A 57889-nucleotide genomic window follows, 5' to 3' on the forward strand; every position below is an offset into this window, starting at 1 on the left:
TGTCAGCCAACCGAATATCTTAAAGACATTTCATTCAGAACCCAAGTTCCTTAATCAGTTTCTAGAAGTGATGTTGTTGGGAACTAAAGCTATGGAGAGGTTGTCTTTGCCTCCACCACATCTTCCTCTCCAGGACCTATTCTTCCCCACCCTAAAATAAACAATCGTAGTGCTTCCTGACCAGAAGCCCATCTATCTCTATGTTCATTTTCTCAGCTGTATAAATGGACATTTCTACTATATTTGTGTGCCAAGCCTACCTCCTCAACCCCCACCCTACCTTTGGAGAAGGTCCTCAAGAGCTCGAAGCAAGGAGAAAGAGTCTAAAGAGAGAGAGAAAAATAAATTGCTTTAGAAATAAATAATTGATTGCATGCAAAGGGAACAGCCCTTCAGCTCCTGGAAAGCTTCCAGAGTCGCCCCTGATACTGTGCAAGACGTTTGCACCTGGCTCATGGCCATTGGATTCTTTTTCTGTGGCAGCTTACAGTGAAGTGAATCCAACATTCCAGCCAGGGGAGGGCAGGATTCTTAGGACCCACTGCCAGCCCCAGCCTCTGGGAATCATCTCCAGGAGTATATTGCTGGACTCGAGCCAACATTCCCTCTCGAGTAATTAACATTTTACCATCCCAAATCCCCATCCTCTGTAGCTTCAGTGGGATCAGCACCCTTGTTTCACTTCCTGATCCAAACTGTTGTGTAACCTCACTGACACTGCTTTAATAATAAAACAACCATTTTAACATAGTAATAATGCTCAACACTTAAAGCCTTTCAGCAGAGGAAGACAAGGCATTTCACAAACATCAATTAAGATTAAATGGCAGGTATTCCTAGGGCAACTGACAGCAGAAAATAATGAATCAAATTCTAATAAAGGTCTAAAATCCTGAATCTTTGTAACTACATGCACATACCCCATACTAGCATTCCAATATGGGATTCTGGGCTAGAAAACCCAATGAATGAGAAATGTCCAGGGTCCAAAACCTTCTTTATCTTTATAGTTGTTTGTATCTCTATTTTAACCCCTAAACCAGTACTTGTTTTTTTGTTGTTGTTTTGTTTTGTTTTTTATCCTCACCTGAGGAAATTTTTCCATTTTTTGTTCAGATAGAGTGGGAGGGAGGGAGGGAGGGAGGGAGAGAGAGAGAGAGAGAGAGAGAGAGAGAGAGAGAGAAGCATCGACGTGAAAGGGACACATCAAGTGGTCGCCACCTGCACGACCCAACCAGGGCCGGGGACAAACTGCAACCAAGGTATGTGCCCTTAGCAGGAACTGAACCCGGATCTCTCTGGACCACAGGCCGACGCTCTAATCGCTGAGCCAAACTGGCCAGGACCCAGTACTTGGTTTTATAGTTAATTGTCAGACATATTTATCTCCCCCAACTCAGTTGTAAGTTCCTTGAAAACAAATGATTTCTTTTTCATTTTTTTATTCCTTAAATTGCTCTGATTATTACAGTTCCCCAAAGAAAAATTATTCAGTAAATGAAACATTGCTGGAGGCAAAAATGACAAAAGTGAAGCTGTCCTACTTCAGGTATGTCATTGAGAAGGTGGGGCTCTTTGGAAAGGACAGTAAAGCTGGGAAAAATAGAAGGCAGTGGGGAAAAAAGTAAGACCAAATATGAGATGGATTGACTCCATAAAAGAAGTCATAGGCATGAGTCTACAGGAGCTAAGCAGTCTGTTGAGGAAAGAACATTGTGGGCATCCATCACTCATTAATAGGGTTGCCAGAAGTTGGAGCCGACTCAGTGGCATGTAAGGCATGTAACACACAAATGTTTATTGAGCCTGTTGGCACTTTCTTAAGATACAGAGGCTACACAGATGAATAAAACACCTCTGCCTTCAGGGACCTCAGTCTAGTGGGGGGTGACCAAAAGTAAACAGATAATCACTGTGCAGGTGGCTTGAAGCACATGGGAGGAGCACAGAACTCAATCTTGGATGGACAGGGATGGCTTCCCAGAAGAAGTGACATCTACAAGGAGAACTAAAGGATGAATTGTGGTTAGCTGGGTAAGAAACTGGAAATATATGATGACCTGCCACATTTGCTCTCTGGGTACAGGGAGCAGGATAGGAATATCCAGGAGTAACCAAAGATTCTTCTTATAATCTTTGTCTTTGAGGGCCTTCAGCTATCTATTCACTCCACCTTGTTGAACTTCCCTCCCCCAGAAAAAGCAGGAAGCTGGAAACCCTGTCATGTTTGCCCATTTGAGAACAGGAAAATAATTTTCAGATAAGATTGCTGGCTTTTCCTGCTCATAAAAGTAACATTGAGTAAAGATTTTAGATAATACAGAAAGTTTTACAGTAGAGAATAAAAGCTCCTCAAAATTCCACTACTAGAGCCAACCACTGTTAAGGAGAGCACCCTCCAAGACTCTTTTATGAATAGACCCACACGTGGATTTCTTCCAACAGTGAGGTGTGCTTTAAGGGTCTTAACTCACTCTTGAGAGCTCCCATTACTCAAAACTGCAGCGCTGGAAGGAACTTGTCCTCACTCTCTATACTTATGGGAGGGAAGCCAATAAATCAACCAAATATTTATTGCAGAGAATAATGGTTTCAAATCTCTGTTGCAGCAACAACAAATTGCCACCTGTTACAGGACTTTGGGTCTTGCTCAGCCTGGTGTGGAGTCAATGAATGGGTGGTGTGAGGTGTGAGGTGTGAGGAGGGGGAGTGCTGTGCTTATTGCTCTAGGGCTTACTGTCATGTTTTGGTGGTTGTAGAGTTAATTCATGCCTAGAAAAGGCAGGCCAGGTCAGAAAATGACATGCTAAGGTGCTCTCCTATGCTCTCTCATTTCTTCTCTGCTTGGAACTCAGGGAAAATATTTTTTGTTTGTTCCAACCCACCGGCTTTGAGAGTAAAAAGACTCATCAAGCCCCACACACCTGTATGCAGGCCAAGTACAGTATGTTCTTGGAGCGCTATACTATTCTTAGAGCTCTATATGTGGTATTCAATGCAGCTGGCTTTTTGCTGGAGGGAAAGGCAGATTTAATGAGTGATAGCTGCCTTGGATGTCTACCAAAAGTGCTCTAAGCCATTCCAAGCAACAGGCCTTCACTTTTTCCCTTGAGAGAGTGCCTGTGATCCCTGAACACATTGCATTGGCCTGGATAAAATCCAATGGAACAGGAATTTCTGCGAATGATTCTACATTGACCCACAAGCTTCGGGTGACATAGCCAGCTGGATCTGCTCCAGCTCTGATTTCTGCAGCACAGGAAAACTCCCTCTACCCTTTGCACTGGCTTCTCATTGCTATGAGATGTTGGGAAGTGTTTATAAAGCATTCTTCAATTCTCCAAACTTATAAACATGGGAAGATCCCTGCAAAGGAACCTAATCCAAAAAGACAAGAGGACAGGAGACAGCTGATACTGCTCACTTGAGCGGTGGGTGTGGCCACAGCCAAGGCCAAAAGCAGTGGGGGAGGGGAACTTTCTAAAGGGTGCTGATTACAGAGGACATGCTCATAACCATTTATTACATGTCTGGTAGCATTTATTGTGCAACAAAGCCCTTGTGACAGATGCTGTGCCACTTCTAAGTCACCTCTCATTTCTTATGACCGCACTTCCTGAAAAGCTCCTAGTGAAGCAGCAAATGTTGAACTGTTCCTGTGTGCTGGTCACAGGAGGTTCGCAAGACAACCAGGAGAGATGGCTGTTAATAATAGCTACCCTGCCCCGGCTGGTTTGGCTCAGCGGTTGGAGCATCGGCCTGCGGACCAGAGAGTCCCGGGTTCGGTTCCCGCTGAGGACACATGCCAAATAAAAACAAAATAATAATAATAGCTACCCTTTCGTGAACACTTGCTGTGTTTCAGACACTGTGTGAGGGCTTTACATGGATCCTGGCAGTTAATCTTCACAACAAATGTGGTTTTCCTGTCTCCAGGTAGGGAAATTGAGGCACTGAAGGGCTAACTTGCCCCAGGTTACCACAGGTAATAACTTTGCAGTTGAACCCAGATAGTCTGACTAGAGTAAAATCTTTTCCATGCTGCTATGTTGCCCTGAGATGTCTGTATTAAGAAAGCTGCAGTGCTGCTGGGGAGACAACTAGTCTCCCAGTGAGCACAGTCTTTACAAGCTCAACCCATGCTCTTTTTCCTACAGACTCAGGGAAAGAGGTGCACCTCTTCTTGGCTAAATTACTTCTTCTGATGGTCCTTCCTCCACTTCCTAATTGAGATCTGGCTCTCCTGCCACTCCCATCAAAAGTCTCCTTCCTTCCTTCCTTCCTTCCTTCCTTCCTTCCTTCCTTCCTTCCTTCCTTTCCTTTCCTTTCCTTTTTTTTCTTTCATTTCCTCCCTTTTCTTTTTCTTAGCTTTAAAATAATGACCTGTGGCCATCTCCACCATTAGTGTTCTCTCATTCTTTAAACCTGGCTTCTAGTCCTCTCTACTGAAATTCATTTCTCCACGCAATTCTATGACCTCTTGGTGGCCAAGATCCAAGAGACTTTCTCAGTCCTTGTTTCCATGACTTCACCACTGTTTTACTCTGAGAATCTTCTCTTGGCTTCCCAAAATAGCCAGCTTCCCTCTTACCTCTACAACTGTCCATGCCCTTTTTCGTACCACCTCTTTCTCTTAGCTCCTTCAAAGGAGTCTGTTTGTTCTTCTCTCTTTGTCACCTTCTGGGGGCATGGGAGGTGGGTTGGAGAGCTGCTAGGTCATTGTCCTGCCTTTACCTTTAAGATTGCGATTTTCATCTCTCCATCTTCAGCCTTCCTTCTGCAGCCTGCTTGCTGTGTGACCTTGTGCAAGTCACATAAACTATTTGGGCTTCAGTTTCCTCATTTCTAAAATGAATATATTTGTTATTATAGACTCTACGATGATTTAAACAAAAAGTTTTTAAGCACATACTATGCCGGGCAGGACCAGCTACATAATTTGAAGTGCAAAATGAAAGCATGGGGTTCCTTCTTCCAAAATCATTAAGAATTTCAAGACAGCAACAGCAGAGCATTAAACCAATTGTGGGCCCCTTTGCCTTCTGAGTGTGGGTCTTGTGACACATGCAAGTTGCATGCCCATGAAGCCAGCCCTAGTGCCAGGCACACTTCTAAGAACTGTATATGTATTAGCATATTCAATCCTCATTACAACCTTATGAGGTAGATACAGAGATGAGGAAACCAAAGCAGAGAGAAGTTAAGTAACTGTCCAAGGTCACAGTTTTTAATTGGTGGAGTTGAGAAAAATACCATGTTTGGTGGACATTGTTGTGAAATTCACACAGAGAAGGATAGTTACCTCCTGGGGAACCCTGGAGAGGACTTCCTGGAGACACCTCATCTAGGGCACGGACATTCGTTCCATCCTCAGTGAGTTTGCACATGCAGTTTCTGCCACCCAGGATGCCGCTCCCTCCTTCCCAGTGCCTGAGTCTACACTTTCTTCAAAGCTTAGTTCAAGCCCCTCTTCCTCTCAGGGGCTTCTCCCCATCTTATATAACACTGCCTCCCTGGGTCCATATTCCCAACCAGATTATGAATGTCTTGAGGGCAAGACTAGGTCTGTTTTATCACAGTGCTTGGAACACAGTGAGTTCTAGAGCAGAGAAGCCAGGCTGACATCTTTCTTCCCCCTAGATTTTCTCAGTACCCTTGTGGAGTCAGACCTGGCCTGGCCACGGGGATTATGTATAACTTTCAGAGCTTACCTTCAAGACTCACTGATAATCAATCCTACAAGACTGGTGAGAATATTTTTTAAAACCTTTCTCCACAACATCATAATAGTTTGTGATAGCCTCTCTCACCCACCAGACTGGGAAGCCTTGAGGGCAGATATTATATCTGAACCTTCATTATATCTTTAACGCTTATAATTCTCTTAAAAAAATTCTTTCTAGACTCTGGACCTTTCCCTGGAAAGTCTTGCTTCATCCTCCCTTCCCCCATTCATTCCTCAAGTGTCAGCTCAGAGATTAACTCCTCCTCCAGGAAGCCTGCCCTGACCTCCACCCCAGGTTGAGTTTAGTGACTCTTCTGGGCTTCCACACACTGTGTACTCCCCCATCTTATATAACATTGCCTCCCTGGGTCCATATTCCCAACCAGGTTATGAATGTCTTGAGGGCAAGACTAGGTCTGTCTTATTACAGTGCTTGGAACACAGTGAGTTCTCAATGTTTGTTTGAACAAATGAATGAATGAATAAAAGTAAATGTTATATAGTTAGAACTCTAGGCTCTTTGTTGCCCTCAGCGCAGGGCTGGGCACCTAATGGATACTTCTGTAAATTTATGGAACAGGTGAAAACCAAGGACAATTCTAGAATTTCTGTCAAGAAGAGCCGGCAATCTGGTTGGGGGAGAAAGACTAGGGGATTCCTCTCGACAAGACAACGGGAAAGCAAGGGTCCCAAGTGTGACAGTTGGGAGTGTGGAGGAAAGGTGTCTTGGGCCAGGGGGTCAGCAAACCAGGGCTCACAGGACAAATCCAACCACTGTCTGTTTTTGCATGGCCTCTGAGCTAAGAATAATTTTTACATTTTTAATGGTTGAAAAAAGTTAAAGGAATAATATTTTGTGGCACATCCAAATTATATTGAAATTCATGTTTCAGTGTCCATAGTGTCATTGGAACACGGCCCCGCTCACTTGTTTTATATACTGTGGTTGTTTAGTACTAAGCAGTGGTAGTTGTGACACACAATGTGTCTGCAAAAACTGGACTATTTACTATCTGGTCTTTTATAGAACAAGTTTGCCCACCTCTGGCCTCTGCCATCTGATATCTCTTACCTGGAGGAGGAAGGAAATGCACCGCTAGCTGGCCACAAGGTGTCAGCATTTCACCACACTGGATTCAGCCCCCTAGGTTCTTCTAAGAACCCACAGCCAGAAGCTGGCACTTAAGCTCCTCCCAGTCTGGCTGGAGCCTGCAGGGAGGGTACAGGACTGGTTTGGGAAGTCCAGTGGCTTCGTGCAGGTAGCAGGCTTTTCTGGATGTGCTGTTTCTTTGTTTTCAGTTTAATTTGTATTTACTATACAAAGGATACTCCAAACAGACTAAAATTGTTGATTTTACCCCGAATTATAAATCAAGAACAGTTGTGGGACTTTTGCACAACTGTTCAAAAGATTGTGGCCCTCTTCCATGCTGAGAACCAACAGACCCTTTGAGCTGAGGTGGGGATGGCAGTGCACGAGGCAGAGCGGCTCAACATGGCATCTCTGGTAGGTTTTTCTCCATCTTCTTTCAGAATGTGGACAGGCATGTAACCCTGTGTGCCAACTACTCAACATGAAAGTGGCAAATATACAGGGTGAGAAGCCAGGAGAGAATGTCCCAATAGGGAAATGACAAAGCGCCCAATATAACACACCACCTTAAGCACTGCTGGCCCCTCCCCTGTGCTAGCCACCGCGTTTTACTCCCCAGAGCCTTCCCATTTTGAAGACGGTCCTCACGCCATCACATGCCTCAGCTAAGATCACAGCAAGCAGCATTCCCCCACACCACTCTAAACCCAAGTGCACAAAGACCTTCCTCATTCACCATGCACCCCTAGGCCTACTGCACAGCAAACATCCACTGAACGAACAAATGAATAATAATACAGTACTGCCGTGAAGTGCCTGTCCTTGTCCAATCACTCCACTTCCAGGAAGAGATGAGCCAGGGAGTCCAAACTGCACTTAGGAAATGAGGATCATGAGGCATAGTTCTTGTTCTTAGCACAGGATGGCTCTCTTCCTTGCTGGTACCCAGAGGACCGTGGCCTCTTTGGGCACACTGCCTGTTCTTGTCTTTTCCTCCTCCAGGCTTCCCACACACTTGCTGGTTTCTGTGGCAGGTCCTAGCTGGTCTTCTATGATGTGGACATCTGTTCCTGGAGATGCTTTTTAGAGGCTGTAAACAATGCCTAATTTCTAACCACTTTTCTGATGAAAACTTGTCTCAAGCTGGCTGTCATTTGGACAGGCCACATAACAGTGCTCTAAGAGAGTCTGGATAACCAGATTCTAGCCCTTCCCATAACTTTTAGGGTGACTTTGGACAAATCTCCCCACTTCAAGTCCTATCTGTTCCTCCCCTGCTTTCGTGTTGGCCTTTTGAAAGGAAATACACAGACAGGGTCATCCCTGAGCAGCCTGGAGACCTGGGCTCACCCAGTCTGGAGCGACGGGGAGATGAAGACTGTCCATCAAGGACACACACTGAAAGGAGAAACTTTCTCAGAGGAACAAGCTGGATCAGGAAAGACTTTTGATAAACCCAGTCCTTGAGAAATTAAGTAGCAGAGAGTAGAGTCCTGTTTGGCTTCTGTGTAGTCTCAGAAGTCAGGAAGAAGATTGGAAGGGTAGTGATCAATTCTGGAGGCCACAACACCCTCACATCAATTAACTGGCTTATCCTATCAAGTGACTGTCAAGTTTTTAATCATTTAACAAATACGTATTAAGCAGATACAGGTCTTCAGGCTCGGGACCCCCAAGGATGGAATGGGTACCTGTGTGCAGGTGGCAGCACAGGCTGCTGGAGCGGGTCCCAGGAGCAGGGCCTTCCTCAGTTCATTGGTGGAAAGGCCAAGGTTTGCAGGGGAGGGGTGAAAAGTTCAGGCCACCCTAATTTTCCTAGGCCTTTTGGCTGCTGTAGTGATTACTCAGCCTAAGAGCACTCTGGTGCCTGTACCTGCCACCTCTCGACCTTCTCTAAGGTACATATCCTCCCAACCTTGGTCTGGCTCAGCTTGCTGAGCCCAGGGTACCTGCTCTGCACCAAAGCTCCTGCCACTGAGACAGCAGTGCAGATGATCAGTGACAGCCGCCGGGTCCTCTAGGCAGGGAGATTGACTTTGGGGCACAGCCAGATGATCAACTATATCCTCGATCCAAGGTGTACCATGGGGCTAATTAGCTGCTGAGGGGCCTTTGTCGATGTTCACTCAGACTATGCTCCTGACACTCCAGGTTGCAACTCCCACTTGGCCTGACTTGAGCGTGGAAGGCTCACTGCTGTCAGCCCTGGCTGCCTTCTGAGGTGAGGACACTGCTGGGCACACATGGGTAGGTCCAATGATTTTTTCATGCAGGATTTAACTGAGACTGAAGGAAGGGAACAGATTGGGAGAAAAAGTGATAGGGCACTGAGCGGTGTAAGGCAGATGTGTGCATGTAAACACACCTGTTCCGGGAGGACCAGGCAGTGCAGAGCTAACAAGGTAACTAGACCAACGATGGAAGATGCTATCATGTCAGTCACAGAAAGCACAATCTTTGACAAGTCAGCCAACCTCTCTGGGCCAAAGTACATTTTTGGGGGGTATGCATGTGAAAGCACTCTGTGGGCCTTCAGGGCTGCAAAGTAGTTGTTCTTCTCCACTAGGGCAATTTGAGTGCTACATCTCCCCCTCGGGACATTTGGCAACATCGGGAGACATTGTTGGTTGTCTTATCTGGAGGGGTGCTACTGGCATCTTAGTAGGTGCTGCTAACATCCTACAATGTGTAGGACAGCCCCTCCCCCTACAGAGGACTTTGTGGCTCTAACGTGTCACTAGTGTTGAAGGTGAGAATCCTGGAGCTGAGAGGCAGATTCAGATCTGCATTTTATGTGATGTGGGATTCTGGCAGAGAGCTGTGTACCTCATCTGAAAAATGGGAACAAGACCTATGCTGCTCATCACACAGTTTTGTGAGGGTCAATCCCCAAAAATATAAGAAAAAGGTTTGTTATTTTGTTAAGAACTGTTTCCTGAGCTTTCTTAGTTTGAAACCTACAGGTGATCAAAGCATCTAGCACAGTGACTGGTATATAGTAGGCACTCAATAAATTAAAAAGAGAAAAGCAGCATAGCAAAAGAAATCAAACAACAAAAAAAGCCCACTCCCTCTCTGGCCTGTTTCCTCCACATCTCAAGGCTGCCCTTTTTTGGTCTAGATTTTCTATTAGGTTCTATACAGACAGAGGGCCGTGATGTTAGCAGAAGCTGTTTTGAAAGCATCCTTGAGGAATCAGGAATAGGACTAACCATATCTAAGGACAGACAGCTGGCAAGAGAGTGGTAAATTTTTCCAAACCTCAAGGGAAAGACTCCTAGCCCCATGCAGGAGTCCCTTGCTTCCTAACCCTATGGGGCAAGATCCAGGGTGGCAACAGCCCTAGGGACTCAGCCCTCAGATACCGCTCTCCTAGGAGGTCGGCTTTCCCAAGCAGCCATACCAGTTGTGGACACTCAGCCTGTAGAAGTCGAACTCAGAAAGTAGGCAGCCTGGTGGTGGTAGGGGGGTGGGGGCTGCCAAGCCAGGCCCCCATACCGAGTGCTCTTATCCCTCTCATTCTTGTTCCTCCCCAACCGTTCTGATGCTACCAGCCTTGTGCAAGCTGCTGCGGGGCAACCAAGGGCACAATCCACCCTTGAACTTGCCATCCAACTGGGAAGGCCAGATGTACCCTTGAGACTTAATGAGAGAATATTTCACGAAGTGTATGCAAGTGCTGGAACAGAGGGCAGATGTACTATGGAGCGAGGAGCCAAGAGGCAGAGTAGAGTGGGCTGGAGCTCAGGCAGACAAGCCAACATTAGGAGTCACATTTTAGGACTTAAGGACCCTCAGCAATCTGTGGACTGCTGTCTCTTCCTAAGAATCTCAGGGCTAGTGGGGGTCAGCGGCCATCTTATCTGAACCTCAGTCAGGAGAAGAGTCTGGGATTGCAGGGCTGGGTGCCTCACAGGCCAGACCTCTTTCCCACCCCGTTTCTATGAAGTGAGATAACCCACCTCAGCACACAGAAAAACTGGGGAAGAATGGAGGCCTGGCTCAAGGCCACAGTGACTTGGAACTTCCGATCTGGATCCTCCTACAGGTCAGGACAGGGAGGGAACTGGGCCTACTTCGGGGCAGGAGAGGGAAGGGGGACGGAGCCGCCCCTCTCGCGGAGGAGGCCCTCAAAACCCTAGCAGAATTGCTTAGGAGCTGGCTCCTCCCTTGTCCCCATCAACAGTGGTCTCTTTCCCTCATTGCTGTTTACCCACCCGTATCCCACACCGTCAGGGTGACCACTGTGAGCTGAGGTGTAGCACGGCCACATCCTTGGTTTCCACCTCTCCCTCCCTTCCCTTCCAGAACAAACATGTGCCACACTGCCAGGCCTTGGTGCATAAGGAAGCACTTCCCAGAAAGTGTTTAATCCTCACAAAAGCTCAGGGTCTACCTCAGGATGAACACAGGAGCCCTGGGAACCAGGTGCAGCCCCCACCCCATCCCCTTCACGCCTTCTTCTCCAGTGACTGCACTGTGTTGTCCCACTTCCTGCTCTTCAAACGACATCTGTTCACCTCAGCACAGCCAGGATGCCCTTGCTGGCCCCTCACAGACATCTGGGCTCCTCCCCCAGGGGCTGCTGGTGTCCCAGGGCTTTGCAGAAGGAAAGACACAGAAGTGAGAGGCTGAGTGGCTGAGAGGCCAGGGGTGTTCATGGGTTCACAGCACGGGCTCTGACGCCAGCACCTTGCCCCAGGGGCCCTGCTTGCAGAGCCTGCAGTTTGGCAATCTCTCTGGTGTGCATTCACACACTCTTTCCTCAGACCCCAAGGCACACAAGTAGGGTGAGGGCAGTGTGTGGTTTCAGGCAGACTTGCTGGCCTGACATCATGGCAATGAGACTCTTGAAGAGGCTGAGGGTCCTAAACACAGTCTGACTTTTGGCAGGGGGGCTAAGGCTTGTCTTGGGCTGAAATGTAACTAGATACGGGGACTAAGGGCCATCTCAGGGGTGGGGAGAGGGCAAATGTTCCTGTCCAACGGGCCCAGCCTCCCACACCACCGGATCTCCCTCTTGGCCAAGCTCTCTCCCTGCCTTGGGCTGCAAATCAAGGCACATGAAGGGGAGGGAGTGGCCCCAGGTAACAGCACTAGAAGAACCCTGTGAGGGTTTGCAGCAGGCAACAGCCAAGGAAGCCTAGACCCCTTGGGGCAGAGAGCTCCAAGATGGGGCAGAGTGAGGGAACGGAGACCTTAGTACAAGGGCTCTCCAAATGGCAGTGTCAAATTCTGCCTCTGGCTCACCCTCATTTCATTCAGAGTCTAGTGCAAGAGGCTGCAGGGACCCCCCAGAAGGCCACAGTAGCCAGTGTCCCAGCTGACCTAGCATCATCTATCTTCAGTTCAGAGGCTAGAGCAAGGGTCCCTGTCATCTTCCCTTTTATTCCACCAAGCCTGTTGGGGGGACCAGAAGCACCAGGAAGCCCAGGAAAGAAGTCAGGAGGCTGGGGCTGCCCTGGAAACCCTGTCACATTAAGGTAGAAAGATATGGGCTCACCCCATCTGGGCAGGGCGAGGCTGGCCCCGTGGAGGGAAGGGGTCGGGCACAAAGGAGAGAGGACGCTAGTCAAGCTTTCACTTCATGTAAACAAGGAGGAGCGACCCCTGCCCAGCCACAGTGGTCCTGTGGAGATGTGTGACTGCCTTGAGATGTGGCAGATTCTCACATCTGGGATTCAGGGATCCTGGGGCCAGGATGGAGGCTTCTAGGCAGGAAGACAGTAGGGGTCCGATGTGCAAACTGGTGCAGGGTTTGACCTGTGTTCTCCACAGGACAGAACAGCAGGGCATCCACAGGTCCTGCCCACTGCTGGCCTGCAGCTCAGGAAATCACACAATTGCTGGTCTTGGCAGGACTGGGACTTGTTTTACCTGCAGAGACAAGGGACACAGGCAGGAAGGATGTAAGTGAAGTGCTCAGTGGACTGCCTCCAGTGCCTCTCCTGTGCACCACCCACACCTCAGATTTCGGGTTGGGGTCACGGTCTCCCTCCCAAACTGCTGAACTGGAGGCAAGTCAGTAGGGCCCCCAGGAAAGCAAGAGGAAAGATTCTCCCCATCATGGTGGCCTCAGCAAGACTGCCACTGGTTGGGACACTGAGGGATCTGTCTTCTCCTGACCTCAGTGGGGTGGGGAGAAGGATGTAGACCCCAAACCAACAACTACAGTCAATGACTTAAAAGTCTTGTCAAGAGGCAATTCACCTGCAGCTAATACCCTATGCAGCCTCACAGCCCACAAAGCATAACCACAGTCATTCTCTCTAGTGATCCTCCTGGGCAGCCACTCCCTCCACCATGCAGGCTGCCTAGGTTGGAAGGGGAGAATCTTGTGCCTTAGTAAGGTCAGTAGGCTGACCGGAAGCCAGGCACTGTGCCAGGGCCCACATGCTTACGGAGGCGGTTTTAATGTACAGGATGGAGGGAATGCATTTCATAGAAAGGAGGGGGAAAGCCAGCTGCATCCCTCCAGGCTAGAGAAGCATAGTTCTCTTCCCAGGCCCCTTCCTTTATAATCCCTAGCAGAGGACGGTGGCTTCTTTGTGGGGAGGAGGGGTGGTGGTCACTGGCTACAAGGCAGACACTGATACCTCCTGGCCTGCCTGCGAGGTGTTGGCCACTGAATCCAAGAGTGCTGGCTGCCTTTCTCCCAGGTGAGAGCTGCTGAGCTATTTCCTGCCAGTTCGTTTCTACACTGCAAGTGTGGGGTTGTCCCCTGGATGCTCACGCTACCTTCCCTTATCACTTCAGCTGTAAATTTAATTAAGGTGGTAGCTGCCACTTTCCCTGGGCCATGAGCAAGAGCAACATTGGACAGGCCAAGTGGGGTCCATCCCCCCTGCCCTGCTTCATGAACCACTCCTTGGGACTGACTACAAGTTCAGCCGAGCTCCTTAGGGACTGTGCTGACAGCATTTAGAGCTCAGAGGAGGTGGGAAGGGACCTGGTGACTGTGCCTCCTCCCTCCCCGAGGGTTCCAAGGGTCAAGAAGCTTGGTCATCTTCCATGGCGGTGCTGAGGCTGTCTCTGGTGCAGCTCTGAAGTGATTATATTCTGCTATCCCACCATCACCTCTCTGCTGCAATGGACATGTCTGTCCCCACTTTCTCTCCTTAGTGGCTTGTTTTATTTGCTTGGCCTACTGAGCAGATGCCAAGTTCCTCCCCGGAGGCAGCAGCATCTTGGAGGCGGGTAAGCGAAACAAGCTCCGGACAGGCAGGGGCATCAGCGGAGCCCGCATACAGACCCAGCTCCTCTGGAGAAGGCAGGAACACCCACTCTCACGCTAATTTGATAGGGCTGGATAAAAGCCAGGGGAGACCCTTTATACTCAGAATTCATTTTCATGCCTCTGACAGAGAAACCGTTTGAGGGAGAATTCTTTATGTCTCATAGTCCCTTCAGTGCACAGGGATGGGGGCCCACCTCGTGTCGGTGTTCAGCAAGACTCGGAGGCGAATCAGACCTGCTCAGATTAACAGGGAAGAATCCATGAACAGCCAAAATATTTTACAGAGTATCTGTGGCATGGATGCCAGGAGGAGGTTTATAAAAGAAAGTCAAACTTCAAAGGGAGGTCATACTGGAGTGAGACTGAAATTGGGCTGGGAAGTGGGAGGAGTCAGCATGAAGGTAAGGGCTGGAGGTGGGACACAGCCTGGGGGAGGGAGGGAGGCAGGGACACTGCCATGGACAGCAGGACTAGGATGAGGGCTCTACCTTCCTTCAGGTTTCAGGGCTCTACATTCCCCTTTCCGGAAAGATTCTTCCCCTACATAGCCATCTGGCTCTCTCCCTCCCTCCACTCAGGTCTGCTCAAATGCCCCCTTGTCAGAGGACTTCCCCATCCCCCTTTATCAAAGGGTCATTGCCCTGCCTGCCCTCTCTCTGCAGGTATTCTCTCCATAAGGGTGGGAACTTTGCTGGTTTTACTCACTGCTGTACCAGGAACTCAAAATAGCGTGTGGCACAGAGTAGACTGCATAGACATACATTTGTTTGGAATGAAATGAATGATCAAGCAGCCCTGGCTGGATGGCTCAGTTGGTTGGAGCATCATCCCATACACCAAAAGGTTGCAGGTTTGATTCTTGGTCAGGGCACATACATAGGTTGCATGCTTGGGGTATGTATGGGAGGCAATGATTGATGTTTCTCTCTCACATCAATGTTTCTCTCTCTCCCTCTCTCTCTCTCTCTCTCTCTCTTCCTTGCTCTGAAAACAGATCCTTGTGTGAGGATAAAAAAAAAAAAAAATGGTGTCAACAGATGATGACACATGTGCTCTCACTCACCTCACTTACCTAGGTGGTGACGGAGGCCCTGGCTAGGCCCAAAGTAAACCAGAATGGCAGGAGCATTGTGACACCTGCTGATGAGAATAAGGATGCCTGCCTCTTCTCTAGAGTTGAGTGGGATCAGCTCCTTGAAGGAGGCTCTCTTGGCTCCCTTTATCTGTGCAGTGTGACCTGGACCCCAGCTGGTGACACTGCTCAGGCTTGTAACACAAGACTGCAGTCTCCAAACACCAGTTGGGGTCAGAATCCACGCTGCTCAGGAATTACCCTGAATTTTGAATTTCACCTTGACAAGATAGCTCTTGAATAGACTTGCCCAGGATCTAGAGCTCCAAAACCTTAGAAGCATGTCTTCAACCTTCCATCCTGGACAGGAGAGAGATCTGAGTCCTCCAGTCCCCAGGGATGACAGAGGCAAGTCTCAAGTCCCCAAATCCAGGAGCCTAGCACCCACATCACTAGAAGCCAGGCCACACTGCCAGCCAGGGTGTCCTGTCCATGCACGAATCAGAGGAGCCCAGGAGAGATCTGGAAAGGCAGCTGCCACCAGAAGCACCTCAAAGAACTCAGGGAAGAAAAGTGTGGAACTAGAGGACCTGGACAGGTAGTGTCCCAGAGGGTACTCTAGAGCGTAAAGGATCACTCCCTTCTTCCTCTGCTGGTGGGATTCCAGGGGGAGAATCAATCATCTATTCAGGCCTCTGGCCCTTGCAGTCTTTAAAGATGTGGGGAAATGGTGCCAACCTAACCTTCCGGAGACAGACTAATGCTTCATGCAAAGCCCTGGGAGGCAGGAGGCCATGCTGACTGGTTCTCACTGTGTGACCATGGACACAGGGGCTCGCCTTTTGTCTGTGAAATGATATCATCAGGCAGGGTGTTTGTGAGTTCCGGGAGAAAGCACTTAGCACCCGCCCACCCAGCACATGCCAGGTGTTCAGTGAGTCTGTGCCTTTCTTCCTTCTTTTAACTGTGTTCAAACGTTGGCCATTTCTCAGCATGAGCAAGGAGGGGCTTCAGGACAGCCTTTGGAACCTTCTTCCCCAGCCTGGCAGCCCTGAGGGCAGGGCCTTGTTCCAGTGTCACAACAGTCTGCTGCTCTGAGGACCCCCTACATGGGAAACACTCAGGGCATTTATTTAAAATGCAGATCCCTGAACCCAACCCAGCAGTACAGACCCCTCACTGTTTTAACACTGTTCCCTGAGGCTAGGATCTCCCCCAGAGGGTGTGTTTGGAGCTCCTGGATGGGTATTCCGCAAAGGTACACACACTTATCACAGGAGCAAGGTCTCAGCCAAGAGAAAAACCAGAAGGAAAAGGTGCTCAGCTTCCGCCAGTAGAGGGGGCCATGAGCCTTCAAACCCCCAGGTAGCCCCTTGCTGAAATCCAGACCTAAAGGAAGGGATTTCTGAAGGTTCTCCCAAGGACCACACTTGGGTTCGCAAAATCTGCATGTTGGACACCTATATACTTCTTATCAAGCAATTTTACAGGCTACCAACACTTAGCTTTTCTATTTCTCCCTCTTTCATCCACCCTATCACCAGCCCAGGCTCCCCTTACCAGGTGGGCAGCAGAGACAGAAAGGACAGGGTTAGAATCAGAGCTCAAAGGGACCTTTGAATCTCTCTCTGGTTCAGCCCCTTCCTCTTCTTGAGCAGGAAATGGTCCGGGGAGGTGAAAGGGTGCATTCAGAGGGTGAGGAGCAAGGTATCCTTCAACGGCTGTTGTGATGATGGTCTGAATGTTCATTGCAGGACTGGGAGCCTTTCCCTGGATGGGGGCCCTAAGGTAGCAGCAAAGTGATTTCCTCCCAGCTGACAGTTCCAAATACACCAGGATTACTAGTGCCAACCTTGGAGGTCCCCGTGCTGTTAGGAGCTTGACCCTCTGGCACACAGAGTCCTAGAGACCCAGCTTCCTAGTGACTGAGAGGAGGCACTAAGACAGCCCAGCTGCAGGAGAGGAGCCCTGCTTCTTGCCTTGCCTTTGAGGGAAGAAAGCAGCAGGGAGAGAAAAGGTCTCATTAGGGACTTTAATTTCGGGCCCTCAGGTACTAGACGCCCACCTAGGTGGGCAGAGGCTACTCTGTGTTCCTTCTAAAGAATGAAGAGGAATAGGGTGATCTTGCTGGGCATCTTTTTATGTGACTCTCGAGTTTGCTGTCCTCTCTCCCTCTCTGCGTGTCAGGCCCTCAGCAGAGGAGCTTCCCCAGCGCACAGTCTGGGTCTGCCTGGCTGGCTGCTGGGCACCATGTGAGTGGTGAGACTGAGCAGAGACCGTCTAAGTCATCTAAGCAGGGGACCCAATGCTGAGAGACACAGGAAAGGCAGTAAAAAGGGACAAGACAATGGGCCTTTCGTTTCTATGGAAACAGCACCTCGGGGTGAGGGGCTGAAGGAAGAGAAAGCTTCTACTTCACCTTCATCAGGACTTGGGAAATGGCTTCTTTTGTGGTTGGACTCGTCCCTCCCCTTCCCTTCCTTGCCAGATGTTCACCATGGCAACCCTGCCACCAAACAAGAGGTGCAAAGCAGCAGCCGCATCTGGTGCTGGGGGAACCAGGGAGCCAATGGAGAAATGGACTGGGCCAGTCATGCCCCCTGACAGGACATGGGCCCTGGCCTGGGTGTGAGTCCTGGCCCCAGTACCACTTACTGTGCCTGGGGACCACTAAATTCACCTCTCCAAGCTCCCACCTGCCACCACCGAGGGCCAAGAGAGAGAGAAAGCACCTAGTGAAGGACCTAGCACATGGAGGTGCTTAATAAATGCTCCCTGGCCAAACAGTGGCCTAAAAACACTGGTACTTCTTCTGGGTCCAAACTTGCCGAGACTCCCAGGCCTGTCCTAACTTTCAGAAGTACAGAGTATGGCAGGCTCTGCAGCAGAGCTGTGGAATGAGCGGAGCAGATGATGGTTAAGATCCGTGCACTCAAGCCACTCACTATCAGGTCAAAGCTGGGGCAGTGGCGATGTAGGAGTCCTGGAAGTGCTCAGGCTGCCCAGGGCAAGACCTCGGGCTCTGCCTTCACTACGGGGCCAGCCAGGGAGCCCAGTCTCACTGCTGCAAGGCTCCACACCCACAGAGGGAGAAATCCGAACATGAAAACCTTTTCGACCTCAAGATGCTGACATGAGAACAAGCAGCAGTAGTGGTCCTGACGTCACCACCAGCCTCTGGAAAGGCTGCACTGGAAACTGCTCTGGAGAAAGAGATAAAGGCCAGGGCCTCTAGGGGATCCCAGAAAGACAGCCAGAAAGATAACACCATCAGGAACAATCTCTCCCAGAGGTAAGCAGCATGGCAAACACCACTTATCAAACAAACACAGGAGGAACCAAGTCAATCTATTTTAAAACAGAAACAAGGAAGCTGGATCAGGGTGTAGGTGGAGCACAGGTGAGGGTATGGTGTGTTTGACCAGGTTATAATATCCTGATGACAAGGAACAACCTTTGCCAGATAAAGCCCTAGATTTAGAGGTGAGATCGAGCCTTGGCCCTGACACTCAGCTGCTCTGTGCCTCTGCAGCTTCATTTACAAAGGAGACCCTTTCTAAGCTCTAGTATTAGTAACAGCAGCTCTCAGACTACCCCATGCCCAGCACTGTTCTGAGTACCTTATATCCTCAGAACAGCTGGGCAAGGCAAGCATCATTCTCTCCCCTTTTAGAGAAGAGGAAATGAAACTCAGAGCTGCAGTGGCTGGCTCAAGGCCTCGAGGTAGATGAAAGCCAGAGCAGAACGGGAAATGAAGACTCTCTGACCCCAGACCTGGGCTCTCTCCATGCCAGCAAGCTGCATTTCTGCAGGTACAAGGCAATCTCTCTGATAACAGCCAGTGACCCGGGAAGCTCTGGGCCCGAGCAAGAGGGCTCACCTGAGGTGTCGGCACTGGAGCCATCATTGGGCCTCTTCCCCATCCTAAACTCCACTTCAGCAAAGTTCTCGGTGGAGAGGGAGTTGGCCATGCCGTTGGGCACTGCAGGCCTCTTGGCCCGGCGGCTGAAGAACCTGTAGTTAAAGCGCTTGGCTGGGGTGGCCTCCCCGTTGACAGCTTCTCCCTTGCCATTTCGGGTAAGAGGCTCTCGGGGTTTGAGGTCCACGTGCAGGTGAGAGACCACCCTGCCATCCTTCCGACTCAGCTCTCCTGAGGGTATAGGCTCTACGGGGGGTAGCACCTGCTCCAGCGTGACTAGGTCATTCAGAAAGTTCTCCAGGCGCTCGGCTGATGCCCGGCCTCTGCTGCCTTCCTCCTGCCCCTCTGGGTTGCCACCAGCCTCCCGCTGCTGCCGGGCAGCCCAGCGCATCATCTCCCCCGGCGGGTGGCGGCTGCCGGACACCAGGGCATACTTGGGGTTGATAAGCTTGCGAGCCACAGTGGAGGAGTAGTTAAGGCCAAGCCTGCCTGCACCTCCTGCCAGGCCCAGGAGCTTGTACAAGTTCACCTCCTCAGAGATGGCGTATAGTTCCCGGAACTCCACATCAAAGGGCTCCACGTTCTGCCCTGTCAAGAGGAGGAGAAGGTTCCTGTCCACGTAGGAGGAACTCCAGGTGAACCTGGGAATGTGGGAACAGAAAAGCAAGACACATGTGCCCAGGCCAGTGGTCTCACCCTACCAACAGCCCCTGGGCAAGCCCATCTCAACACCCTGCTGCGACCACCCCAACCTGATCTACCCCTGAGGCTGGACGCCTTGCTGCCTTGTGGAAGGCACCTCCTGGACTTCGTGCTGGGGTGCTGACCCTCCATTGACCCACTCCTCCTTTTTTTTCTAGTCTTGGCTTCAAATGCAAAAGCAGGCAGTGGGTGCCAGGCAAGGACGAGAAGTCAGGCCTGGATTCAAGCCTGGTTTCTACCCTGGGTGCCTTGTAAAACGGGGCTCACAGGGTGTAGAGTCACGGAGCTGTTGTGAGGCTCGAGTGAGATAATGTGTATAAAACATTTAGCTCAGTAGCTGGCACAGTGCACACATTTAAACAGTAGTCACTGCAGCTGCTACTATTGTTAATATCATCCCGTTCCTTATTGGTTCTCCTCTGAATTTTTAGAGCACTGAGTATCTGCAAAACCTCATACTTTAACCTGTAAGAGGATTTATGTCATTTATTAATTGTTTCTGGTACCCAGGTCTCTTTTTGGCACCTAGGTTTTAATTTATGTGGAGGGCAGACACTTGCACAGATATTGTCTGTCGTGTTTTTGGTAATTTACTTTTGCACCAGAATTCAGGAGACAGTCCTTCCATGCCACGGCCTCACATTTCTTTCCCAGCTCTGATCCATTGCTTCCTGCTTGTCCTACCTAACAATTAGCCTCAAAATGCAACCATTTGCTGTGGACCATGAAAAGCAGGCTGTGTTTAATGTTCAGTAAGAGTTGACCCTCTTTCTGGAATAATCCGGTAGCCACAAAGTTTGAGGGACGGGACTAGCCAGGAGGCCTTTCTTTGTCATTAGATCAGACAATACCTCTTAAACCCATGACCATGGAGGCTCTAGTCCAGCCTTTTCCTGAAAATAAACATTTATTACAATTTGTAAAGGCCTCCCAGGCCCTCCTCTCACCTGGCCCAACTCACCTGTAAGATCCTGTGGCTACTTTTTCACCATCTACCATTAAGAACTTTGATGACAGGGTCCCCTTGATCTTCCCCGTGGGCAGGCAGAAGCCCATGCCTGTCACAGAACGGACACGGATGTTCTGTTGAGAAGAGAAGAAAGACACTGTCCCTCAGGTTACAGCCTGCAAGCCTCTGAGCCAAGTGTTTGCTTAGGCAGAGGAGGAGCTCTCCTGTCCACGAGAGCCTGCTGCTGGCTCCTGTTGGCACTAAGCTCTGCTTCCTATGGCCTTACAGTAGAACCCCATTTAGAGAGAGGGAGGAAGTCAGCAACTCTTGCTTTGGGTGTGGATAAGCTCAGGGTGTTTCCTGCCTGTTCCCAAAGCTCCCCAAAAGAGAAACACAGCCCTAGCTTTGACTATAGGCAGAGCATCCCAGATCTGGGCCAGAACTGCCTCCTTAGCCTCAGCAGCCTTGTGATAAAATTTGAATTTGGCACATAATTTAGGGTTATCAGTTAATGAGATAAGGTTTTAGACAGGTGTTGAGATCTTGATATTCATCTGAGCCCCTGAACTGGAAGAGAGGCAGAGAAAGGGGAAGAGGCCGTCTCTGTCTTAATTTCTGCTCCCCACATCCCCCACAGTGGTATAACTCACCCGAATACGGAAGTCAGTGAGCTCTAGGCCCTGACACATCTCCAGGAAATACTTCACTCCAGCCTCATCCAGGATGATGTACACGGGGACCCGGCGCTTAGAGGCAGCATCCACAATGTCTTGGAAGATATTGCCATCGGTGAAGAGGTCCATGACCACAGCAATGACCTGGATGGGAAGGACACTGGTAAGCACATGGTGAGTTCACAACTACAGAGACACACCTTGGCCCAGAAAGGACCAGCTGGACCTGGAGTAACTGGTGGCTAAGAGTCAAAAACCCCATCTGCAGAAAATGGCAGTTGAGTGAATGGAAGCTATACAGACCATCTTCTAAGACCAAACTGGAATTACAACGAAAATAAAGACAAATCGTCAGGAAAAGGCAACCTAAAAGCAGCTTGGAGGACCACATAACCAGGGACACTGACTCAATCCTGGTAGGCTTGCGAAGATGCAAGAGGGGGCCAGGAGCCCACAGTCCGCAGCGGCCTGGGCTGGGACCTGCTGTAGCCTCAGCTGGGAGCTGCGCCCTCGGCTGGGAGCTGCGGCCTGGGCTGGGACCTGTGGCCTCGGCTGAGACCTGTGCCCTCGGCTGGGAGCTGCACCCTCGGCTAGGTGCTACGCCCTTGGCTGGGAGCTGCTGCAGCCTCGGCCAGGAGCAACAGCCTTAGCTGGGAGCAGTAGCCACAGGTTACACTCCCAAGCAGCTTCACAGCACAGAGCCGGGACAGAGGCTAAATTAGCAGCAGCCACTCCTCTTGGGCTCCGGCAGAGGGAGGGCAGACTGGACTGGAACTGTGTGGGGATACTTGGGATTTGGAGGGTGCTCAGAGCTTTTGCTGAGTTGCAGCCACGCAGGACTGTGGTCATCTAACTCTTTTACAGGGCTCTGGGGAGAGGCGGCGGCCCCTCTCTCGGAGTTTCAACCCCACCCGGTGACCAATGAAATGCTAATTGAGGCCCATTAACAACCAGCATCTGCCCCACTCTCAGGAGATCCTCTTACACTGAGCACCTGAGGGAGTTTTTCATTCAACTCAGAAACCAAGTTTCTTCAGGTGACCAATAGCCTCCAGGCAAAAAAGCTAGAGGATAACTACCATTCCCTGGGCTAGCAACTCTAACCAGGAAAGTAAGACTTGACAGTGGTGTTTAAAGTGGGTCCTCACTGCCTCACCCAAACCTAGGAGAGGGAGCCACAAACAGCAGAACAACAACACCCACAGGGAAAATTTGGCAGGCTCCAAAGCCCACTGTGATATCCAAAATGGTGAAACACAGAAACAAAAGCCAAATGAAAGAACAAGAGACCTCTACTGAAGATGAGATAAATAAGGTGCAAGTTAAGCAAGTTAACAGAACTAGAATTCAGAGCCATGATCTTGAGGAAGCTCAACATATGTGTAAGGACATGAGTAAAGACATAGAAATGTTGAAAATCAACAAGTTGAAAATTAAAAACCACCAAGAAGAAATGAAGAATGACATATCAGAAATAAAAAACACATTGGAAAGTCTAAATAGCAGAGTAGAGGAAGCTGAGGACCAGATCAGTGAATTAGAAGATAGGGTAGAAAAAAATCAACCAATCAGAAAACCAAAAGGAAAAAATAATAAAAAACAGAAAAACAGCTTAAGAAAATCTGTGGGACAACTGGAAACGTACTAACATTCGCATCATAGGGACAACTGGAAACGTACTAACATTCGCATCATAGGAGTCCCTAAAGAAGAAGAAAATGAGCAAGGGTTAGAGAATATATTTGAAGAAATAGTGACAGAAAACTTCCCTAATTTGGCAAAGGAAGAAGGCATTCAAGTTCAAGAAGCACCGAGAGCCCCAAGTAAGAAGAACCCAAACAGGCCCACACCAAGACACATAGTAATCAAAGTGCCAAAAATTAAAGACAAAAAGAGAATCCTAAAAGCAGCAAGAGAGAAGCAACAGGTTACCTACAAAGGAAACCCCATAAGGCTCTCAGCTGACTTCTCAACAGAAACACTACAGACCAGAAGGGAATGGCATGAGGTAATCAAGGTCATGAAAAACAAGGATCTGAATTCAAGACTACTCTACCCAGCAAGGCTATCATTCAAAATAGAAGGTCAAATAAAGAGCTTCCCAGACAAAAAAAAGGCTAAGGGAATACATTAGCACCAAACCAGCACTGCAAGAAATGTTAAAAGGACTGCTGTAATTAGCAGGAGAAATAGGAAGAAAAATATAACTACACTAAACAAAAATGGCAATAAATAAGTACATATCAATAATCACCTTAAATGTAAATGGATTGAATGCTCCCATAAAAAGACAGAGAGTAGCTGATTGGATAAGAAAGCATGACTTGTCTATATGTTGTTTACAAGAGACCCACCTCACAACACAAGACTCACATAGGTTGAAAGTGAAGGGATGGAAAAAAATCTTCCAAGCAAACAGAAAGGAATAAAAAAGCTGAGGTAACAATACTCATATCTGATCAAATAGATTTCAAAATGAAGGCCATAACAAGAGACAAAGAAGGCCACTACATAATATTGAAAGGATCTATCCAACAGAAAGATATAACCTTGGTAAACATATATGCACCCAATATAGGAGCACCAAAATATATTAAAAATCTTCTGGAGGACTTCAAAGGAGAAATCGATAGCAATACAATCATAACAGGGTACTTCAACACCCCGCTGACATCACTGGATAGATCCTCTAGACAAAAAATTAGCAAGGAAACAGAGACTCTAAATAAAGTACTAGACCAAATGGATTTAATAGGTATCTACAGAGAATTATACCCCAAAACTACAGAATTCACATTCTTCTCAAGTGCACATGGGACATTCTCAAAGATAGACCACATGTTAGGACACAAACTAAGTCTATACAAGTTCAAGAAGACTGAAATCATATCAAGCATCTTCTCAGATCACAAAGGCATGAAACTAGATATCAATTGCAACAAAAACATGCAAAGACATTTGAACACGTGGAAGCTAAATAGCATGTTATTAAACAATGAATGGGTTACTGAGGAGATCAAGAAAGAAATTAAAAACTTCCTGAAAACCAATGAAAATGAACACACAACAATACAAAATCTATGGGATGCAGCAAAAGCAGTTCTGAGAGGGAAGTTCATAGCACTACAGGCCTACCTCAAAAAACAAGAAAAATCTCTAATAGACTATCTAACCTCACAACTTAAAGAACTAGAGAGCAAACAAAAGGAAAACCCCAGAGCCAGCAGAAGGAAGGAAATAGTAAAGATCAGAGCAGAAATAAACGACATAGAGTCCAAAAAAATAATTAAAAGGATCGATGAAACAGAGCTGGTTTTTTGAAAAGATAAACAAAATTGATTGACCCTTAGCTAGACTCACCAAGAAACAAAGAGAGAGAACCCAAATACACAAAATCAGAAATGAAAGAGGAGAAGTAACAACTGACACCACAGAAATACAAAAGATCGTTAACAACTACTATGAAGAATTATATGGCAACAAATTCAACAATCTAAGCGAAATGGACAAATTTCTAGAAACACATAGTCTCCCAAAACTGGACCGGGAAGAGATAGAAACCTTGAACAGACCAATAACAACAGAAGAAATTGAAGATGTAATCAAGACTCTCCCAGCAAACAAAAGCCCAGGCCCGGATGGCTTCACGGGGGAGTTTTACCGAACATTCAATGCAGAACTAACACCCATTCTCCTCAAACTATTTCAAAAAATTCAAGAAGAAGGAAGACTCCAAACACGTTCTATGAGGCCAGCATAATTCTAATTTCGAAACCAGAAAAAGACACTACAAAGAAAGAAAACTACAGGCCAATATCCCTGATGAACATAGATGCCAAAATCCTGAACAAAATACTAGCAAATCAGATCCAGCAATACACCAAAAAAATTATTCACCATGACCAAGTGGGACTCATCCCAGGGGTGCAAGGCTGGTACAATATTCGCAAATCAATAAACATGATACACCACATAAATAAAATTAAGAATAAAAACCACATGATCATATCAATAGATGCCGAAAAAGCATTTGACAAAATCCAGCATCCATTTCTGATAAAAACAATCAGCAATGTGGGAATAGAGAGATTATATCTTGACATAATAAAGGCCATATATGAAAGACCTACAGCCAACATCATACTCAATGGGCAAAAACGAAAAGCATTTCCCTTCAGAACAGGAACAAGGCAAGGATGCCCACTTTCACCACTCTTATTTAACATAGTACTGGAAATCTTAGCCACAGCAATCAGACAGGAAGAAAAAATAAAAGGGATCCAAATTGGAAAGGAGGAAGTGAAACTGTCATTATTTGCAGATGACATGATACTATACATAGAAAACCCTAAAGACTCCATCAAAAAGTTACTAGACTTAATAAATGAATTTGGAAAAGTAGCAGGATACAAAATTAACGTCAAGAAATTGACGGCATTCTTATACACCAATGATGAACTCACAGAAAGAGAAACTAAAAAAACAATCCCATTTACCATTGCAGTAAAAAAAATTAAGATACCTAGGAATAAACTTAACCAAAGAAATAAAAGACCTATTTGCAGAAAACTACAGGTCATTGAAAAAAGAAATAGAGGAAGATATAAAAAAGTGGAAGCATATACCCTGTTCATGGATTGGAAGAATTAACATCATTAAAATGTCCATACAACCAAAGCAATTTATAGATTCAATGCAATCCCCATCAAAATACCAACGGCATAGTTCACAGAATTAGAACAAATACTTCAAAAGTTCATATGGAACCAAAAAAGACCTCGAATAGCCACAGCAATCTTGAAAAAGAAGAACAAAGTTGGAGGGATCACATTACCAGATTTCAGGTTATACTACAAAGCCACTATAATCAAAACAGCCTGTAATCAAGAACAGGCATATAGACCAGTGGAACAGAACAGAGAACCCAGAAATGGACCCAAGGCAATATGCTCAATTAATATTTGACAAAGGTGGCAAGAGCATACAGTGGAGTAAGGATAGCCTCTTTAATAAATGGTGTTGGGAAAATTGGACAGCTTCATGCAGAAAAATGAAACTAGACCATCAAATTACACCATACACAAAAATAAACTCAAAATGGATAAAAGACTTAAATGTGACTCATGAATCCATAAAAATCCTAGAAGAAACTTTAGGAAATTTTGAACAAAATTTTGAAATTAGAAACAAAATTTCAGACATCATACGCAGCAGAATTTTCACTGATACATCACCTAAGGCAATAGAAACAAAGGAGAAAATGAACACATGGGACTACATCAGACTCAAAACTTCTGCACAGCGAAAGATACAATCATCAAAATGAAAAGGCTACCCACTGTATGGGAGAGCATAATTGCCAATGATATATCAGATAAGGGGTTAATTTTCAATATAGATAGAGTGCTCATACAACTCAGCAAAAGGAAGACAAAGAACCCAATTAAAAAATGGGCAGAGGAACTAAATAGACACCTCTCCAAACAGGACATACAAATGGCTAAGAGACATATGAAGAAATGCTCAACATCACTAATCATCAGAGAGATGCAAATTAAAACAACAATGAGGTATTACCTCACACTTGTCAGAACGGCCGCCATCAACAAATCATCAAACAACAAGTGTTGGCGAGGGTGTGGAGAAAAGGGGATTCTAGTACACTGCTGGTGGGAATGCAGACTGGTCCAGCCATTATGGAAAACAATATGGCGTTACCTCAAAAAATTAAAAATTGAACTTCCATTTGACCCAGTGATCCTGCTTCTAGGAATAGACCCTAAGAAGCCTGAAACACCAATCGGAAAGAATATATGTACCCCCATGTTTATAGCAGCACTATTTACAATAGCTAATATCTGGAAACAGCCCAGGTGTCCATCAGTAGACGAATGGATAAAAAAGCTGTGGTACATATACACAATGAAACATTATACAGCTGTAAGAAAGATCTCTTATCCTTTGAGACAACATGGAGGGACCTGGAAAGTATTATCCTAAGCGAAATAAGCCAAACAGAGAAAGACAAGTATCATATGATCTTACTTATTTGTGGAATATAATGAACATAACAGTCTGAGGAATCGGGTAGTCCCAGAGATGTGGAAGTGGGGTACAGACTGTCAATCCCCAAAAGAGGGGGTGGGGGGGGAGAGATAAACCACAGAACTTATATGCATGTATGCATGAACAATGGACACGGACAACAAAGCTGGGGACAGGGCAGGGCAGGGAGGGAAGGGGAGGGGGGAATCAGTCGGGGGAAAAGGATAAACATCTGTAACAAAAAAAAACAAAACCCATCTGCACTTCTCCTGGGTTCTCCATGTCTCTCCTTGCCCATGTCTGAGCACATGTGAGGCCAGGAGATGGGCTGTCTGCTCTGGGAAACACCTGAGGGTGTAGGCCATCCATGAAAACCCCTACCACTCTACCCTAAGGATTTTCTAGCAGCTCTTCAGAAGCTGTGTTGGGGGAGATCAAGGAGGCTGAGGACAGTTGCTAGTGGTGCCCTATGGAGACAAGCAGGCTCAGCAGATGTGATCAATGAGAGGCATGGAACGGACTCATTTCCATAAGCCGCAAATCTGCTCAAATACTACTTTCTCTGCAGGTGCTTTGATCTCCTGCAGCATTCTTAAAGGCAAAGCTAAAGGAAAAAGCCCTGTGCTTCCTAAGGGCCAATCTGGACAGAGCTCCAGTGAGCTTGGACTCCACTGGCCTCCGTGTGTCCAGACCATCCCACTCCATACTCAAATTAAGGTCACTGCCTAGGACCCTTGATTTCCAAAAGTCAGTCCTGATTATCCATCCTGGAAGGCAAGGCCTTCTGCAGCCTGAGGCAGATCTGCCTTTCTGACCTTAGCTTCCTGCATTTTCCTACACACACTCTCCTCCGCTCCAGCTCCAATGCAAGGGTTTTCTTGTTGGCTCCAAGCACTGTGCACGTGATGCATAAGAAAGAGCATGCTTTGGGGGCAGAGAGATCTGGTTATGTGACTTTCCATTTATGTGACCTTAGGCAAGTCACTTAATCTTGATAAGCCTCCTTCTCTGCAAAGTGGAGATACCCTGCACATACTTTCATCATTAGGAATCCAGTCAAACACAGTGCCTGGAATGAAGTGAGTCCTCAGAAATGGTAGCTGCTGTGTGGTCAAGGGCACCTGCTGGTCGTTGTAACTGAAAGCCCGAACTCTGAAGTCAGACAGACCAGGCCTGGGTACCAACTAGCTGCTGACTTGTCAGAGCCCTACTTTCCTTGGCAGCAAAATGGAGCTAATAGTAACACCTATCTCAAAGGGCTGTCCTAAGGGCTTAGAGAGATAAACTGTAAAAGCACTTAACACAGTGTCTGGCACATGGTAAGCGCAATAAGTGGTACCCTCCATACCATCACCATCAATTGTATCATCTTTACACATGTGCATTACCATTACTCCTGCCTCTAAAGAGCCCCACCCCCAACACCAGTTACACAATATTATTTAAGGCTCATCTTAGCTCCTTTTAATTCATTTAACACTCAATCATTCATACAAGTAACATTTCCTGAGCTGCCCAGGCAGAAGGAGGGTCTAAAGACAAATAAACTAGAATCCCTAACTTCAAGGGATTAATCCAGTTGGAACGATAAGACACTTGCACAAAATAACTATGACATAACATAAAATGAAATAAATGCCTTAAGAGATGCACAAGAGACATGTGATGTGAATTCAGGGAGGGGGTGGGGATGAAGGAGGGAGAGATTGATTACTCTCAGGGGAGAACAAGAAAGGCTTCAGAGAGGAAGCTGAAACCTAAAAAATGGGCAATCTAGGGCACCATGAGAAATGAGCAGCGAGGGAAACGGAACAGGGAAGTGGGCATGGCTGCCATGCATGGGTATGCGGGTTGTGCATTGCACATGGGCACTGGGCTTTAGGGTAAGTAGAAACTGTGCCAGCTTGAGGAAGGAACACCTTTTCTAATCTGTACACAGGTGCCACATGAGCTACCAGGTGCCTAGGAGGTGGGCATTTCAGGCAAAAAGCACAGCAAAGAGGCCCTGAGGACAGGGATTAACAAGCATTGGACACTTTCACTGCATCACATTGGTTCACAAAGTTATTTTAGAAATATAAAATAAAAAACTGACTTTTACCTATTTATTTTAATCCTCACTCGAGGACATTTTTCCACTTTTTGTTCAGACAGAGTGGGAGGGAGGGAGAGGAAGAGAGAGAGAGAGAGAGAATCATTGATGTGAAAGGGACACATCGAGTGGCTGCCACCTGCACGACCAACCAGGGCCGGAGACAAACTGCAACCAAGGTATGCGCCCTTAGCGGGAACCGAACCCAGGTCTCTCTGGACCACAGGCCGACACTCTAAAGGCCGAGCCAAACCGTCCAGGGCAAAAACTGACTTTTAAAAAGACTAAACAAGATAGACAAATTTCTAGCAAGACTGACAAAAACAGTGGAGATATAAATAAAATACTGAGTAAAAAAAGAAATAATTGCAGGCATATTTACTTTCTAATAAATTTTTACTTTTTAAGAAATAGTAAAACTGGTAAAAAGAATGGAACCATTTACACACTGATTTGCCAAGCCGGTGTGGCTCAGCAGATTGAGCATCGTCCCATGGACTGAGAGGTCTTGGTTCGATTCCCAGTCAGGGCACATGCCTGGGTTGCAGGCTTGATCCTCAGTGGGGAGCGTGCAGGAGGAAGCCGATTGATGTTTCTCTCTCACAGTGATGTTTCTATCTCTCTCCTCTCCTCTCTCTCTAAAAAATAAATCAATAAAAACATATTTTAAAAAAATAAAGGAATTGATGAAATCGTAAAATATCTTTATAACATGGGTAAGAAAAGATTTCTTAAGATTCCAAAAGCACAAATCATAAGGCAAATAAAATTTTTAAAAGATGCATTCCACTCCCTGGCCGGTTTGGCTCAGTGGTAGAGTGTCAACCTGCAGAACAATGAGTCATAGGTTCAATTCCAGCAAATGGCACGTACCTTGGTTGCAGTTCGTCCTGGCCCTGGTTGGGTCATGTGGATGGCAGCCACTCGATGTGTCCCTTTCACATCAATGTTTCTCTCTCTCTCTCCCTCCCACTCTATCTGAACAAAAAATGGAAAAAAATGTCCTTGGGTGAGGACAAAAAAAAAAAAGATGCATTCCACAAATTAGAAATATTTTGTTCAAAGAAAGAAGATATCATAGACAAAGGTAACTGAAGGGTCACAGGGAGAAGATATCTGCAATGTCTACAACCAAAAGGAATCATACACAGGGATACTTGCAAATTAAAATTTTTTTTTTTTATTGATTTGAGAGAGAAAGGGAGGGAGAGAAAGACAAACATGAATTTGTTATTTCACTTATTTATGCATTCATTGGTTGATTCTTGTATGTGCCCTGACCCAGGATCAAACCCACAACCTTAGAATATTGGGAAGATGCTCTAACCAACTGCATTACCTGGTTAGGGCCAGGAGTCCTGTAAATTGGCAAGAAAAAGACAGGGAATTAAATACAAAGATGGGCAAAGGATATGAATAGGCAATTCCCAGAGGAGATACCTGAATGTATATAAAGACAAGCAGACCTTATCAACTATCAGAAAAATTCAAATTAAAGCAAAGAAATGAAAAGGGAACCCTCATTCACTGCTGTTGGGAGGGAACACTGGTGCAGCTATTCCCGCCTAGAGCAAGAAACCAAGTTTAGTGGATTTAAGGATGTGCCAGATACAGCCAGCACCCAGGGAACCTCTTGGATCTTTGCACAGGTCTATAGGGGGCAGGGACAAAGATATTCACTGCAGATTTCTTTAGGATGGCAAAGAGTTGGTAACAACTTAGATGTGAATTTCTAGGAGAAGGGGGTAGGGACAGTGTGAGGAATATACATGAGAGAGTAGGAGACACAAGCAATGAACGAGTTCTGCATACAGAACTTGAATAGTTTTCTTTAAAATGGATAGTTTGATTTAAAATGTCAGATAAGATCTATAGCCTAATACCATTCATGTAAATAAAATAACACTGCATGTTTTTCAAGGACACAGACATGTCCAAGGACATATGCTAAATACATTAAGAGGGGCTACCTATGGAAGGAGACAGGAATGGGAGGGAAGAAGTAAAAGAAGAGGAGTCTTCCATGGAATGGTGATGGCAGTGCACCATGAATTGAGGTTCACAGTTAGCTCTGTATTTGAGGTCTAAAACACAAATAAACTGAAACTGTTGGTCTGGAACAGTTTGGGGTAGGTACGGCAGGATTGGGCTTGATTACAGAGGGGTTTTTAAAAAAGCATTTTATTGCCCGGCTGGTGTGGTTCAGTGGACTGAACGTTGTCCCATGGGTTGAGGTGTCCTGATTTAATTCCTGGTCAGGCCATACACCCAGGTTGTGGGCAGGATAGTGTGGGGCATGCAGGAGGCAGCGGATTGATGTTTCTATCTCTCTCTCCCTTAAAAATCAATAAAAACACATTAACATTAAAAAAAATTTTTTTTTCTTTATTGATTTTAGAGAGAGAGGAAGGGAGAGGGAGAGATAGAAACATTGACAAGAGAGAACATCGACTGGCCGCCTCTGCCATGTCCCCTACCAGGGATTGGGCCTACAACCTGGGCCTGGGCCCTGACCAGGAATCAAACCAATGGTGCACGGGACAACACCCAACCAACTGAGCCATACCGGCCAGGACTACAGAGGGTTTTAACATGACACCTCAGACCTCATTCCGTTAGAACACGGCTTCCCTCCATCTTGAGGGCTCCTGATGTCTTATCTCCCCAGGGCTCTCTGAGGCCAGAGTCTATCATTTGCTTATTTCCAAACTCTCCACAGTGTCCAGCTTAAAGTCGACTCTCAGTGTGTGGCTGAGGATTGCTTGACTGGCTCATGGAGGTGCTTCTGGATTCACACTCTGGCTTTTGTTTTGTGATGGAAAGAGCAGGCAGGGAGCTGGCTGCCCTGCCTCCACCTGAGAAGGCTGTGATGTGAGAGATCACAAACTGGAGGGAGAGAACCTGAGGGCCCCACTCTCAGGAGGCTTGGTCTGTGGCACCCTGGCGAGAGCCAGCCATCTGTGTCACTACCAATTAAGCAGTGAAATATCTGTAGTAGGAAAAAAAATCAATTGCTCGCTGACTCCTGCAATCTCCTCGTGGAGGAGAAGTGATAATTATCCTCTGCTTTGGTCTCCGAGGGCCCCCCTTGACATCCAGCTCCACAGCATCAGGCCCAGGGAAACCAGCACCCCCTCTGCTTGGGTGTTTAATATGCCACGTGATCCTCTGAGCCAAACCTAACTTCAACACTCCTGGTGTCAGTGGAAAATCGGATTTTAAAAGAAGGATGGCACAGAACCCGGGGAGACAGGTTTCGTCAGCAGAGAACAGTCACCCCCTCCTCCAGGTAGGCTCACAGTGTTCTTTACCTGGTTACCCACTGATGTGCAGCACCAGGGAGAGGTTAATTCCAGGTGGCAGGAGTTTTTAGAAGCTGTCTCGGGCGCTGGCAAACAGGCTCTGATGCTGTAATACTTCTCATGGGGTGTTTGCTTAGACTCCCATCTCCTGCTTTGATATCTGCTGCAGTGGGAGGGGGAGGAGCAGGATGGGCTAGGGAGCCTCAGAATTCCCCTCTATCTGTCATTCACCTTTAATTAAACTGCCGGTTTTTCAGGTTCTCTTTCTCTACTCCTTAATTACCATTAGATAATAATAATTAGGAAAAGGACCCCACCTTCCCCCACACTCCATGGCTCAAGATAGCCAGCGACTGGCACCCCTGTTATATTAGATGACCCAGACTAGACCTCAGAGCCTGTTCACCACCACCACCCCCCCCACACACACACACACATACACAATCCCCATAAACTCTCCAAAATGATCCTGTCAGTTACTTGTATCCACTGGTCTCCTCCTCCTCCCCACAGACTAAATTCAGTTTATTATTGAGTCCAGCAGATTTCACTCCTGCAGCTTCTCTGGGTCAACTCCTTTCTGTTTTCCCTGGACTGCGGCCCTAGCTCAGCCCCCCTCATTTCTCACCGAACTTCTGCAGTAGCTTCCTCACTAGTCTCCCCTTCCTGCTCCATCTCTGCAGTCTACTTCATTCTCCGCAGCAGTGACCCTCCCAAATGAAGAGAGGTCTAAACCCTTAACTTGGCATTTGAAAGGTCTCCTCCCTAGCTTCACCTTGCCATCTCACCTCCGGCCTGCTTTCAGCAGGGCGGAATGACCTACAGTTACCCTAACACAGATTTCTTGGCAATATCGACCTTTTGGAGCCAGTACTTTTTTGTTGTGGGGGCTGTTCTGTGCACTGCAGGATGTTAGCAGCCAGTAGCACCATCCCAAATGTGACGAACAAAAAAATGTCTGTGGACATTAATAGATATTTCCTGGGGACAACATCGTAGCATCTCACTCCCCCACCCCCACCAACATCTTTTGAGAACCACTACACATATCAGGAAGTTTTGAGTCCTTTTGTTCCTACCCCTTCCTCACCCCTGTGAGGCATCTATGCATCTCTCAAGACTCAGCCAAGAACTTCCTGACACCCCCTCCCCGCAATAATGTTCACTACTCCCTGCAGCCTGCACACTGTATGCCAGGCAAATAGCAGAGTTCCTTGACACTTTATTGTTTGTTTTAAAAAAAGGTTTTTTTTTGTTAATCTTCACCCTAGGTTATTTTTTCCATTGATTTTTAGGAGGGAGGGAGGAAGGAAAGGGAGAGGGGGAGGGGGAAGGGGAAGTAGTGGGAGGTGGGAGAGAGAGAGAGACATTGATATGAGAGAGATACATCCCAAATTTTCTCTGACCAGGGCCAGGGATCAAACCTGCAACCCAGGGATCACACTTGAGACCCTTTGGTCCTCGGGCCGATGCTCTGATCACTGAGCCACACTGGCCAGGGCGCCACCTTATTATAACATCTGCCAAGTGTCTCTGTCCTTTACTGGCTGTGGGCTCCTGGATGGCAGGGGTCATCTGATTTCTCTCAGAATCTCTACCCTCAGGGGACATTGCAACACGAAGTCAGTTCTCCATGTTTGTGGAATGAATATCTAAATGGAGGTTGTTTCATGTTTATTGTTTTATTTGTAGGATATGGATGTAGCTTTGTAGTTATCTCTTTTATTTCATGAATGACAAGACATTGAGGTGCAGAAGAAAAAGAATGTTGAGTAAGATTCCTGGTTAGATCGTCTTGCTGGAGGGCAGAGTTGAAATTCTTTCTCAAGGGTACAGAGGAGGGAAAAGAAGTTTGTGCCTTTGGGGACTGCTGCCTGAGCAGACAGTTCTGAGATTTGGTCTCTCTGCCTCTACTCCATCCACCTGAGATGTTGAAGGAGCAGCCAGCCCATGAATGAGGACAGTACTTAACCAAGGGGTAGAGTCCACACCAAGGATGTTAGGCCAGGAGGTAGGGCTGCCACTAACACATACAGCAAGCACCTTTGTGCAAATTACAAAATGATGCATTCTCTTGTGATGGAATGCAAGCCAGTCAGTGGAAAATGGTAAAGCCCCTTGGCTGTGCCCACCTGAAGGAGACAGGCTGGCCCTCTGCACCTGGTTCCTGCACTGAAGGACATTCCAAATGTGCAGAATCTCTGAGCTAGGAGGAAACTTAGCTAGAGCCTAGCCTGGAGCTTAAGTTACCCTTCTGGGTCTTGGCAGAGGTAGGACTAAAGCTCGGGCTTCTGACACTAGTTCTGAGCTATCACTCCCAGATAATGTGGTCACAGCATGCTCTAAGGACAGGTCTAGTCTGGCTAGGATGCCAGGTGATCTCTGGTCAGACAAAACCAAGAGGCATTGATAGAACTGGACTATACCAACCTCTTCCTCACTGGTTACCCCAGCTCTGCAGATGCGGAGTTCTAGATAATGGAATGGGTGTGGCTGCTATTCCAGCAAAGATCCACCCCTTTCTCACTCAGCTCTGTGGTGGGCAAAAGCAAGAGGTCATAGGCCAAGCCTGTTCATTGCAGGGGTGTTCTGGTGACAGTCACGTCTTCCTAGGGAGGAAGTGTAGGGAGCCTACTAAGGCATATCTCTGCTTTCCCACTGATGACCCATGTGAGGTTGGGGCCTGACTGTCATCCCCTCATGCTCACCCTGCCTACTTCCCATGCCTGCTGGGAGGTTCAGATGAGATCATGCCCGAGACATCCCAGGAAAAAGCTGTGCAGTTACGAGGGGCCATTACACTCACTTGCTGCAGGTGAACGGTGCTAACTCTACACACCTTAAACCCTAAGGTCCCTCGGGGTAGAGAGGGCAGCAGCTGGGCAAACTGGTCAAGTTGCTGCCTCCCAGAACAGCCATCTGTCTGGCAGCCCAGGGGCATCAGTGTGTCTGGGACCAGAGAACACTCCTTCCTGTTCCCATGGAGGGTAGTGCCAGGCTGGCCAGCCAGCCTCTGGATCAGTCCTCTCCAACTGTGGAATGTCCTTCTCTGAGCTTCCCAAAGAGGGATAAAAGGCTACAGGTATACTTAAAGGTCAGCGTATAAAGATTCACCTGGGGTGGGGGTATGCCTGTCGAACTGCAGATCGCAGTCTAATCCTCAGAGATTCTAATTCTGCAGACCCATAAAAATGCATTTTTTTTCTTTATTGATTTTATATATAGAGAGAAACATCGATGAGAGAGAACATCAATTGGCTGCCTCCTGCATGACCCCCACTGGGGACTTGGCCCAACCTGGTCATGTGCCCTGACCGGAAATCAAACCAGTGACCTCCTGGTACATGGGTCAATGCTCAACCTCTGAGCCACACAGGCAGGGCGAAAATGCATTTTGATAGCATCTTCCCCTCAGATGCTCTGAATGCAGGTGGTGGATGGATCGGACTTTTGTGGCAGTCAGAAAGACCTAAGCAGAGCAAGGATGGTGGGCCAGGTACAGAAGGTCACCAGGGGGGAAGGCCCAGGTGTCTAGCAATGGGCAAAACTGGGAAAACCAGGACCTCGACTCCAGGGTAACTTTTCCTCCCCTAGCATGTCACTGGTCATGTGGTTTAGACCCCCCGACCTTTCCTCCATAAGGATAATATCTAGGCCTCAGTTGTACTTCAGCTCCAGGCCCAGAAAAACAGCAAAATCAGACAAGCAACACCATGGCTGCCTCAGGACCAGCTGCATGGACTAATGGCCCCCTGCTGGTGCCGACCAATCAGTGAGACCTCCACCCAGAAAGAGCACACCTGGAAAGCTAATGAATGTTCTATTGAGATTCTCCCCAGACCTCTCCTAAGATTCCCACTTGCAAGAGAGAGAGAAAAACCCTGAAAATAAAGAATCCTCATGTTCTCACTCTGGGAAGCATACCTACACCTCCCCTTCCCCTCCTTCTTCCCTCACAGGCGTGCACTCCTAGGCTCTAAGGGACCAGATGAGACTTGCAACCAGGACAGTAACGGGCAGCAGCAACTTGTCCTGGGCAAACTCCCTGAACCTGTCTCCAAGGTCCCTTTTTCTCTGACTTCCCAGTGAGCCAAAGCAGCCCAGCCTAGTTTCTCCTGTTGCTTCTTCTACACTAAGCCCTTCCTTGTTTCACTGTCCTGAGTGTGTTTTTGCTGCAGCCAATGTCTTGCTTTGCTGTACTTTGTCTCTTGATTGAATGTTTTCCTTCAAGAAGATAAGAACATCATCTTGCTGGTAACACTGTGCTCCACCACTGGTGTTTGGAAGAGAATATACCCTCTGGAAACAGAAAGACTTCCTGCTGGTGTGGCCTGCAGTGAGTCACTTAATCTAAGCCTCAGTTACCTCATTTTAAAATGGGGAGGTGATACCTTCACAGGAGTTTTAAATGAGATGGTGTGGGAGGCACAAGGAGCACAGTGCTCTGCCTGTCAGGAGCAGTGGGTAAATGCCAAGGCCTCCTCTCTCCTCAGAGAGGTAACCCAGAACAAAGGGCCATCACTTCAGAGGAGTGAATGGGAGGGAAGGAAGCAGCCAGTGTGGGGGCACCAAGCTCCCAGGGAACCCACAGCCAGAGCACCCGCCTGCATAGACATCAAGGTGGAGATGTTTTCATTTTACTCAATACCATGCCCAGCAGACACAGCCTGGGGTGCTGATTAAAGCCTGGGTAACACTACAATCCCAGAAAGGTCAAACTTGAACTAATTGAGGGGAAAGGCAGCCCAATTAAGGGAAGAAGAGTTTATATGGTGCACTGATGGTAGAGCAATGCAGGGCATCTATGCCCAAAGGGCTGCTAAGAAACCTGCAGCCTGAGCAGAGATTGCCTGGGGGTGGGCTCCAGGAGCCTGGCCCAGAGCGGTGCTGCTGAAGGATGGAACAATCCACTTCTGGGGGTAAAGGGCAGGCTCTGGGTTCACTGCAGAGACTTTATTTGGTCATCAAGCCTACAACAGGTCCCATCTGAAGCATCACCAATTTCTGCACCAGCAGGAGGCAAGTCCCCACAGTCCAAGAACATATAGCAGTGGGGACAGCCGACTTTGGAGTCAGGAGTCCCACACTGGTGGTAAGAACCTGGGCGATACTTCACCCTTCTGAATTCCACCTGAAAAGTGAGGCTGCCATGCCTGGCTTCTGTGGTTCAGTGGTTGAGCATCGACCCATGCTCCAAGAGGTTGCTGGGTTGATTTCTGGTCAGGGCACATGCCCAGGTTGTGGGCCAAGTCCCCAGTGAGGGGCATGCAGGAGGCGGCCAATCGCTATTTCTATCTCTCTCTCCCTCTCCTTTCCTCTCTCTCTAAAATCAATAAAGAAAAATTTTTTTTTAAAAGAAGCAAGGCTGGCCCTGGCCGGTTTGGCTCAGCGGTTAGAGCGTCGGCCTGCGGTCCTGAGAGACCCGGGTTCAGTTCCCGCTAAGGGCGCGTACCTTGGTTGCAGTTTGTCCCCGGCCCTGGTTGGTTGTGCGGGTGGCAGCCACTCGATGTGTCCCTTTCACGTCGATGTTTCTCTCTCTCTCTCTGTTCCTCTCTCTCCCTCCCACTCTACCTGAACAAAAAATGGAAAAATGTCCTCGGGTGAGGATAAAAAAAAAAAAAGAAGCGAGGCTGTCTCGTGGTTCTGGTGAGGATGCAAAGAAATGCTGTGATGCCTAGACAGGATCTGGTGTGATGCCTGCCCCATGGCTGGGCTTTGCCCTTCTTCCCTGACAGCGTCCAGCATACAGAAGGTGCACAGGGTCAGCTTGATGGGGGTACTAGATTCATAGTCCTTATCATGCTCCCTTTGGGCAGGTGGATGCAATAACACAACCCTAAACATGTTCTCTTGCTCAAACTCTCTGGCCCCCAACTACCTACAGAATCAAGCCCCTAGCCTGGCTGAAGATGCTCCACGTATTTCCAACCTACTCCCTCCCCTGACAATAAAGACTACATTCTCCAAACACACCCAGAAGGCTCTGCTCTCAGGACTTAACTCCTGCTATCACTACCCTATCCCTGTGGCAATGGGAATGCCCTTTCCCTATTGAGATCCTGGTTTCACTCTTCCCTGAGGCTGTCCCAGGACTTTGCTCTATTCCCAGCCCTCAGGGCAGTGTGTATCCTCTCTAGGATGCTGGTCTGCTCAGACCTCTGTCTGAGCACTTGGGGGTGGGGTATGTGTGTGAAGGACAGAGACTTGTCATTCCTTCCAGCACAGGGCCTGACTGACAGTTAAGTGCTCTAAACAGAGTCCCTCTGCAGTGGGGGCTTCTCTTGGGGAGCTGAGGAAGCAGCTTGGACCAGAGCCCTGGCCCATCAAGGGGGCAGAGCCAAAACCAATGGGTCCTATTCTCTATCTGGAGACCAGGCAACCCCCATCCCACCAGCAGGGCATCTATGCTGTCAGTTGAGGCTTCCCAGTTGTCTGTAGCTGTGTTACATTGTTTTAGGCTCACTAATTAGACACCATTAAACACCAGGCTCCCTTGCTGAACTGACAGCCGCTGGAGCCCAATTCTGCCCAGACAGGCTGCTTCCTCTCCCAGACCCCTGGCCTCAGTGCAGGGCTCTGTTCCCAACTCTGCGGGTCATGTCTCTGTTGTGCCCCACTGGGGCTCATTCGCTGTTGATCTGACCCTATGAGGCCCTCACTCTTCACACCCATACCCTAAATTAGGTTGCTGAAAGAGACATACATAGGAGATCCAGGCTGGCTCTCCAGAGAAAGAGAACAGACTGTACCCACGTGAGCAAGGTCAACTAATTCAGCTGTGAAGAACCACATATGATTCGCCAGGGAGTGAGCAAGGCAATTCTTTTTAAGATCCTAGTCCAGCTTTTCCCTGCCCCACGGCATGCTTCTGGGACGACTTCCCCTGCACTAAATTGGTGTTAATTAGTGAAAATTATCTAATGCAAGCTCATTTTAACATTAGCTTAAAGCTAAACATAATTAGGAAGATAAATCAGCTGCTAAAAAAAAAATCCAGTGAAGATACACAAACGATTCTTAGGATTAGCTGCTGGGCTACAGGCCTGGGGCTCTGAGCACTATACAATGCACGGGCAGGGCAGGGCAGGGCAAGGCAGGACTCAGAAAGTACCTGTTGAGGTGTTTCCTGATTGATCCATCAGAGCGAGACAACTGGAGTTGGCCATCTGCCTGGGAGATTCTGAGAAGCAGCAAGGACAACTTTGTGGACACCACCAGATGATGCTATCTGGGAGGGCTCCTCAGAGGCAGGTGGAGGGTACAAGGAGAAGTTCGATTGGGGAAGGTGGCCAAGAAGGGTTGGAGGGAGGGGAATAGTGTGAATCCATGTGTTCTCAGGCCTCCATTCTTTTATTTTTTATCCTCACCCGAGGACATTTTCCCATTTTTTTGTTCAGGTAGAGTGGGAGGGAGAGAGAGGAACAGAGAGAGAGAGAGAAACATCGATGTGAAAGGAACACATCGAGTGGCTGCCACCCGCACGACCGACCAGGGCCAGGGACAAACTGCAACCGAGGTACGCGCCCTTAGCGGGAACCGAACCCGGGTCTCTCTGGACCTCAGGTCGACGCTCTAACCGCTGAGCCAAACCGGCCAGGGCTCAGGCCTCCATTCTTGCACACACCCACTCTCTGCCTGCCCCACCCATTCAAACTGGCTGCTTTAGCTGTCAATTCCTGGGGGCCTGTGCTCCCCTGGAGCTTGGTGGGAATCATATTCAACTCAGTTTCCATCCAGTTCCACTATTTACCAGCGGAGTGGCCTTATCCTCTCTGACACTCAATTTCCCCATCAATAAAATGGAAACTTGCTGGATTGTTGTGAAATTTTAATGATATAATATATTCTTCAGGGCTGGCAGATGTCTGGCATTTAAGTGCTCAATGACTAATAGCTATTAACCTGCCTAACTGTACTGCCATTTACTTTCTTTTTTATTTCCCCCATTAGAATAAAGAGTAGGGTCCACTTTTTATTCATCTGTATATTTCTGGAAACTGGCACATAGTAGGTCCTCAGAAAATCATGTTGAGTGAACTAACAAATGTGAGGAATCACCAGGAGTCCAGGAATCCCTCTGGGAGGGGGAGTCAAGGACATTCACAATCAGTCCTCGAAGACCCACCTAAAGGTAAAGAGCCCTGGTCGTCACCCTCACCTCAACCATCTGTTGACTCACTGCTAAAAAACAGAACAAAAAGGACATTTACTCGGAGCCTTCTACATGCCCAGCATTACTGCCAGGGGCTTAACAGAATGATGACTACTCAACTAGCTACGCCAGGATGAGTTTACAGAAAACTGGAAACTCGGGCCAGAAAGACTAATAATTAGAAACACTCTTTTTCAAAGCTAAGCTTCTGGGATCATTAGCAAGTCCACAAACTTCATGGATTTCAGAGAAGGGGAAAGAAAACTGGGGAAGGCAACTAAGCTGACTGCTCATGGCCCTTGGGGTAGTGAGGTATTGGAGGAGGAGGGGGAGGAGAAGGGGAAGGGAAGAGGGAGGAGGAGGGAGAGAGGGAGGGGAGGAGGAGAGGAGGGAAGTAGAGGGGAGGAGGAGGGGAGGGAGGGAAGAGGAGGGGAGGAGGAGGGGAGGGAGGAGGAGGGGAGGGAAGGAGGAGGGGAGGGAAGAGGAGGGGGGAAGGATCCCTGGAGTGACTCAGCCTGGGGGTGGGGGAGCTCAGGACAGTGCCAGGACCCACCCAGGGCTTGTTGGTTCTCTGCCCTGCTCCCTCCACCCCCATGGGAAGCTTGCCCCAGAACAAGCTCTGCCTTGTACACTCTGAGAAAAGAAAGGTGAATCTGGCCACCAGCCAAGGTGAGCCAGCATCCTCCAGGGTGACAACGTGGAGGGATGGGGGTTGCTGGCTGGGAATCCATCAAGGTCTCTTGTCAGCAAGGGCACAAGATCCATGGGCCAGAAAGTGGCCATTAAGAGGACACAGGTGCTTGGAAGCCACCTACACCCAGCTGCCCAGTGACACCTGTACAGTGCCTCCAGACAGAAGGAATCCTCTCTCCCACTCACACAGATCAGAGCAGCTAGCAGTCCTGTACTGGCAATGAATATATTTTGTTTCTGGAAGTTTTAGAGGGGAGAGGTGGCCCCAGGGGGCAATCCCCAAAGGTAACCTGCATTTGTAGCAAAAGGACACAGCCTTGACTTCAGAACTGCATGGAATCCCAGCTGGCCTCTTATGAGTTCTATGACCTTGTGCTCTCCCTAAGCCTCCAGGAAAATACTCTTGCAAGGTGCTGAGGATTGGATTAGCCAACAGAAATCACATGTGAAGCACCTCTCTCAGTAATATTAGTCCCTCTTAATAGAAATCCCTTGTATCTGCAAACATTACTCATCTTTTTCAAAGTGCTGTCTCATAGTCTCACACTAAAGTCTCAGGACAGTCTTTTAAGCAAGAAGTCAAAAATCATCCCCATTTTACAGATGCAGAGATGGAGGTCCAGCAAGGTTGAATGATTTTCCCAAGGTCACTAATGGGTGAGGAAAGAGACAGCCAGAGAAGAAGGACATCAGGTTCTAGTTCCCAGCTATGTACTCCTCCCCCTGGCAGCAGCCTGGCCTCCCAAGACTGCTGCCCAGCAGACCTGGCTGTGCTGCTCATGACATCATGAAGAAGGCACCAGCCTACTGAGGCCCCATCTTCTACTTATGAACTCCCTGGGAAACACCCATCCTCAGTTTCAGGGACCCAAAGTGCTCAGTTTCGGAGGAATCAAGCCTAGCTTTCCCTCTCCTCCACAGAGATAAACAGCCTGTCCCTCCATGCCCCATCACCCTCCCTGTGAAAGCTTGAGTTGTGAGGAGTCTTTCCAGACTGCCCTGGGGTTCTCTGGGTTGATCTTGTGCAGCTAGTCAGGCCCTTCTGGGGGACAGTGAGAGGGGAACACCCTTGGGCATCCCTGGTTTAGGAACTCGGGAGCGTCTGTGTCTTCCTGTCTTGTCTCTGCACATGGCATTCCAGAGAAGATCCTTGGCTGAGGATTCAGATGCCACAGCCTCACAGACAGGAGAGCCAGGCAGACAGACAGCTGCCCTGACATACCCCCACCACTAAATCAAGGCCAACAGATAAATTCAGGGAGGAGGTCAGAGGGAGAGGGCTGTGGGTAGCCGCTCCCCCTCACTCAGAGGAAACAGGAAACACACCTACCCAACAATCTGATCTCCTGGCTTGGGCACCACCACTTCCTGGGAGGAAATTCAACTGCACTTCCCTCCCCTGCTCCCAGAAAAGACAGAGAAGGCAGCAGCCATTACTTTCCAAGTTCGTGTCTTTCAGTTTCTCTCTTGTTTTTCAAAACCATCCAGGAATCTAGGTAATATCCTCCTATTTTGCAGGTTAGGAGCCTTAGAGTGGGAAGTGATTTATCCAAAGAAACACAGCTAGTAAGTGCCCAGATCAGGACAGAAACCAAGGCCTTTCAACTTTAGACCGTCTTCTGTCCCTGAGGTGAAGCTGAGTGTCCATTGCTCAGAAATTCCGGCTCCTGGGATCAGTGATTGAGCACAAAGGAGTCTCTAACAGCCAAAGCACCTGGGGCTTGGCAGGGATGCTGGGACAGGCCGGGGCAAGGTCCCGAAAGGACTCTGAAGTGCTTGGTCCCTGGAGCTGCAGCTGCGCCATTATCACCAGCCTCCATGGGACAAGAACCCTGCAATTGTCCAGTGCCTCTGAATCAAAGCCTGAGTGGAATGGTCACTCATGGAAGGAAGAAGGGTTAGGCAGAGGAGAGGGGACAGTGTGTTGGACCCACAGTTCATGGGTTGCTCTGCACACTGAAATCAGACTTTAGAAAGGCAACTCAGAAGCTCTAGAGAAAGCCAGCTGTCCCTGTGAGAAGTAACAGAAACGGAGGGAGGGAGGAATTAGGGGCAAGTCTAGCATAGGAACCAGCTCACAAACAAGGTAGTGAAGTGGCTAGTGAATGTATTATCAGACTCAGATTTCACAAACCAGCAACACTGAAAAAATTCTATATGTAAACCTTTTTTATTTGTTTTTTTTTTTGGCTCTTTTTGCATCTGATTCATGTCTATAGCCAATGCTCAGCATGGTGCCTGTAAGAGAAGGTGCTTGGTACTACCTGTTGGATGTATTTGAATGTGAAAAGCGCCCACTAAGTCCAAGGGGAGAAGACAGCGGGCTCTCAACAGTGGCAAAGGCTGCCACCGGCAAACTGAGTCTCCTGGTGCTGTGAACTAGTGACTCCAAGACTTTGCCACACCCCTCGGGCGTGTATACCCAACAGTTCACTCACATCGGCTGCCCAGATCTCCAACAAGGCTGCTAACCTGGCCAAGCATGCCTCTTGCCTGGTGCCTCTCCCCAAATCCCTCTGATCCCCTTATCTACTCCTCTCCCCCTAATTTAGAGCATTCTCTCCTGCCAGACAGCTTGTTGTGATGAGATTAAGGGAGTCCCCTGGGTAATGTGCAGTTCAACAGGGGACTTTTCTAGACACTTGCTTCTCTAGAGGAACAGAGTGGGACAGTGGCCAATAGGAGACAATTTCTAATCATTTCAACAAATCATTGACTTCCTGTGGGCCTTGCAAAGGAGACAGGGAGGAATACAGTGGAGTCTCAGCTCTTCCAAAGCTCCCAGTACCCGAGGGTAAAATGGGTTCTCCCAAAGCCAGCTGTGTGCCAGGCACACAGATGGCATAAACAAGGGGCCATCCCTGGCTGGTTTGGCTCAGGGGTTGGAGCATCGGCCTGCGGTCCAGAGAGAACCAGTTCAGTTCCTGCTAAGGGCATATACCTCAGTTGCAGTTTGTCCCCGGCCCTGGTCGTGTGGGTGGGCAGCCACTTGATGTGTCCCTTTCACGTCGATGTTTTTCTCTCTCTCCCCCTCCCACTCTGTCTAAACAACAACAACAAAAAGTGGAAAAATGTCCTCGGGTGAGGATAAAAAAAAAACAAGGGGCCACATCTGAGAACAACAACAATAAAATCACTTTTGGATTGAAAATTTGACAAAGGAAGGTATACTTATTTGCATAGTATACCTCAAAGGTATACCAAGGAAGAGGTGGCATCTGAGTTGGGCACTGAAGGAAAGGGGACAAACGCATCAATAGACAGAGATGGGGTAGGGCACAGCCTGGCTACACAGTCTCCTCTGTCCCCTGGTTAATAAAAGCTCGTCTAGCAGCCTCCCTCTCCCGGGTTGTGTTTATAATCTTTGTAGGATCATTGGTAATCCTGACCAGCACTCAGGGAAGCTGTGTAATCTCTTCTTGTCATTGGTCTGAAGATAGGTCACTTCACCCTTTTGGGTCTCAGAGGCCTCCTCTGTGAAATGAAAACAGCACTCTACCTTACCAGGTGATTGAGGCTCAAAGGAAATGGGGCCCAGGAATGCAGAGGTCAAGTTCAGTAATTATTCCCGTTCCTGAAGCACAGGCAATAAATACTCTCTTAACCCGCCCAGCAGTCCCACAAATGGATGCTGCTGGTCACCTGGGCACCAGGAAGCCCGGGCACAAGGAGGGGTGGATGGCTTGGTGCAATCTCACCCTTCCTGCTGTGTTCAGACATGCTCGTGGATAGGTCCTCAGCATCAAAGGTCTTGCCCTAACCCGATTCAGGGGCTGGGTTAGTGGCCCTCCTGCCACACCCTCTAGTCAGGCACTCATCATACTGTATTATAATGATGGTTTAGTAGACTATTAGGCTACTTAAGAGCAGAGGTGTGTTTAATATGTCTGTTTTCTACTAAAGTGCTTAGCACATAGTATACCTCGAAATATTTGTTCAGTGACCAAATGGGTACATTATCCTTCTGAGTTGAAAGCCCATCCAAGTTAGAGTTGTTTGAGCCTCTCACTCTGCCCTTGTAAGTAAGAACCAAGAGTTTCCCAGTCTAGCCCTGGCCAGTTTGGCTCAGCGGTAGAGTGTTGGCCCACGGACCAGAGAGTCCCGGGCTCGGTTCCTGCTAAGGGCACGTACCTCGGTTGCAGTTTGTCCCCGGCCCTGGTTGGGGTTGTGTGGGTGGCAGCCACTCAGTGTGTCTCTCTCACATCGATGTTTCTCTGTCTTCTCCTCTCTCTCCCTCCTGCTCTATCTGAAGATAAATGCAAAAATGTCCTCAGGGGAGGATAAAAAAAAAAAAAAAGAGTTTCCCAATCTATACGTGGTCCTGCTTTAAGATCACCCCATGGCAGTTACAACTATCTTAGCAGCCCTAGAAGCAGCAAACTTCCCTGACCATCTCTGCCAGTGTGGGACAGACCAGGGACTCATTTCTGGGTCCTTGAAATCATCCTTTCTACCTGTAGTTTAAGCAGACAAAAAGACATCATTCAGTGACACTAAAATAAGCAGATAACTCAAGAAGAAAAAAACATCATAAAAACCCCACCCCACAAGTAAATATGGCTGAATGTTTGAATGCTGCCTATCCAGTGTGACCTGGAGGGCCTTCTGACATTTGCAGAGGCCCAGAGAGCAAAGACTGCCAGCCTCAAAGACTCCTCCCATTGCACGTGGTTCAACCTCCATACCTGCTGGGCTATTTCCTCACTGGCCAGGACCCTTTGCCCCTCCTCCCCAATCCTCAATCCTATTTTCAAAGTGTCCCCTAGTTAGGATCCTTTCTCTGCATTCCTGAGGCCCAGGTTGGGCAGCCTCACTGGTCTGCAGCTGTTGGTAAATCATAGCCACAGAGCCTTAGTTTCTTGTTATCACTCGGGAATAACATCACGAGATTATTTTGAGGATTAAATGAGATAAAATGCAAAACTCTGGTACACAGTTGGACATGTATGTCCTGTGCCTCTCTTCCCCCAATCAACCCAGTCTCTGCACTTAAACCATCTCATAGTTGGTCCCACCTAGTTTCACAGAAGCCAGACTCACTGGAAACAAAGAAACTCCCTCCCTCAGGGTGAAAAGGAAGGAGGAAGGATCTAGTAGTAATGGCCACGGGTGGGTTGCTTGCCAGCTGGACAAGTTGGGGTAAGGGTGGGGGCAGGCAGTGGGCAGAGGTGTAGCCTTTAGAGCAGAAGCTAGGGATCAGCATCTTTCTGTCACCAGCCATGTAATCTTTGGGCAAGCCCCTTTTCTTCTCGCTGTGCCTCAGTTTCCTCACCTGTGAAACAAGGTCAACCTCTCTGCCCTACCTACTTCACAGGGTCTTTGAGAAGAAGGTGCTGTACAGATGTGAGCCACAGAGATGAAGAGTAGAGGCCCAGAGGGCCTGGGGGTTGAGTGGGCACAGACAGGGTCAGGAGCTGCTTCTTCAGGGGATGGTCACCTGCTTTGAACCCAGGACCCCCACCCCAAGCCCCACACAATATATAGCTCCCACCAGAACAGCCCTTCCCTTCTGCCAATCAAAGCTACTTGCTGTTTTGAAGCAAAGATCTCTTGTTTCTGCTCCTGAGTGTCTTATTGGAGAAACTGTCCATTCTCATTTCCTTCTCTTTCCCTGTTTAACTCAGCAATTCACCTCCCTCAGATTTAAGCACATCCAGCCTCAAAAACTCTTCCTTCAAGCACATCCCCCAGCATTTGAGTTAACTCTTAAAAGAGGAAGGCCACAGATTATATCCTCCTATGGCTAGCGCGTGACAGACATAGGGCACTCAGGAAATAACTACTGGATCAGTTTATAATTGTTAAAATTTCTGTTGTTAAATATTTAAAGAGAAGAACACTCTACTACACAAGAGACTGGTGACATCCCACATGGGACTAGAAGCCCCAGTGGGCAGGGACCCTGTCTATCTCCTGTAACAGGGGTACACAACCTGTAACCCAGGTTGTGACCAGGCTAACTCCATTCAAGCTCCTTGGTTTCATCCTGCAGCACGATCATCAGACAGCGGGGCAGAGTATCACAGTGGTTAAGAGCAAGGACCCTGGCATTTGAATCCTGGCTCAATCACTTACTAGTTATGTGACTTTCAGCAAGACACTTAACTGTTCTGAATCCAAAAATAAGAAAAATACCTATTTCCCCCAGTTGCTGTGAAAAGCAAAAGAGAAAATGCAGGCAAATCATTTTCACTGTGGTTGACACATATTAAGTGCTAATAAATCAAGGCTTGTTAGTATCACAAGACTTGACCCCTGACCCCAGTTGCAGCCCGCTGCAAAATAGTCACCCAAGTCCTTTCTCCTCTGTTCAAACTTGCCTTTGTCTTTTGCAGAATGCAATGTACAAAGACAACTCAGACAGACAAAGAGGAATTATGAAGACAGAGAGGAGGGGATATGGCTACCAGAAAGAAGGATTAACTTGCACTGTCCAATCTAGCCAACTACCTGCATCATCACCCCTTCCTGGTCTTTCTAGGTTAATCTTCCCTCCCTGGGCCCTTCAGCCTCCAGAGGTAACCGAATTCCAACCACATTCATTGAGTTGAATTAGAACAGTAAATCCAAACCACTCCTGTTGCATATTCTGAATTGGACACCAAAGGCTGCTGGTGTTTCTTAACAAATCTCTGTGTAGGGGAGCCAGATTTTAATAAATAAAAAAATACAACGCCCCATTAACTTTGAATTTCAGATAAATAACGATTAACTTTTTAATGTTGGTATGCCCTATGTAATATGGGTCATATTAATACTAAAAACTTATTGTTTATCTGAAATTCAAAGTTAATGGAGCACCCTATATTTTAATATTTTATCCGGAAACTCTACCCAAGGACACAGCATAAAGAAAAAACCTTCTCTCTGCTCCACAACCTACCAGCACCCCCCCCCCCACCACCGTATTCTAATCAGCCAACCTAGAAGCATTTCTTCCTTTGGCCCTCAAGCACAGCAAACAAGCTGTGGGAGCTTTTCCGGAGCTGCTCAGCCCAGTGATCTGCCTTGTCTGAGTGCCCAGTACACAGCCAGGCCCATAGTAGGTGCTCACAATAATTCCTCATTCATTCCAGGCTGCTTGAGCTCTAGTGCTGGGCCCAGTAGAGTGTGGATGAGATGGGCAAGGCCAACCTTGGCTCTGCAGCAGGCTACGAACATCATGACTAGGTGGGGGTGAGCAGGTCAAACCACCGGCTTTCTGTTTTGAAGATCAAATACGAAAATGGCCAGGGATATGTTCTGTAAATCCCTGGGCAGCACATAGGTATTACCATGACCTCTGAGAGGCCCATTTTACCACAGAGCCCCACAAGCCCCCACTCTTCCTTTGGGAGAGGAGGAACTCCACGGGGACATTGAAGCACATGGCAGATGGAAGCCAGTACCTCTGGATACTAATAATGACTAACAATTGTCCATTACTTTGTGGAACACCTTCACCTACATCCCTAGAGGCCACACCACAGCCCCACAACGTGAATGAGGTTTCCTGGACCATTTCCCTGAGGGTGGTCAGGGTGGTCTGCCCGAGGTAGAGCCTGGTCCAACTGACTGAGTGTGGGGGTCCTACCCATGGGTTGGCAGGAACAGGGCCTACCTTCTGGGCCTGTTGGATCATCTGCCTGATCACCTGCTTGAGGTGGGGTGCCTTTTCCTCCTTGGGGGGGTGAGTGAAGAGGGTGACGCGACTCACGCCGCGGTAAAAGCCGGTGTCGGTCCAGCCTAGGTCCAGCGGGGGCACCTCGGTGTCGGAGCGGTCGGGCCAGTAGGCCAGGGACTCGCAGGGTTCGGCCGGGGTCTGCGGCGGGGCCTTGGCCTTGGCCTTGCTCTTGCCCCGGGAGGTGGTGGCCGCGGCGGGGGCGGGGTCCTCGTAGGGGCTCCAGGCGGCGCAGAGGGCCTGGCGCTCCTCGCTGGACAGGAAGTCCCGCAGCTGCTCCTTCTTGACCCGCTCGCGGTAGGCCTGCTCGCCGCCGCCCAGGAGCGCCTCCAGCGCGGCCCGTCGCCGCTCGCAGTAGTAGAAGGCGGCCTGCGCCTCTGTCACCCGCTCGTTCACGTGGGTCTCGTCCAGGCAGCTCAGCTGGGACTCGGCCATGGTGCTCGGCCGCCCGCCCCGGCCCGGCAGCGGCCCGGGTCCCACCGCCGCACCTGGAGCCGCCGAGGGGCGGGGCGCCTCACCTGGCCGCGAGGTCGGCCAATCGGCGCGGGCCGGAGCGCGGGCGCGGCCGTCGGGCGGGGAGGGGCGGCCTCGCCCTCTGCTTCCGCAGGCCCTACCGGCGCTGACGATCTCGGGGTTCCCCGGGGCCTCGGTGAGGCCTGAGCCTGCGGGGCCCAGCCCGTGTCGGGAGCTCCCACGTGCGACCTCTGGCCCGCTGCCACCTCCCGGCCCCGACCCTTCGTGGGGGAAAGGTGGAGGAGCTAGCTAACCCTTCCTGCTGCCTCCGGCAGCCGAGTCAGACGCCTCGCAGGTGTGTGTTCATTCCCCCTCCCGCCTCTCGCAGGTAGGCCCGGAGCATGTGCTCTGGCCCGCGAGCCTCTGGGGCTGAGGATCTGACCTCTCCCTGTTTCAGAGCCTGGGGGCCCTGCTGCTAGATCGGATTGTAACGGCTGAGGAGGGGCGGTTAGTGTGCAAAAGCAAAATGCTAATTAAACCCCCAGCTCCCCGCCCACGCGTCCCATTTCTGCGATCAGAGGCCTCCCCCAAGAGGTTGTCAATCCAACACCTTCACCACGATAAAAATTTCTTAAAATAATAATAATAATAAAATCCCAAATACAGCAAGGATGTAAGCAGCAGTGGAGGACCCCCCCCCCCATTTTAATTTGAAGTGGAGTGTGTGTGTGTGTGTGTGTGTGTGTTTGGGCAAGATAGGCTGCCAGAGGCCCGATTACCATATTAGTGATTCAAAATAGATGTTTGACTTAAGGAAGAAAGCCATACATGCAGACACACAGACACACACTCACTCACTCACTCACTCACCACCACCAGTAGCAGCTCTGCGGTTTCCCTTTGGATTAAATAGAATCTTCTTAGTCATTAACATATTTTGTTCAAGCACTGTTGTAAATTTGATTCTCTACATTCAAAATATTTTCAGATCATAGCAACCAAGGGTTCACAGTTCTCTCATTTTATAGCATAGCGTCTTAGAGCTGGAAGGAGCTTTAGAAACTAGTCCAACCCCCTCATTTTACAGATGAGGGAATTGAGGCCTAGATACACATGGTTTGCCCAGGCTCCCTGTAAAGAGAAACAGCCCTTGAGGTTCTTTGTCCTTTCTATTTCTCTTGTGAAATGACAGGGTTTGAGACCTGATTTTAATCCCAGGGATTTTGAAGAGGCCTCCTACTCTTTTTGGGTCTTCCTTTGATGGTCTGAAAAAAAAAAATGAGGGTTAGATTTTCAAATATACGCAAATTTTGTTACAATAATCAGTTCTGCCATCCTGTGTCAGCCCAAAGATCAGGGTGGTGAACATCAGGTGCCTATTACCTTACCTGTACCCTTTTCTACTCTTGGGAATTGAAAAGCTTCACTCCTGGTAACACTCTACTCATAAGCATAGATAAATTTCATCTTTAGATTGGAGAGCATTTAGTTTGTTTCCTCATGACTTCTGACCTGGGGAGGAAGCATTTACTCAAGGCCTACTATGTGCTTGGCACACCGTATGTGCTCAGTACAGATTTCTTTAAAAAAGAATGACACAGGGATGTGAAGTACAGCATAGAGAATATAGTCAATAATATTGTTATTACTAGGGATGGTGCAGATTGGTACTAGACTTATCAGGGTGATTGATTCATAAGGTATCTAGATGTCTAATGACTATGTTGTATACCTGAGACTAATGTAATATTACATGTCCACTGTAATTGAAAAATAAATTTTAAAAAGAGAGAATGAATTAGGGCCAAGAGAAAGGTATATGCAGGGAGCTGTGGGGGCTCTGAGGGAAGAAGTAATTATCCAATGGGATGTGGATAAGAAGGGCTTCACCCAGCATGAAGGGATTTTGAGTGGAGCCTAAAAGGATGAGAATTCAAGAGGGAGAGGGAGTGAGGACATTCTAGGTAGAGGGAGTTGAGATTGGGTATATCAGAGCATCATGCTAGTATCAGGTACTCACGGATTCAGTTCAAGATATAGTCATGGGCCTCATAGAGACGTTTTGGTCAATGATGGATGTCAGTAGTCCCATGAGATTATAATGGACCTGAAAAACCCCTATAGCCTAGTGTCGTCGCTGTTGTAGGGTCGTAGTACAATGCATTACACATGTGTTTGTGGTGATGCTGGTGTAAACACATCTATTGCACTGCCAGTGCTGTAAAGTACAGCACATACAGTTATACACAGTACATAGTACTTGATAATGATAATAAATGACTGTTACTAGTTTTTGTATTTACTATACTTTTTCATTGTTATTTTAGAGTGTACTTTCTTCTTATAAAACAACATTTGCTGTAAAATAGTATGCCATGTTCTGCTGGCAGCATCCTCATACATCTCATGTTTGCCTGTCTCTTGATTGTAACATTTTCTCTTGTGTTTGATTTAATTTCGTGTTGTTTTGTACAGTCACATGCTGTACAGTCTCATAGCCTAGGAGCAATAGACTATCCCTCACAGCCTATGTGTGTAGTCGGCCATACCATTGAGGTGTGTGTAAGTGTTCTCTATGATGTTTGCACAATGACGAAGTTATCTAACGACATATTTCTCAGAATGCATCCCCATTGTCAAGCAGTACGTGGCTGTATTTAACTCTCAGGGCCATAGTGTCCACATCTGTAAAAAAATAATAATTCTGACCTCCCGTGAGCTCCCAGATTGTTGTAGGGAAATGAGATTATGTATTTGATTTAATTAGCCCTATCTGACTGGTAGAAAGTGGTTTACAATCGTGCTTCTAAAACTTGACTGTGCTTTGTAGTCACCTGGGGAAATCTTGCTAAAATGCAGATTCTGATTCAGTAGGTTTGAGGTGAGACCCAAGATTCTGCATTTCTAGCAAGCTCATAGATAGTGCTGACAGTGCTTACTTATAGACTGCACTTTGCATAGCAAGGATTTCAGAGGTCGGTGAATAGGAGCATGAACTTTTACGTCAGAGAGTCCTGGAATGGAGTCCTACTTTCCTGGGATAAGCTGAGCGTCCCTGGGAAAGTTACTTCCCCTTTCTGGGCTTTGGTCACATCATCATTAAAATATAGGCAATGGTTAAGTCTTACTGTTCAGGGCTGTGTGAGAAAAGAAACAAGCTAATGATCATACATCACATAGTAGAGTGTCTGATAGCCAGTAAAGGGTAGTTAGTGTCAAAGTGTGGGAAGATGGGACTGGAAGAAAGGGATACTGGGGCCAAATTGTGGGGACCTTGGCTTTAGATCTCATTCTGTAGCTAGAGGGGAGCCACTGAAGGTTATTAAGAGTCTGATATGGTCATTAAAACAAAATAGTAGCGATTACTATGTGCTAGGGATTATGCTAAATATTTTAAGTATCCTTGAAGTGAATTCATAAAATCCTATTAGAAAAAGTATTATTATTTCCATTTTACAGGTGAGAAAACTGAAGCACAGAGAGGTTCAGTAGATCATTCTAGGTTTCCCAGCTAGTAAGTTAGAAGAACCAGGATTAAAACCTGGACCATCTGACTCCAGAGATTGCCTACCTACCCACCTTGTTTTATTGCCTGAGTTGAGAATGCTAGAAAGGGACATTAGTAAAAGACAGTTTTCCCCTTGTTTAATAATTTATTCATTCAACAAACATTTGCTGAATGCTTAGCATTATGCTACGGGCTACAAACCATTCATTCATTTACCAAGTCCTTGACCATGTGGAGCTTACATTGACGTAGAATGAATAAGACATGGTTTTTGCTCTCAGGGAACACAAATGGTATATGGCACAAATTGGAATAGAACAGAAAGTGAGAGAGAATCAGAGTAGAATACTTTAGTAACAGTTCACATTGAACAAGATCTTTCTTAGATCTAACTGACTGAAACATAGTGTGGTCTTTTGTAATGTTTCCCTTTACATACCAATGACTTATTTATTTAATCAACATTTTTGAGCAGTTAATGTGTACTAGATAACATGCTTGCCTCTGAGAATAAAACAGAGAAATCAGCCCTGGCCGGTTTGGCTCAGCGGTTAGAGCGTCGGCCTGCGGTCCAGAGACACCCGGGTTCGGTTCCCGCTAAGGGCATGTACTTCAGTTGCAGTTTGTCCTCAGCCCTGGTTGGGTGAGGTGAGAATAAAAAAAAAAGAGAGAGAAATCAGACATGATAGCCAGCTGCTCCGGTGGTTCCCTTCACTTAGTGGGCAGTCAGATACCCGGTCTTTACAAGGTTGGTTGATAAGTGACACAATGGTCCTCACAGAGAGGTTTCAGGCTAAGGGGGTATTTTAATGTTCAGTTACCTAATTTGACTGCCCCAATCTGGTAAAGTCGACTGAAAGCAATTAATGTCCAGTGTCAGAGATGAATAAACTGAGGCTCTGGGAGGTCTCTTCAAGGTTATCTGCTGGCAAGTGAAATGCTGGGACACATGCTCACAACCTGACCCCAGGCCTTCCACCCAGCCACCCAGATGAACACTCTGTGTGTTTCTACTGAGATTCTTAAAAAGTCTTATTGGCCAGGAAATGAATTCCTTTTAGTCATAGGCCCTATTGTGCCTGGGGACATTCCATGAATCTGTGACATCTGAGGAAAACTTCTGATCCTCCACTGGCTCTTCCTGCCCTGGGTCCAGAGCTTCCCTGAGCGAGGTGGGGCTCCCCACCTTTACGTTTCCAACTTCAGGGGCCACCTCGGGCAGGTGACTGTGCCTCCTAAGAAATCACGCCTCCCGCTCCCTCCTCCCTCAGCAGAGGCCCCTCCCTTCTGCTTGGGCACTTGGCTCTCATTCACCTTTCTCTCACCCCCTGCACACTGCTGGCTACTGTGCAGTAAAGATATGACACTTTGTAGTTGACAGTAATTGTAGCTGTGTTTATCCCCACACATGTCTGTTTTTCCCTCTTGTGTAATGCAAGTCCCCAAATAGCCCACCTCATGATATAAGTTTCCCAGGGCTGACTTTTCCCTCTGTGGTAATTTGTGTCATAAGTGCCTGTTATAAAACTTCGAGGGTTCTAGCATGCTTCTGCAAAATTTGTGCTTGTTGCTGCTATTCCGAGAGGATACGAGAATGAGAGGAGGGGGTTACGGCGGGCACCGTGAGGAGGAGGGGTGCAGGTGTAGGTCATAGGACCGAACTAGTTGAACAGCTTTCACTTCTGACCTGCTCTACTGGCCTGAGAAATAAACACACTGAGCTTCTCCCCTGCCAGACATGACTTACCCACTCATCTCTTCATTCAGGAGGGATTTATTGAACACCTATTATGTGCTAGGCAAATTCCTGCCCTCCCAGACCTTCCAGACTTGGGCTCTTTGTTCTATCTGAAACTTTGGACGCATATAGGCCCTCTCCCCAACCACTTTGCAACTGTCCCTGCTTCCCAGACACCCTGGTTCCTTGGGTTTTCTGCAACTCCCTGTCACTTGTTCTTAGTCCTCTGTTCATCCCTTAAATGTCAGTGTTCTGTTCCTCAGGTTGTCAGCACAGAAACGGGGAGTTCCTGGAGCGGCACACCCTGGTAGGCCAAGCAGGTGGCTGGAACAACCTTTACCCCCGTAGGGCACAGAGCTGCTGATGCAGCACCTCCTCCTCCGAGCTGCTGGCAGTGCTGGGAACTGGGGTGTGTCTGGAACATTTTTAGACACATTTTAAAACCAGCTCTTGGCCCAAACAAGGGACCTGAGCTGGAATTATTTATTTACTTTGTGTCTGCTCATTCTTATCTTTGGGGACTAGAACCTAAATGTCACAGGGCACAGGTCCTGAGTGCATACCCCCCTCTAGGGCAAGGCCCAATGAGCACATGTCAGGAGACAGCTCAGCAGAGGGACAATTGCTCTAGGCTGAGGGTGGAATCAAGGAAGACTTTGTCGAGGCTGTGACATTTTCTCTGCCCTTGCAGGATGGCTAGGATGTAGACACAGGTCAACAGAAAGAAAGGAGCATTCCAAGGTGGAAGAACCTGCATGAGCACAGTCACCTATAAGGGACAGTGCAGGGCAAGATTCAGGGCACTGAGTAGACCAGAGGTCCTGCTGCCACCTCCCCACCCCCACCCCCACAAAGCCACAGATGGCAGGGGAAATGCTTTCTAGTAGAGAAAGTGCTCATCTGGGGGACTGACGTGTAAGTGCAGAGCCTGGAGGCAGGCAGACTGGCCAGGGGAAGGAACTGTGGCTGCAGCTGCAGCTGATACCTCTGCCTGGCCTGCACTTCTCCCTGCAAGATTTACTCCTTTGTTCTCTGTATCTGTGAGTTTGTTTCTGTTTCATTTGTTCATTTATCCATAGATTCCACATATAAGTGAAATGATACAGTATTTTTCTTTATCTGACTTATTTCACTTAGCATAATACCCTTTAGGTCTGCTCATGTTACACATAGCAAGATATTATTCTTTTTTTTATGGCCGAATAATATTCCATTATATATACATACCACATCTTCTTTATCCATTCATTTATCAATGGATACCTAAGTTGCTTCCATATCTTGGCTACTGTAAATAATGCTCCAACTGAATAGCCAGACAGAAGGGTGGTTGGGGGAATGGGTGAAAAAGGTCAAAGGAATTAAGAAGTACAAATTGCTGGTTATAAAAACAGTCACGGGGATATAAAGTGCAGCATAAGGAATGTAGTCAATAATATGATAATACTTACATATAGTGTTAGGTGGGTACTAGAATTATCAGTGGGATCACTTTGTAAGGTATATAAATGTATAATCATTACGTTGTACAACTAATACTTTATGTCAACCAAAATTGAAAAATAAATAATAATAAAAAAGAATCATTCCTTTATTTGGCTAACACCCTCAGCACTGTTCCTGGCTGTCCACTACAGGGCAGCCATCACCGGAAGAGGGTGGTGAGCCCTAGGAAGAGGACCTCTCCCAGAGTTGATTTACTAAATCAGCAAGTGACCAGTTTGATAGGTGCAGAGAGACTTACCTACCCTGAGGGGGCCTGAGTAGAGGACAGGGGAGTTTCAAAGGAGAGGAGGCCTTTGCAGGAACATGTCCCTGGGGTGGGGCGGGGTCAAGTAAAGAAGGCTGTTTCTGGAAGGCACAGTGGAGCTGCCCACCATTTGCCGAGCCCTTACCAAGCAGTTCCTATAATTTGTTTGCTTCTCATGACGACTCAGTGCTATTGGCTCTGATTCTCTAGATTATCTCAGAGATGTCAAGTGACTTGTTCAAGCTCACATAGTCAGAGGCAGAGTCTAGACAGGGACCCAGGTCTGTTTGACTCAAAGCTTGCGCCTTCTCCACTGGGTGCACGGCTCAAGGATGGCGCTTCTCCACAGGGTGGGGAGGTTCTAGAGGGCCTCAGAGCACCACTAGCAGCTGGAAGCGGCTGGCCCTGACACCCCAGTGCTTCTCACTCCTTAGGTCCAAGCCATGAATTCCTCCTCTGCCCCCAGCCAGCAGGACACTTTGCTTTTGAGCAGGGGAGAACATTTCTCAACATGACTCCAGCATCAGTCAGACATACCCTCTTCACCATATGTATATGACAGTAGGGAAGGACCAGGAGTGGCAGAGACTTACAACTGGATTTTGGAGGCAGGGTCTGAGGAGGAAGGGGAAAGTCAGACCAGCTACTGGGGGTGGGATGAGATCCAGCCTCTCTTCTGGGGTCAGAGGGGCCACGTGTGTCCGTGGATCAGGTGGTGGTGGTGCCAAACAGCCAGCAGCATCGGAGTTCCAGCACGAGGTCACTGGAGTGGTGAGGGGGTGCAGTGCAGATAGGGAGGGAGCAGCAGCCTATAGTATTTGGAGATTCAGGCATGCAGAGAGGCAGGATGGCAGCTAGTGTTAGGAAATTTCAGCAGGAGAAATCTGGATTCTGGGAAGGTGCTTGACATGGACAAGGCAGGGGAGGGGAGGAGCTGGGTACCGCAGTGGTCCCAGCATCTGGGCTTGGACAGGGATCTCTTATAGGAACCAGGGCAGAGGGTGTGGCTGGGTCTCAGAACAAAGACAGGGTCAAGTAGCAGACCCCAGAGGCTTGTGCAGAGCCCCACACTGTAGGAGTCAGGGTTGGCCCCAGTGACCTGGGAAGGGCTGGGCCTGTGACGTG

The 57889-nt window shown here is 48.0% G+C and overlaps 1 protein-coding gene across 1 annotated transcript; it reads right to left on the reverse strand.

Annotated features, from left to right (window-relative positions):
* Nucleotides 1-11553: 11553 nt before the first annotated feature.
* On the reverse strand, nucleotides 11554-49750 carry FAM83F (family with sequence similarity 83 member F). Its single transcript, XM_036252111.1, has 5 exons — nucleotides 49256-49750; nucleotides 21348-21515; nucleotides 20710-20831; nucleotides 19008-19687; nucleotides 11554-12695 (listed from the first exon to the last, which is right to left on the reverse strand). Exons 1-5 carry the CDS (start codon nucleotides 49748-49750, stop codon nucleotides 12646-12648), a joined length of 1515 nt encoding a protein of 504 aa, XP_036108004.1. The 3' UTR covers nucleotides 11554-12645.
* Between the last annotated feature and the right edge of the window lie 8139 nt (nucleotides 49751-57889).

Source organism: Molossus molossus, unplaced genomic scaffold (assembly GCF_014108415.1).
Source record: "Molossus molossus isolate mMolMol1 unplaced genomic scaffold, mMolMol1.p scaffold_m16_p_10, whole genome shotgun sequence".
Classification (NCBI taxonomy): domain Eukaryota; kingdom Metazoa; phylum Chordata; class Mammalia; order Chiroptera; family Molossidae; genus Molossus; species Molossus molossus.

What these genes read in the sequence shown, in the direction of transcription:
- FAM83F (XM_036252111.1), bottom strand. Translation starts at nt 49,750, where the DNA reads ATGGCCGAGTCCCAGCTGAGCTGCCTGGACGAGACCCACGTGAACGAG. An exon ending in TGATCCAACAGGCCCAGAAG is followed by an intron (nt 21,516 to 49,255) that starts GTAGGCCCTGTT and finishes CTTCCCATCCAG; the next exon opens with GTCATTGCTGTGGTCATGGA. An exon ending in CTCCAGTGCCGACACCTCAG is followed by an intron (nt 12,696 to 19,007) that starts GTGAGCCCTCTT and finishes TTGTCTCTGCAG; the next exon opens with GTAAAACAAGTCCCAGTCCT.